At 37.2% G+C, this 70,706-nt stretch overlaps 6 protein-coding genes and 1 pseudogene across 8 annotated transcripts; 2 read left to right on the top strand and 5 right to left on the bottom strand.

Annotated features, from left to right (window-relative positions):
- The first annotated feature begins 17,031 nt into the window (after positions 1–17,031).
- On the top strand, positions 17,032–18,030 carry LOC149001557 (uncharacterized). The gene has a single exon (XM_089137396.1). It carries the CDS (start codon positions 17,202–17,204, stop codon positions 18,021–18,023), a length of 822 nt encoding a protein of 273 aa, XP_088993522.1. The 5' UTR covers positions 17,032–17,201; the 3' UTR covers positions 18,024–18,030.
- A 338-nt stretch (positions 18,031–18,368) lies between these two features.
- On the bottom strand, positions 18,369–23,439 carry LOC149001556 (serine/threonine-protein kinase Nek6-like). Of its 2 annotated transcripts, XM_089137394.1 has the most exons (14): positions 23,302–23,439; positions 22,858–23,068; positions 22,270–22,336; positions 22,030–22,095; positions 21,829–21,875; positions 21,654–21,699; positions 21,472–21,552; positions 21,349–21,391; positions 21,165–21,214; positions 20,149–20,230; positions 19,994–20,043; positions 19,800–19,873; positions 19,620–19,671; positions 18,369–19,532 (listed from the first exon to the last, which is right to left on the bottom strand). In XM_089137394.1, exons 2-14 carry the CDS (start codon positions 22,974–22,976, stop codon positions 18,378–18,380), a joined length of 1,932 nt encoding a protein of 643 aa, XP_088993520.1. In that variant the 5' UTR covers positions 22,977–23,068; positions 23,302–23,439; the 3' UTR covers positions 18,369–18,377. The 2 variants fall into 2 exon arrangements, with proteins under 2 accessions (XP_088993520.1, XP_088993521.1); XM_089137395.1 differs by lacking the exons at positions 22,858–23,068; positions 23,302–23,439 and adding an exon at positions 22,478–22,806.
- Positions 23,440–25,920: 2,481 nt separating this feature from the next.
- LOC149001555 (chaperone protein dnaJ 6-like) lies at positions 25,921–30,924 on the bottom strand. 2 transcript variants are annotated; one of them, XM_089138431.1, is made up of 8 exons: positions 30,642–30,924; positions 28,373–28,471; positions 28,171–28,272; positions 28,015–28,074; positions 27,804–27,910; positions 27,646–27,728; positions 27,394–27,484; positions 25,921–27,313 (listed from the first exon to the last, which is right to left on the bottom strand). In XM_089138431.1, exons 1-8 carry the CDS (start codon positions 30,738–30,740, stop codon positions 27,103–27,105), a joined length of 852 nt encoding a protein of 283 aa, XP_088994557.1. In that variant the 5' UTR covers positions 30,741–30,924; the 3' UTR covers positions 25,921–27,102. The 2 variants fall into 2 exon arrangements, with proteins under 2 accessions (XP_088994557.1, XP_088994558.1); XM_089138432.1 differs by having other exon boundaries at positions 25,922–27,310.
- A 2,056-nt stretch (positions 30,925–32,980) lies between these two features.
- On the bottom strand, positions 32,981–46,874 carry LOC149001554 (RNA binding (RRM/RBD/RNP motifs) family protein). Its single transcript, XM_089136752.1, has 9 exons — positions 46,374–46,874; positions 40,876–40,976; positions 40,431–40,794; positions 35,791–36,657; positions 35,536–35,593; positions 35,331–35,392; positions 35,140–35,246; positions 34,964–35,051; positions 32,981–34,328 (listed from the first exon to the last, which is right to left on the bottom strand). Exons 1-9 carry the CDS (start codon positions 46,506–46,508, stop codon positions 34,005–34,007), a joined length of 2,106 nt encoding a protein of 701 aa, XP_088992878.1. The 5' UTR covers positions 46,509–46,874; the 3' UTR covers positions 32,981–34,004.
- A 3,337-nt stretch (positions 46,875–50,211) lies between these two features.
- On the bottom strand, positions 50,212–52,045 carry LOC149001553 (anthocyanin 5-aromatic acyltransferase-like). The gene has a single exon (XM_089137895.1). The coding sequence runs from the start codon at positions 52,007–52,009 to the stop codon at positions 50,567–50,569; it is 1,443 nt and encodes a 480-aa protein (XP_088994021.1). The 5' UTR covers positions 52,010–52,045; the 3' UTR covers positions 50,212–50,566.
- A 15,108-nt stretch (positions 52,046–67,153) lies between these two features.
- LOC149001552 (exopolygalacturonase-like) lies at positions 67,154–68,899 on the bottom strand. Its single transcript, XM_089137074.1, has 7 exons — positions 68,893–68,899; positions 68,677–68,780; positions 68,461–68,595; positions 68,197–68,373; positions 67,815–68,104; positions 67,497–67,725; positions 67,154–67,390 (listed from the first exon to the last, which is right to left on the bottom strand). Exons 1-7 carry the CDS (start codon positions 68,897–68,899, stop codon positions 67,154–67,156), a joined length of 1,179 nt encoding a protein of 392 aa, XP_088993200.1.
- A 388-nt stretch (positions 68,900–69,287) lies between these two features.
- The window catches only part of LOC149001551 (uncharacterized), a 3,653-nt pseudogene continuing 2,234 nt past the window's right edge, over positions 69,288–70,706 (top strand).

Genomic DNA, 70,706 nt, shown 5'->3' with positions numbered 1-70,706 from the left:
GAATATTTTGATTGATAATCTGGTTAAGTCTTTCACTTATTGACTGTTTGATCGATCAGTTGCTCCAGCCCTGCGTTGAAGACAAGCATAGGATATCATACATGACTAAACATGGGGGAGCCACATAAATACTGAGTTAGAGTTGCTTTATGATATTAGAAGTTAGAAAATATAAGAAAAAAATGAACTTTTTTAGAAGCTTGGCCTATAACTCCGATAAGCCAATCTCTCTCCTATCATGTGAAATGAAATTCATGATTTTTGGGGGATATTGACCTATTTCTTTTATTTCTGCATACTATAATATTAATGCCTTAATGAGCTGTTCCACAAAAATTACATTTGGAAGAAATTGCTGTTGCAAAATCTTCCTCTAATTATGTTTTGGACCTTTGGGCTGGATTTAACAATATGTTCTCGATCTGGGGTAGGCTAAAACAACTTACGATTTGGGGGTTCACTTATAGAACCTATCTATTTCAAGTAATCCTTCTTTCTTTTAGGTTAGAGCATCTCAATTCAGCAGCAAAGGCGCACACGGCCGATGTTGTACATAGGTCCACCAATCATACAATGGAAAGGAGTAAATTTGTCTTACATTGTAATGACAAAGCATTTCGAATTAGGGAATGGACAATAACACTTTTTTTTGGGTACAATGGGGCTTTATTAAGTCGGAGATAGGGATATTAATATGTCTCAGCGAAAGTCGAACTCACAATCTCTTCACTAAGAGGTGTTTGTTTCAAGCACTAGAACAGCTTATTACAAAAGTAAAATAAGTGCCTATGTTCCCAGTGATAGCCATGATACCACTCGGGATGCATGATAATTCATAAGCTCCAAACAATCTTATTCTATGATAAGGAGATTCGAAGCTCATGCTATACCTTCCAATAATCCAATCTTAATGGGTACCCCATATGACACTATAGCTGATACATGTCTTGCATATTGGATACGGCCAGTAAGATACATATAGATGTGTTTATGTATTGGATTGCACCTATTAAAATGACACAAATTGAATTACACCTAAACGTATTGGGCAGTATGATACAATACTCGATACGAGACAATACCTTTCTTAAAATCACTTGACTAATAAGATGCTCAATAAAGAAATTTTCAACCTTAGCAATAACCTTGCCCGTCAATCATAATATCTTTAAAGCTCATACTTTAATGAAACTGTGCATTCCCTCAATTGATTTTGATCTAGAATGTATGTACAATATTTTAGGTAAACTAGGCCAACAACATACAATTTTTCATGATAAATGAAAGCCAAGATCAAGATTAAATGTCTGAACTGACTCAGCCTCACCCAACTCTACAAGGTCAAGGTCAGTTTGTTGGTTTTATAAAACCTTACCCAACTCAATCCCTATTTGCAACCCAAACCCAATGACAAGAAGTCAAGAACCCACTTTTGTCTTTTCAAATTTAAAAAAAAAATGAATTTTTATATATAATCTCCTACAAAAGACCCGCTCAAAAACGTTGACCCAACTCATCCTTCCATGAAGGCATGAACTGATCTATCTCTCTCTCCCCAGAAATCTGCAACTCCCTCACCGGCCAATGCTGGCCTATAGGCACGTCGATCAGATTAATTTAGTCTCTTCCCCTAACAGCTTCAACAACCACTACCCATTAAAATAGTCATAGCTCTTCATATAAATTCTCCTCTCTTCCACATTTCTCTTCAGGCCTGCATAAAAGAAAAACAAGAAGGCTGATCAAGAAGAAAAGAGCTCTTCTCCTCCGCCTCTTCTTTCATCTCCAAGCCGGCCAGTTCGGTGTTAATTCCTTCTTTTCAAGGGATTTTATCTCCGAACACAACCGTCATGGACATGAAGAAGATCTCCTTCGCCGTCATCGTTGCCGCTGCCTCTTTGAGCGCAGTCATGGCCAGCGACGCTGCATCGCCTGCACCAGCACCAGCCAATCACGCATCAGCCGCATTACCTGCTCTTGGATCCATGGTCGGAGCTTCGCTCATCTCCTTCTTCGCTTTCTACATGCAGTAGCCTCATATAAAGTATAAAGTTTAATTAGAATTTCTAATTAAGTTTTTTCTGTAATGTAAACGACAATAAGATCATAAAGAGATCAAAGATGAGATAGGAAAATTTGTATTAGTTTGATTTCCATTTTTCCTTCTTGCAGATGTTATCTTTTTTGTTTCTTCTTTGATTAATATCTTTGCTTAGTTCTGTCTAAAAAAAAAGAAGAGTTGAATGAATAAATGAAGCTTTAATTGTTTCTTTCATTATTTTTCTCTCTTGGGCAATATCACTTGGAATCCAACAGTGGCTGATTTGAATTCATGTACCACTGATGTACATCAACATATTTTGGTGGGCATCTTGAATGATCTGTTTTTTAAGATACATGGTAGAAATATTTCTATCAAAAAAAAAAAAAGATAGAAATATATGGGATTCCTTTCTCAATGGGGCATGAGGGTGTAACCCGTATGGTATATTACGATCCAACTCGAACGATTGGTTGACTTATTATGTTTGCTTGATTAATAATTTATAAATATGTACATTGCATTGTCTTATAGAGTTATTATGAGATTGATGATTTTTTTTTTTACTTTATGATCGTGGATGAGAGTATTGTAATGTGGTATAGATGATTTTGAGGTATTTTTATTGTAATCTTATCCCATGCATCATAAAAGTTATTCTCTTATTCCTATGCTCATAACACATCTTATTAGTGGGCAAATCCCGAAAATCTCTTTATTGGTTTCATTTCTTTTTTTTGATTCTTGATCTTTTAGGGTTAAAAATTTCTTATTGTGTTGTTGGTTTAACAGATTTGACTCTCTTCTTCATCAAATGCTTCAAGACATAACCTAATTTCTCTTTCTTGGTTAATCCATTTATTTATCATAACCATAAAAATAAGATTCTTGATCTTTAGTAGAGTATAAAAATTAAAGATAAAAACCAATAGGTTGGTCCAAGTGGTAATAAGCTTTTTAGATTTAACTCTCTTCATCATCAAATGCTTCAAGATATAACCTAATTTCTCTCTCTTTCTAGTAAATCCATTTGGTTATTCATAGAAAAAGAAATAAAGACACATATGATACTGTAATAATATAAAAATTAAAGGTAAAATACTGTTTTCATAATAGCTTTGAAAATTATGCATTTTTGAGGAATAAAATTTATTTTGTGTTCATAAAAGGCAGATCCAGTGCATTAAGGTGTCACCACTGCCAGGTCGTCTGAAAGAATAATTGATTCTAAAGGGATGGGGAGCTAGTTTGAGATAATAAAAGGGATAGTTACAGCCTTTCAAAAATAGAATCAGAATTAAAAATTTGATATGGAATTGTTTAAAGCCGATCGAAGCTGATTCCACTTGACTCTCTAATTTTTATACAAATAAATAAATAAATAAAATAGTTTAATAAATAATAACTAGACTTAGTAGACATGAGTTGGCCTTGGAATGAAATATTGATTAATCATTGAACCAGATCTAATCCCAAAGATCAACCTATCCTGGCCCATAGTTGGGATAATTATTGTTGTTCTCTGTCCCATAGGTTAATTACTTACCAAATTCTCCTTCTTGTAGAAGTATTATCCTCTCCCTTATTAGTTTTTCTTGTTAATCCAAGCTAGAGCCTTCATTGTTATGCTCTAGCTTGATGCGAAACTGAGATGAGAAACTGAAGGATGGCCTCCCCTGATCCCTCCGGCTCCCCCCTGATCCCTCCAATGAGTTGCTGTCCCCTTCCTTGCACCCCTGACCCACTCCCCTCCATTTCTCCCACTAAACCCTGTATTTCCCTCTTTACCTCCTCCACCTCTAACTCCACCATAAATGAATGCAACCTCTTTTTCATCCCCACTGCTCAACTGCCCCACCTCTGCTACCAAGGAGAGCATCCTTCTTTGGCAATCAGCCATTGTAGGACAGTTTCTTGTCCTCCCTTCCCTCTACTGGTATCGTTAAAACCTCTTTATCCAAGCAATTGAAATCTTTATAATCTTTAGATTTCTTCATTCTTGACATTGGCTTCTTCCTCTTCAATTTCCATTCCTCTGAATGCAAAGCCTGTGCTCTTTTGGGTTCCCCTTGGTTCATCAGTAAATCCCCTATCGTCCTCCAACCATGGCATCCTTCAATGCCCCTCCATGGGGTTGACTTCAGCACAATCCCTCTGTGGATAAATTTCCCCGGTCTCCCTCTAGAGTTTTGGAACATTGAGTGCCTCAGTTGCATCGGATCTGCCATTGGAAGATCTCTCCATTCTAATCACAAAACTTTGAACTTCAAAAGACTCTCCTATGCTAATCCTCTCCCATCCTCCATCTCCATTGTTGATGATAATGGGCTCAACTATTATTAAGTCATTGTCTGTGACTGGGTTCCTTCCAGATGCACCTCTTGTTGGCAGTTTGGCCACCAGATTAAGTACTCATGCATGTTCTTCTGCTATCCTGAATGATCCATCTACATCATCTATCAAAGATTTCATGCAGGTCCTGAAAGCCTCATCATCGACAACTTAGAAAGATGCTCGAATTAAAGAATCAAGCACCACTGTTGCTGCTGACCCTAAAGAGGTTGTTGCCACCGACTGCTGCTCAAGCCCAAGTAGACACCACTCCTGCTGTCCTAGTAGAGGCTGTCACCACCGTTGTTGCTCAAGGCCAAGCAAGCACCGCTATTTACGCTGCTGCTCAAGATCTAGGCAAATTAATTATCGTTGCTGCTGTTCAAGGCCCTTTACCCTCCGCTGTTTTTAAGGAAACTTCCTCTGCTCCTATTAGAAAATCCTCACACGTCAAGCTCTCTGAAATTTCTGCCCTTTCATCTTCAACTATAGCTCCCTCAATTATTGTCGTCGTTGTTCAACCTGCTCCTTCTTCATCAACATTAGCGACGTCTAGCTCTCAATTGCCGTTGGTAGTCGTACTTATTGGAGATGCGGAACCAGGCCAAGCCTGCTCAAACAACGACCGCTCCTTGCACAGCTACCCTGGTTGAGAAGCCCTCTTGTGTGGATCTCTGCCAATTCACTGCAGTCAAAGCCTCTGCTTCCCCTGTCGAAGCCTGGAATCTTGCTCTTTCCACAGATGCCGAAGGTTCTCTTCAGGAGTCGTCGCATCTCTCCCCTACACCTCGTGTTGTGCCTTTCCTCTTCTGTGAAACCTTCACTGCTGAGACCTCCTCTTCGCCTCTCCACCCTCCCATTTCAGTGAATGACCCAAGGAAGACTTTTTCCACTGGAACTTCTTTAACCCCATCACTCTCCTCCCACGATCAACTCAATTTGCCCATTTTACCCTCCCCTAAATGCTCCATTTTGGTCCTGGCCCATGGGCCTATTCCCTTTAAACCATGCTCTGCTCCTCTCTCTCTCTCTCTCTCCCACCTCCCCTGTGCATGACCTTGATTGAGCCCAGTGTAGAAGGAGTAATCGCCCTTCTAAAGGGCACAACCCACTTGGAGACGACTTCTTGATTGACCTCAGGTCCTCCAAGAAAAAGAAGAGCAAGAAAAATCCACAAAATAGTTTCCTTTTGGCCCCTGCTCAGCCCATTTTTTGGTTCAGCCCATGTTTGCTTTGTCTATGTTTTTTAGTTTTGCTTTAGTTTTGCTCTGTTGTTTTTGTGTCTTTGTCTTTTAATACATTTATTTATTCATCCAAAAAAAAATTAAAAAAGTTAGATGTATGATATCAGTTTTACCTTTCGCTAGAATTATTGATGCCCTTTGTATCACAATTTAATTACTATCTTATGCCATGTACCTTTTGAATTATTAACATATCCTTAGGTTTTGCTGCAAATTACTGATTACTCTTGTCGTTACTTAGTTAGTTTTTCAGAAATTCTAAAATAACCCTAAGGTTTTTTATTATTAATCTACCATTTATGTCATCCCATTAAGATCTAACACTCTAAAATCTTAAATATAAGAATATAAGGGTGAATTTCATATAGTTTTTCTAAATGATTGTAATATCATTTTTTGACTTCTTAATTCTAATGAGGGGCAAAATGGACATTACATAGTCAATATAATTTCCATCTAGTTGTTTTTCATTGTTGTTGATACTGGCAAGACCCAACCAAATGATGTATGTTGGTTGGTAGTGAGAGGACTCTTAGTACCCGCATACCCAAAAGGGGGCGCTAGGCGGAATGACCTCTCAATTTACTTACTGCAGCCTAGGCTTATTGAACGTCATCTAGGTCTTGCCCCTTGCTCCGATCTCCCCTCCGCCTAGGATGTTTTCTTGGCCATACACAATATAACACCATTTGAAGTGAGGGGGCAATAGTAATTTTATAAAGAGTAGTGTTCAATTAGTAATTACGTTGTAGTACAATTAAAGAGGCATCAATAATTTCCCCTAAAAAATAACAATCCTTCGGGTTACTTTGGAGTTTTTGAAAAATAAAAAGTCGATACATCATTAATCAACTAATAGAGCTTAGTTACTAAGAGTAATTTCAGTCAAATTTAAAATTAAATTGATAATTTCAAAAAAATACCAACAATAAGGTAGTAATTAAGCTATAATATTAGAGAAGCCAACTTCGTAGCTGACGCCTTGGCTAAGGAGGGAGCACTAACTCAGGATGCTTTTTTTATATGTACACACACCCCCTCCCTCTATTAGGCTGTTTATGTTATTTGACTTTCTTTCGTAGGTTGTAATCGTGGTTTTTCCTTTTAATCAAGTGTCTTCTTACCAAAAAAAAAATAAAAATTAAGCTATACTATTAGAGGACATTAGTAATTCTCTCTTAGTATTTTAACATGTGAAAAAAGAGGGCCAGGTTATATTCACATCCTCTATAATAGATTATCCTACAATTGATCATTTCGATTGTGACACAGGGCGAAAACTTTAAAACCCATGTTAGGGGAGGGGGAAAAAAATCTTCTCTTCCAATTTCTAGGCTATTTTCTCTCCTCTTTTCTTATGTCATGAGGAAATATTTCCACCGTTACTCTCTTGCCACAATTTCTTTCCTCCTCCTTCTCCAATTCAGTCATTACATTCTTATACATGCTCTTGAATCTCTTTCATCCTCTTTAATCAATTCAGCCATTAATAATGTAAATGAACTCATCTTAACACATATTGCTAACAACTTCTTGACAAAAATTATTAGAATAAAAATTGCAAAAAAAAAAAAAACCCCCTTGAGCTCCGTTTTTTCGAAAATCTTCGGCTGGATTCACCCATACATTGATAAGATCCCATTCTTAATCCAAAACCGTACCAAACTCACAACCATAATATCCTTTCTTCCAGATCGGTTCAAATTTTGGATTTATTCACTGCTCAAACCAACCAAACAAAACCTTTCATTTAGAGAGGGAAGAGAAAAATCATTATCAATTTCAATGGAATGGTCTTCTCTATGTACTCCATTCTTTTCCCTTCACGCCAAGCAATCTCTACGCCAAATGCCTAAGCGTCGCACCTCACTTAGTTTCAGACAGCGGCGCCTCAACTGCTGCAGACCGGTGATACAAACTTCCGGCCAACCCTTCTCTGATCTCAGATGCCATGTGGCATGCATGCAGCTCATACGTCGGACCCACCGTGATTTCCTGCTTCTTCTCACCGTTCCCTTCTCTAAAGCATTATATATATACTTGTGAGGAGTCAAAGACTCTGGCGCCTTCGTTGTTTCTTGATTTTCAGGTGAAAATAGTGATTTCAGAGAGGTAATCAACGATGGCGAAGGTCTCCTGTTTAGCTATTCTAATGTTCATGGTGGTTCTGTCGGCCGTCGCAGTGCATGCTCAGGAGAATGCCATCGCTCCGTTACCGGCGCTGAAAACTGGTTTCGCTTCTGTCACTTCCGCTTCGGTTGGAGTTGTTGGAATCTCTCTCCTCTTCTGCATTCTTGGTTTTTTCATGTACTGAGTTAGTGCGTGCAGCATTATACATGAATTTCTTCTCCGGCGCCGGTGACGTGGATTATTTGTGATTTTGCTTTTGTTTCTGTGTTTGTTTGGTTTTCGTTTATTCTACTTGATAATGTAATATGAAGTATTAATTCTTCGGTTTCACATCCTTTACAATGGGTGGAGGTGAGAATCGTAGAGGATGTGAAACCCTGTTTGGTTACATGAGTTTCTCGAGATTTTATATTTCTAAAGATTTCAAATTGTGGAATCATAATTCATAATATTAATTATTTTGTTGACCTGAATCTGGAATGAATGGAATGAAGTATGTGAATTTATCCTACAAAAATGTTTAATCAACATAATTTTTATGAATGCATAAATATAGTATTTTATAAGGCTAACATCAAGCAAAGCAAACAATGGGACCATTTCTACAGTTCATGAATCGAGAATTTCACAACTAAACGGGTAAAAAACTGTTTCACTATTTCCAGGAAGACCTCACGGACCTTGTACAGTTAAATGCTAACTTTTTCATTTGCTTGTTTTTTTTCCCAATCTCATCCAATATATGGATCTTGGGACCCAAATCCCCTACAAAGCTGCTACTTGACTTCCACAATCTTTTCTATTGACTTTTCCACCACTTCATTCCAGGGTACTATTTTTTATGGGAAACTTAAAACCCTAATCCCAATGTAATTACAATGTTACCCGATACAAAATGCCAAGTAGTAGATGTGACCCAAACCATCCCGATTTCAATTACAAATATAATCAAAACCATAATTATATGGACCCACAGAATACCCACACCCAAACCCAACAATCTCCACCTTGGCTTGAATTCTGCAAACCACCTTGAAAAAACCGTTGATGATTTCTCTCTGCAATCAACATAATTTTTATGAATGCATAAATATTTAGTATTTTTATAAATCTACAGATTCACGATTTTAGTGTAAAAATATGATTTTCTAAAGTTCATGAATCAAATAATTTTCACAACTAAACGGGTATAAATCTCGTTGTCATTTCCTAGTAACCAAGTACAGGACACTTCACAAGAGGAATCTTGTACATTAAATGCTAACTTTTTCACCCTATTTTTTTTTTCCAAAGTCTCATTAAATAGATGAGATCTTGTGAAAAAAATATTATAAAAAAAGACCGGTTACAATTAAAACTTTTTCACATTTTTTTTTCTTTTTACTTTTCCACCACTTCATTATAGGGTTTTACATATTTTTTATTTTTACCTCACATTTGCAAACAAATGGTTTATCTATGGGTGTGTTTGTTGGTTGGCATAAAGGTAGGGGTGGGAAAAAGGAGTAGGAAAATTCTTGAAAAAGTAAAATTTTCTTTTAAATTCTAAAAATGTAGTTTGTTTGATTGTTTAGAATAGGAAAATTAGAGACAAGTTTTTAAAATTTAAGAAAACTTGTCTTGTGAGAAGGCAAACAAACTTTTCCACCTCAAGCTTTTTTAAAATCCTACAAAATATATGAGACTTTGTGGAAAATAGTAGAAAAGTAAAACGTGGGACCCACAATTATAATTTTTCTACAAAATTCCTTCTTTTCCTTTCCTTCTCCTTCACCCCATTATTGTTCACATTTTTTTTTTTCCACTAATTTTTTCCTACCTTACTTTTGCAAACAAACGCAGCCTAAAAGTTACTTTAAACGGGTCTCCAAACCAAGCCTTTTTATGGTGGTACACATGAGGGTTCTAATACAAATATATATATATATATATATATATATATATATATATATATATATATATATATATATATATATATATATATATATATATATATATATATATATATAGTTTGAATTGGGTAATCGTTAATTATTTAATGCCACATGTTACAATCCTAGGAGGGAATTGTAGGAAATTATAGAAAAATGAATTGTAGAGGATGTGGATCCAAAATAAAAATATGAGAGTTTCTTTTCTGTCCAAAAGAGATGTGGAAGAAACAGTGAATAAAGTAATTATTACAGAATTGTGACAGTTGAGAGAAGAAAGTGAAAGAGGATAGAATATAGAAAAACATTAATGGGGATGGAATAGACCCCTCAAGGCTCAAGGGAGGGCATTATACCTCATAGGCCGAACCGTAGTTGGCTAGAGGAATTAAGCAATGCCAAGAATGGCAATGGAAGTTCACCCTAGTATATGCCCAAGGGGAGTTGCAGAGCCCTTCACAGGAGAAGAGAGAAATCAAAATGCCTTATTATCTCTCCAACCGAGGGTGTCAATTTATAGTCCGAATCGTTAATCGCACCGGCCCATTATAACCCGAACTGGGCCGAACCGACCTTAATGGGCCGTAATTGGGCTGATGGTTGTGGAGCCCGCACCTACCCGAACCGCAACGCAACCCGTTATAACCCGTTTTGTAATTTTACATTAAATAGTATTTGAATCATTATATTACCATTAGATAGTTGGTATAGACAATTAAAAAAGTTAAGCATGAATTCAAAGATCAAATAGTCATTTTACTACTTAATATCTAGGTTCTTGATTTCTATAGAATGGGTGGGTTTTTTTTAATGGAAATTGACCAATAGCAACTTTGCTTTTCATATAATTTTCACTTTTGTTGTAGGATGCTCAATTGTTTCTTTTTGTTCTTTTTCTTACACACCATAAACCGTTAGTCAACCCGATTTAAATCGTTAGCCCAAACAGTTAGTTAGCCTGAACCTAAACCGCACAAAACCGAAACCAGCCCAAAACCATTATTTTGCTAATAGACCGTGTTTGGGCTAGGAGTTTTTTAGCCCGAAACCGTTAGGCCCAGCCCCAAACTGCACTGTTAACACCCCTATCTCCAACTGAACATCCTTGTAAAATCTGTTGGAACAAAAAGAAAGAAGACGAGCAAGAACAGAATAAAAAAATCCAGAATCCTTCTTTTCTTGAATGATTACAAAAGATCAGCTTTAATGCATTTTTAAAGAGACTCTACCGTAGACTTCAAAACAGAAAACCATAACTAACAGAGTCCTATAAAAACTAAAAACAAAACAACTCCTCAAACGGGACTCAACCTCCTACAAGATAGTAACCACTGCTACACTCAATCAACTCCTAAAAAATAGCAACAGAAATCAGCAACGTCTCCTTAAGTGACCGTTTTAGCAACGACTCTTACTTTGAATCATTCCACCAACACCCCCTCATGATTCAAACTCATATAGTCCAAGCCTAGCTCTTAGATGACTGAACTTTGAATATGGAAGAGCCTTGGTAAAAATATTAGCTGCCTGATCTACAGAGTTACAGAACTTCAGAGAAACTTCATTTCCTATATCTAATTCTCCAATGAAATGATGCTTTATTTCGATATGTTTAGCTCTCCCATGGAATACTGGATTCTTTGTCATGGCTATTGCTCAACGACTATCTATAAAGATTTCAATTGCTCTAGATTGTTTCATCCCCAAATTAGTCAACAACTTCTTCATCCAAATTGTTTCATATGTTGTTGCAGCCCCTACCACATACTCTGCTTCACAAGAAGATAAAGCTATTGTAGTTTGTTTCTTAGATCTCCATGTCACCATTCCAAACCCAAGGCTAAAGCAAAAACCTATTGTACTCTTCCTATCATCTGCTGATCCAGCCCAGTCACTATCAGAGTGCCCCCATCAACTTAAGCTCTCTTGCTTTACAGTACCAAATCTCATAATTTAGAGTTCCTGCAACATACTTTAGAACCCTTTTTGCTACTCCATAATGATGTTTTGTAGGGTTATGCATAAACCTAGAGATCAAGCTTACTGCAAAAACGATGTTAGGTATGGTGTGACTTGAGTAGATAAGACTTCCAACCAGACTCCTGAATTATTTACCATTTGCAGCTTCTGTCCCATCTTCTCTTTGCAACTTCTCATTCGAATTCATTGGTGTGTCAATTTCCTTGTTGTTGCTCACTATATAATTCTTTAGCAAATCAAAAGCATATTTTCTCTGTGAGATGAAGATTCCATTATTGCACTTCCATACCCAAAAAATAATGGAGTTTGCCTGGATTTGTCATCTCAAACCTCTCCATAATTTGAGTTTTGAAATCTACAAGCAGAGAATCATTAGTTCCCAAAAAAAATCATATCACCGACATACAAACAAACTAAGAAGAAATCATCATTTCCACACTGTTTCACATATAATGTTGGCTCATTCTCACTCCATTTGAACCTAAACTGCAGGAAATAAGTGTTTATCTTCAAGTACTAGGCTCTGGGTGCCTATTTTAATCCATATAATGCCTTCTTGAGCTTGTAGACTTTATTTTGATTTCTCTGGTTTGTGAACCCTTCATGTTGAACCACATACATCTCTTCACTTATATCACCATTTAAAAATGTTGACTTAACATTAAACTGGTACACAACTAGCTCCAATTGTGCTGCAATTGAGAGTAGAATTTGAACGGTTTCAAATCTTGCTAATGGAGAAAATGTTTCCTCAAAATCAATACCTTATTTTTGTGAATACCCTTTTACCATTACTCATCAAGTCAGGAGAATAACATGGCTCAGATACCAAAGAAAGAACAAAACTCCAGAATCCTTCTTTTCTTCAACAATTACAAAAGATCAACTTTAATGCCTTTTTAAAGAGACTCTACGGTAGAGGGACTCAACCTCCTACAAAATAGCAACCACTACTACACTCAATCAACTCCTAAAAAATAGCAACAGAAATCAGCAACTTCTCCTTAAGGCTGTGTTTGTTTGCAAAGGTGGGGTGGGAAAAAATGGGTGGGAAAAAAAAACATGTGGGTCCCACATGTAGTTGGGTTGAAGGAGAAGAAAGGAAAGGAAAGGGTTTTGTGGAAAAGTGATCAGGTGGGTCCCACTTTTTTACTTTTCCTTAAACCTTTCCACTACTCATCCCACCAAATATGTGGGGTTTTAAAATAGCATGGGATGGAAAAGTTGAACTGCCACATCAGCAGACATTTCCCACTTTCCCACCCCAAGACCAAACAACTCTATCCTTTTTAAAGGAAACTCACGTAAGAAATTCACACATTTTTCAAGAATTTTCACCACCCCTTTTTCCACACCCCACCCTTAAAATTCCAACAGAAACAGCAACGCCAAGTGACTGCAACGGCTCTTACTTTGAATCATTCCACCAACAAAATCAACTCCACGACCATAACCTGAGGAAGAGCCCCAACATTCATTCAACAATGGCTTCCTCAGTATCTCCAAGATTAACTACTAAGCTTCTCAAACCCTGTCACTCTTCTTCCATTTCCTCTTTTCCCGCTTATTCCATCTCCCATATTCCTAAGACCGTCACCTTCGATCAATCCCGATTGATGAGTTCTCTCTTTGATTCCACCCCTACTCGAGATGAGAAACCCATAAACCATGATCTCAGTTTCTTCAGGTTTTACTCAAGTTCCGCATCTAAGTTCAACCCATCTTCTCATTTACAGGAAACCCTCATAAGGTCTAACACTAAATCGTTGCTACAGGAAAAACCCAGAAATCTTGGGCTCAGATTTTTCTCAACCCCTCCCGAACGCCATCTCTCTGCACTCGCTAATGAGACCAGAGCAGTTTTAGGACAACTGAAGAGGACCCTCTCTGATTCAAGCAAAGCCCTTGTTCTTCTGGGACTCGTCAGTCTCAGCTGTCGAGTTTCGATGGCTTACATCATTCCTTCCCCACTCACTGAACTCACAATTCAGAACCTTATGGAAGTTCCTTTGGCCTTCTTATGTGCATTCCTTCTGCAGTGGAAGCTGAAGCTTTTGGCTTCCTGCAACGAGATGATTAAGGAGATGGAGCAAGAGGGAAGGTCGGATATTTTAACTCGAAACCTTCAGATTTTTAATTATGTGAATATCATCTTTGTGGCATGCCATAAATGTGTTTTGTTTTGTTTTGTTTTGGGCGACAGTGAAGTTGTGGATCACGGCAGCATGTATTTACTTTTCAGTGCCCTAATAATCAAGGTTTAAAGTATCGATCTTGTATCGGTCAGGTGATTTTAGAGTATTGTATTGCTCTGATTAATATATTTTAGTATAATTCAATGGAGAGATGTATCAAGATGTATTGTATGGGCTAATGTGGTATTGTATCTCAAGATGTATCGCTAATGTGGTATTGTATCATGGGATACTTTAAACATTGCTAAGAATTACAATGTAATTTGCAGTTGAATCTGTGCCCGACTTTGCTACCATTAAAGTCTAGTTTAATTAGATTTGCCCAATTTGAGAAAATTTCTATTAAAACTTTCTGAACTATAGTTCCAGTTTTAATATGAATTCCACGTAACACGTTTGTTTAGACTTCAAAGAGCCTTGTGGTTGTTGCTTCCCCATTTTATTTCAATGTAAACCTCAGCAAGCAGCAACTGGGTCAGCCATTTGTAGAGCATCTGATTAAGAAAACAAAACAGATGTATAGTAGCACTGGTAGCCAGAATTCCTGTAAAATTATCAAGGAAAAATCTTCCTTTACCTTCTTTATCATATCAGCCCTGATGTTTGAAACATTTCAGATAATTAATTCATTGCACCCTCTCATTATTTCCTCCTCCCCAAGGACAATGAAAAAGAAAGAAAAAAAATGGAAGAAAAGAAGAGGGCGATGCCTCCATTTCTGCAGCTTCAAAGTAGCTTGTCACTATGTAAACACAGCATTCCTGTAAAATTAGAGAGAACTCAAGCTCCAGGCGGCTAGAAACTTGTAAGACAATTTTAGTTTTCCTTTGAATTTTCACAGTAAATTTAAAATGCTCTATAATTTGTACCAATGCTGCTGCAATATCCATTTGTAAGATCCATCTTTCTACCCTGCTCATTTTGGTTTTTCATTTGGAGATACTCTTCTGCAATCATGAGTGTGGTTAACCATGATAATCATGGATCTGTGTTTTGTTTTGCTGTTGTCCCCTGCCGTGGGGCTGGGGTCCCCCTTTGTTGGTGTGCGCTGTGTTTCCTGGCTCTTCCCTTTTTGTTTTCTTTGGCATCTGGGTTTTTTTGGTTGTTGTTTTGTTTTACCAATCAGAAACATGGAAAACTCTAATGGAACTGTACTGGTCAGTCCTGAATGGGCAAACCGGGCATAACAGTATTAAACAATAATATTTACCCCCAAAAAAGTTGTATACTTGTATTAAACCATTATTATCATACACTTCTATTCAAACTGAGAAATATCAGTGGAGGGATGGAAATGATGTTCTATTAAACAATATGAAAATTTAAAGGGAAATTTTCAACGCCAGCCCTTGAGTTACTCCCTAATATTAATGCCACCGCTTATGTTATTCATTTGTCAAATAGATCTTTTGTTTCTAACACCATTAGTCTCAGTTAGTTTTACTTATCTATTTCTAATATTATCCTTATATCTTATGTTTTAAAAGTACTATTCATAATGTATATCTTTAAAATTTTGAGAAGATTTATGATTGGGAGAGGAAGTAGTCACAGAGAGTATTTTTTTTGTCCTTTAATAATATTTACCTTACTTACATCAGTATTCAATGGATTTTGTTACTTGTTAGGGCATTATCAAGGTGATTTTAGGCTATCAGATTGAGCATCGACCACTCGTTTGTCAACGGTCAAGATATAAATCTCGAACTAAACCTTGATCCGACAGCCCACAATATCTCTTTGAATTTAATGCACTAAACCCAAGCAAAATCAGTATTGGATTCAACTATGATTTCCTAAAGACAAAGGGTGCCTATGATGTATTTTTGTCTAATAAGAAATTCGATTGATAAATTGGATAAGTCAACAGTTAGCATTATTTCTACCGAAAAGAAGAAAAAAAAATGGTTCGCATTAATTTAAGGGGTAAAACTTTCCAAATTTAATTGAGATCATGCACCCTTCTATCCAACCGAGAAGGAACATTTGTAATTTTATGATAATAAAGTTTGTAGTCAACATGAGAGAGGCTCCCTATCCGGTAGGGCTACTGTGCTTTTCTAATCCCAATCCCAACCCTATAAATTTTTAGCTAAGTCGATTCCCGCCCGACTTTAATTCAGGGCCTAGAATTCTTGTCTTTGAACCTAAGCCTATAAGGTCAAGCCAAGTTTTTTTTTTTTTTTTTTTAAGTAAACAACACTTCATTCATATAATTAAAACAAGTACAAACATAAACTGCATGAGTACACAAGATTCGAAATGAACTAAGGAGCGGACAAGGACCAAACTATCGTACATGCAATAGACAAGGTTAGCCAGGGTAAGGGTTGGGTCAAGCCCAAAATGGATCATGTCCACAAAACCCTTAGAAAAGAAATACCAAAAAAACACCAATACCCACATAAGGGGACAGACATACAACACCCACGTAGGAAGACATGCAACACGCCTCAAGGGTGGACACATAACTTCTACAGTTGTAGCGATGGTAGCAGCGAAAATGCAAATCAGACTTGCCATCCGACTCTGCTGTATAGGCGTACCTAATTGAGACTAGTTGACCTTAACATTGACTCTAATTGGTCTCATCCCTAGTCATAACATATTACAAATAAATAAATAAATAAATAATCATTTGTCTTTACTAAATGATAACAACAAAAGAAATAAAATAATAATAACAATAATACAAAACTAAGTGGGTTTATTGGATAATATATGACTTAGTGTAATAACCAGGATTTAGATCAGGTTAGTATGAAGCTCAATTTTAGGATGAAAGTTAACGTTAGGATCAGGGCCATGATTATGGTCGGGATCCAACATTAGGGTTAGGATCATGAACAAAATTAGGATTAAAACCAACGTCAAAATTAGGGTTAAAATGGGACAAACAGTAATCACATGTCAGCCCTTAGCTTTGACACAGGGCCATTAACCCGCCTTTAAGGCCAAATTCTTGAACCCGTACCTTGTTGGAGCTCAGAGTGGGATAGGACCATCGGGGCGAAACTTACACCTTAGTATCAATATTCCAATCTAAACCTTGTAATTTCGTTTTCTTTTCCCCTCTTATCTTCATTTTTTTTTATTTTTTTTTTTTTTTTTTGTGTTGAATTCCAAAGTCCAAACGCAGCATTAATCATCCCCGGGTCCTTCAGTCGTGGGCGCCTCACTTGGACATGTTAGGTTAGGAGCAGCCAAACAGGAATTGTTTAAGAATTGAGAAAGTCGTCGCTTCGGTATTCTTTCACTTTCTCAAAATGCCTGAATCTGTCCGACTGAACATCCTTACAAAATCAACTCCGCGATCGTAACCTGAGAAAGAGCCTCACCATTTTCAACCATGGCTTCCTCAATCGCTCGCAGATTCACTAGTAAGCTTCTCAAACCCTCTCAATCTTCTTCCATTTCTTCTTTCCCTGCTTATTCCATCTCCCATGGCCCTAAGACCTTCTCTTCTGGTCAATCCCGATTGATGAGTTCCCTCTTAGATTCCACTCCTACCCGATTAGAGAAACCCATAAACCATGATCTCAGTTTCTTCAGATTTTACTCAAGTTCCGCATCTAAGTTCAACCCATCTTCTCATTTGCAGGAAACCCTCACAAGCCCTAATACTAAATCGTTATTACAGGAGAAACCCAGAAATCCTGGGCTCAGATTTTTCTCTACCCCTTCCGATGATGCGAACTCGAAGAATACCGAGTACCCAAGTCAGAATCCTAATTTCAAACACCAAGAAATCGAAGGCCCGACGGTCGAACGCGATCTCTCTGCACTCGCTAATGAGACCAGAGAAGTTTTAGAACGATTGATGAAGACCATCGTTGGTTTAAGCAAAGCCGTTGCTCTTCTGGGTCTCGTCAATCTCGGCTGTGGAGCTTGGGTCACTTACATTACTCGAACTTCCCCGATAACGGAGGTCACAATTCAGAGCCTTGTGGCTTTTGCTTTCCCCTTCTCATTGGCATTCCTTCTGCGGCAATCGGTGAAGCCTATGGCTTTCTTTAACAAGATGGAGCAACAGGGTCGGTTGCAGATTCTAACTCTAACCCTTCAGATTGCTAAGAATGTTAATGTCTTCTTTGTGCGAGTACGTGGTGTTTCTTTGTTTTGCGCTGCTGGCATGTCGATTGCGCTAGTATATGCTATAGTTTCAAAATGAGTTCTCTAGAGCTACAGTGTAATTTGCTATGAAATACTGTACCCGAATTTTGCTATAATTGTTGCCAAGTTTGTTTAAATTTGCCCAATTTGAAAAATTTTCTATTCAGATGACATTAGAACTTCCTCTAGTGTACTTCCAGTTTTAATATGATACTTTGCAACATGTTTGTTCAGACTTCAAAGAGCAGACCAATATCAGCAGAATATTTAACACAATAACTTTACAACAGGCAAGACGTGGAATGGGTGGAAATATTGGATATATCACATGTTCTTGTATCTCCTTGAATATTTATGGTTTGGTTACACTGATAAGTGTTTTCAGTTACAGTCTGAAATCTCAGGTCAGGAGTTATGGATTCCGCCCATTTAACTTTTGTGCAGTCATTAGGGTCTTTGTCAACCAAATTGCTGTTTCTCTGGATGATACGGCTTCTTGTCCAAATGGTCTCAGCACACTCGCCAGTTCCTCAAGTCTGTCTTGTTCAAGTAGTTGTGCACATAGCTCCAGCAAGGTCTCCAGAGCAACTGCTCTTTGCTGGCTATGGTTATCTAACTCAGTCCTTTTGTCATCACCATTTAGATTTGTCAATGTACTCAGCATTGAGATATCATTGGTAATCCATTTTATTTCACCATTGTTACCATTCCCTGTCTTCTCGTCGTTGACAGCATTGACCGTTTTTAGCCCTAGATCATCGCTACTGAATGTACTTCCTGATGACAGGCGGCCTGGGGGAGCAAATGGTGGAGGGTCACTGGGTTCTTCAAGCTGCTTTGTACAGTGGGTGTCTGTTGCTACATTTATGTCATGGTCAACATCTGCCCCAGCTGATGATGATATTTCTTCATCTTGGGGTGCAACTTCACCTATGGAATTTGCAACTGATGATGCCCCTTTCTGCATATTTTGTGGTTCTACACCCTCACCTTCTATGTTATTGTGCCCAATAGCCTCTGGGGACACTGCTGATCCATCTTCTGTTGTAACTCCTGTCTTCAAATCAATCCCTTCTGCTAGCGGGAAATGTCCAGAAGGACCCTCCCTTTGTTCATCCTTTTTATTACTATTTCCTGTATTCTGTGGGATGCTTTGTGTGTTGATGCCTTTGATTTGTTGGAAATATCTGGTATCAACTAGATCTCTATTCAGAGCCGTCATCTCACCATTTCTACCATCTTCACCCCCATTGGTATGAGATCCTTCCTCAGGATAGCTTGTTGGATCAACCTTTATGGTCTCGGTTTTATCTGCATCTCTTAAATTTCTTTGTTGGCTATCAGTTTTAGTGACAACTTCCCTATTTCTTTTCAACTCTCTTGGTGCATCTTCCCTTGGTTCACTGCCTTTACCATCCTTTCCAGCATTAGACTTATTAGATTTTTGGGTTTGAATTGGTTTATCCCCTGAGTTATTTGCAGTTTTTACTGGAAGAAGAACAGAAGGAAGATGACTGCATTGAATGAGGTATGGCTGCAAGTGCGGAAGCCTTAACAGTTCTGAAGCCTAAAATGTGCAAAAAGAAACTGTAGGTGTTAGAGAATCAGTGATGGTATTCAATTGATAAGATAGAATTTAGCAATTTGAACCTACCGTTGGTCTATGTTCTGGCCTTTTTCTCAGCATGCTCTTAATTAACCGTTTCCTGTATGCAGAAACCCATCAACAAGAGATGAAACAAATTGTAGTCCAATAGGTTGAAATCAACAAGAGAAGAAAATTTTAGAGAGATCAGGTTCAAACTATGATGAATTGAGGGATGAAGAGACTTACAGTGCAGATGAGTACACAGTTGGGAGTGGAGAAATGGAGGACCTGTTTATCTTGTTGATTAGTCCAGCCATATCCTGTTAACTTCAGTTATTAAAAGATTTGTTTTGGTTTGAGTTTCAAGTGCAACTCAGACAAATATCTAAGCCCTGAATAGAAACATGAAGAACTGAGAAAAATACGTAGTTTGGACATACAGGAGCCCTGAATGCCGGTTGATGTGCTGCAATTTCAAACATACAGCAACCTGTTTAAGCAGCAAAATTTCATCAGTTACAAGAAAAAGCCACGAGACATGCACAAACTGGAATACCTAGAATATAGAATGGTAGCATGAGCCTGCAGCTTTTACCTAGTGACCAAATATCAGATTTGTAGCCGTAAGGAATATCTGCTAGGAGCTCTGGGCACATGTAGTTTGGAGTTCCAACAACCTGCACAAGATGTTGAAGGGACACCAAAGGTTATTGTCTTTGTACAAGCACTTGCATTTGCCATTAGCATTCATAAGCATTAGAGAAATCAATTAGGAGCTTATGACCACATTAATGAGGGTGGTTGCTACATGGTAAAGATCAGAGGGCAATCACAAGACACAACCATGGTAGACTCATCTCTAGACTTTCTACTTGCCTTTTTTGAAACAACCCCCCCCCCCCCTCTTTCTGTCCTCTTGGTTTGGGGCAGTTGCGAAGAGAAGCGAGACTAGGCTGAGGGAGAGTGGTTGGGGGAGGTGGGTGGGTGGGGGGGGGGGGGGTTGCTTTGCTTTGGATAGAAATGTGCTTTGAACTGTGGTTTCTCTTAGTCAACACACAATGTTGCTTTCTCTGTTGGATGATAATTATAGTCAATTATCTGACAATGTCCAAAAGGATCTCATAGAAATATGTTGCAGAGCTCTTCGTCTGAGATTGGTGTAATAAGGTGAATCAGTCTGCAGAAGAAAAATGGGTGTTTTTCACTTATATGGCTGGTTAAGTTGTGTTGAAGAAATTGCAAGTGTCTATATGTATGGATAGAACAATGCCAGACTGAAACTTCACTTCAGAGATACTGCTTCAAAGGATTGTGAAGTTCATTTCAGAGACACTTTCATGCAGGGAAGATGGAAGGCTATGGAACTTGTTCAAGACCTGCTGGGAGATGCCCAATATGCATTTATTTGCATCTAAACAAGGATAACAGCTAGGAGGTCCCAGACAACAAGAAACCTCAGGTGAGTCAGCTGTAAGGTATACTCGGCAACTTAGAAATGTGATCATTGACTGATTTTGGCAACCTTCGATTAGAGTCTCTCAATCCATTAAAAAAATTCATCTGTGAGTAAAGCGTAATAGAAGCTACTAATGAAAAGGGGACAAGACATACCGAAGAAGCAAGATCATCTTTGCTGAGTAGTTTTGCAAGTCCAAAGTCTCCTGCAGAATCACTTGTAGACGAATCATCTACTTACAAGATCAAACATACCAAATCTAATGTTTGGAAGCAAAACAAAGTCACGCTGTCTGGGTTTTATCTTGTAAGAATGGGAGATGAGAGAATGCTTTCTTACCAAGACGGACGTCATTCCCCTTTGTTAGAAATATGTTAGAGCACTGAAAAACACAGAAACAATGTATGTGATAAAAGTGATCCCAGGCTGTTAATCATTCCAAAAAGGGGGAAGAGTACATACCTTCAGATCCCTATGAAGGACCCTGTTGGAGTGCAGGTAATCCACAGCAAGCAGCAACTGGGTTAGCCATTTACAGAGCATCTGGTTAAGAAAACAAAAGGGTATAAAACAACACAGATGTGTAGTAGCACTGGTAGCAAGAAACAAGTAAAAAATTTTAAGTTGCTTTCCTTGATCCTCACCTTCTCGGGGAAAAATGTTCCTTTAGCTTTCTTTATCATATCAGCCCTGGTGTTTGAAACAGTAAAAGATAATTAATTCAGTCCACCCTGTCATTGTCTCCCACTCCCCAGAAATAATAAAAGGAAAAGAAAATTGATGAAAGAAAAGAAGATGGTGAGGCATATATATGCTTACATGTCCCCAGCTTCACAGTAGCTTGTCACTATGCAAACAGAGCATTCCTGTAAAATTAAAGAAATCAAACTCCGGGCGGCTAGAAACTTGTAAAACAAACTTAGCTTTGCTTTGAATTTTCACATGTAAATTTGTAATGCTCTGTTAACTTGTACATCTAGATGACTGCTAAACAAGTACTGCACATTTATAAAATTCTACCTTTTCTACCCAAGCATCTTTATACTCCACGATGTATGGATTTTTCAATTTGGAGATCAAGTCCATCTGAAAATCAATGAACCAAGGAGAGGGGGTGCATTAAACCATGATTTTCATACTTCAATTCATACTTTGGAATTTTAAATCTGATCAAGTTTCCTTTACCCAGCATTCCAATCATAGCATCATATTACCTAGTAAATACAAAGGGGAAAAGAGGGGGTCTTCATGTGAACAAACCTCTTGATGGGCTGTTCTCTTGAACTTCTCTGTTTGCTTGGCCAAACGAATCTTCTTCAAAACATACCTGAAGTTTTTAGCATAAGTAAGAATATATAGAATATCATTCAAACAAAAGAACAGAAATCAAGACAACAGGAACCAGGATATGAGGCCAGAATGGTTAGTGTGAGCTCAGTAACCAGCAGGTTTAAGAAATCGTACAAACCTTGGCCCTCAGTCAACACAGCTCAGTCAAGGTCAAAAGCAACATTCTGCACCAGTTTTGCAGCCCTTTCTCTTTGCCCACTAAAGCAAAGCTTTTAACAGCAATAGAGAAAGAGCTGTATTTTGAATAGGGACTGGTCCCTGAAATAAAAATCTGAGAGTCCATTTGGTTGCAAGAAAATCTAAAAATTATCTTTATTTTACGACAAAGATCAATTTTTTTCCTGCATGATTACAAGAGAAATGTAAACATTTCCCAGGAAAATGACATGTTTTATAACACAAACAAATCATTCAAAGGACGATGTGTAACTCTAGCAGATGCCAACCCAGAAGTTAAAAACTCCAGAGGCAATTCAATTCATTCTTAGTTTCTATTACCTCTTTTTCTCAGTCTTGTGGAAGACAAGAAATGCTGAGCCAAAAGCTCCTCTCCCGATTTGCTCAATCACTTCATAGTCTTCCATCTTTGATTTTGATTCTTCATTCATAATCTCCATTTAAAGAAACCACACTGAAAACAGTTCAAACCCAGAAGCAAGCTTCAGTGAAAGCCGCTAAACCTACTACCTTGGACTTCTTGTTAACTTTCCTGTTTTTGTTTCAGAGACAAAGAGTAACTAGAGTAAATGAGTGTCTCAGGCCAGTCAGTAAAAGTCAGTAAGAAATGAATTCCAGAAAAGATCATGAAGTAACCATGATGACAACTCAGTTTCATTTATCAATTCACACTTCCCACGCACAAAATGCAGAAATGTGATAAAGGTTACAGATATTCAGAGAACAAATGAAATAGGATCTTGAGTTAAGAGAAACAAATATTACCAATTCCAGGCTTGTAGTTTTCTTCGGAGATTGTCTAACTACAGAGGCTCCCTTCCAGTACTCTCTGATTCCAATTGTTTCATTTGAGAGAGAGAGAGAGAGAGAGATAAAGAAAGAGAGGTAGGTTGTGTGAGGTGGTTGACAGGAATGTTGGATTCTTAGAAACCACTCTAGCTAAAGCCTTAAAATGAACTCGGCTTGCCTCTTCAGATTCCTCAAGAAATCAATAGAGTGGTGGCCCCAGAATTAAATTTTCCTGGTCCATGTATAATTTCCTGTCTTTTCTTTTTTGGTTCAAATGTATATTTCAGACATTACCGAGGAATGAATGCAGGGAAATGAATTTGGATCCTCTACTGATCAAGGTGGAGGTTTGTGCTTTCTTCACACTTCTCCCTGTATATAAGAGTGGAGTCCACGTCGAAGTACTTACAAAATAAACTAGAGGTGAGAACCTTCGTAAGTTTCAGATGTGTCTCACTCCTAACATGTGATAGAAAATTGTGAGGAAAGCACTGACCTCCACCTTGATGGGTAGAAAATCAGACTTGTAGGAAGTAGGAAATTTAGGTAAGAACTTATTATTTTTGGTAATTTTAGGAGAGCAATTCTTCTATAAAATCATTTTTACATGTTTCTATGCTAGAAAACCCTTTTTCTAGATACGGGTTTTCGATAAACATGTTATCATTTTTTTTTTCTTCTATTGTGTGATTGAGAAGCATCAAGGAACATATTGTTTTTCCCATATGAAGAGGTGAATCAAACTCTTGCAAGCAAGGTTTAAAGTATCGGTATCGAATATCGTATCGGTTAGGTAATTTTAAGAGACGTATCGCCCTGTATTGAGTATTGTATCGTTCTGATTAATGTATTTTAGTTTAATTTAATAGAGAGACGTATCGAGATGTATTGTATCGATTGGGTCAAATATGGATATGTATCGACTAGTATTGTATGGTATCGTGGGATACTTTAAACCTTACTTATAAGTAAAAGTGGGGATAGAGATGATAACTCCAACTTATTTATTGATTGATTGATTTTTAAGACTCAACGTGGCATATACTGCCCATCCCAGTTTAGAAATAACCATGTAATAATTGTCTTGGGCAAGCAGGGGATTAGAATAACCACTTCCCATTATTAGAGGATTTCATACCTTAACCAGTAGGTAAAACCGGCATAGATTAAGGCAAGCACCACTCAAACCCTTCCCACTGGACCCACTCCCTTACTAAGAACTGGGTCTCCATTTCTATTTAAGTACTATGGGTGATGCATCAAATCATGCTAATCATGATGGCTTATCATCATAGAAGTGAGAAATTTCATAGTTAATGCGTGTGTGAACCCAATATGGCTTTAGGTGTAATCCATCATTAGATTCCTAAACAGCATTTTGGGTTTGTCGGTTAGTATAAACTAGCATACATCATATATACTAATGGTCCTTTGCCTTTTTAGGTTGGCATCCATTCACAAGAAAAGGGTTCTTTTTGCTTAGCTTCTAACAGTAGAAAAAGGTGGAACGTAGCATTTAGAAGGTGAGACTTGGATATCAAAAGGGCTGAAGTCTTTAAATTAGTTCATTCAGAAGGGATCTCTCAATCATTTCTCCTTAGCTTTGCATCACTGTGAAAGAAATGATAGAACACAGAGAGGGTTCTAATCATCAATGTAAGTGTGAGATAGAAAAGCAGGAGGTTGACAGCTTGCATCTCCATGGTAGCAATTTTCTGGTACACTTGTAATAGAAATACTCACCTCAATCTTGTTTGGTGACATGGTGAATTTGCATCTCGACAAAACCATATTTCAATTCATTGTTTCCTTTACATACCTCTATCACACATTTAGAAATGGAACCCATAGCTTATCACTGACAGGGTTGGCCAGTATGTCAGAAGAGGGTTCAGTTGTGGATTAAAATATTTTGTGACTATATTCTATAACTCATTGGGCACTTATTTGAAGAACCCCTCCAAAGAAAGGAGCCTAATTATAGGCAAAATTGATTACATTTGTGGCTGGGATAGAGAGAAGTATCAGAACAAATGTTGTTTTCCTACATGTACAAGATTTTCAGCTTGCCTGGAAATGATTTTGCAACCACAGAAAGGTTTCTATTAGATGAATCTCCTGTTCTCAAATTTGGCTTTGAGCAATCTGGTTGCAAAATGGCCCCATGACTACTTACCTTGTAGTACGAATTTTGATACCTCTTTTGAATTCAAATTAATGCTTATTTATTTTAGCTTCACCCTTTAAACAGCTATTTTCTTCCACGATCTCTGATTCACTTCCTTCCAAAAAGAAGAAAACACAAAGCTGCGATGAATATTCCCCTCAACCAAACTGAGTTGTGCATAAACAAAATTTAGTCAGCTACTTGAAAGTTGAAACCTTACTAGCACACCTCATGTCACTAATGAAATTGGGCAGATTTCATGATAACATATCTCTGTTTCACTACTACTTATCTACCCTTTCAACAACTATGTGGAGTTAACAGAGAAACAACCTTTCTCTGTAACAATAACAGGGAATGAAAAGAAACAACCTTTCTCTATAACAATAATAGGGAATGAAGATGTTCAGAGAAGATTATATAAATGATGAAGTTGCTCAGAATAATTAAAATCAGATTGATGAACTGGAGAAAGGTCATTCGGGAATTTTGTGACTGAAGGTTCCCACTAAGTTATAAGGAAATTCTATAGGACTACCATGCCACCAGCTATGGAATATGACAGAATGTTGGGAAATTAAGAAATGTCATAGACAAATTAAGCATATTGAAGATAAAACTGTTGAAATGGATGTATGGCATACTAAAAGACATTAAAAGTGAAGAACGAACATATTAAAGCTGAAACGAGAATAGGAAAGACACATGACAAGCAATGAGAAGGACATTTCAAGTAACATGATCATATTTAGCAAACAAAGACATCTTAACTAACACAAGTTACAACCATACCTAACAAAGAACTTAGAATGTCTCAGTAAAAGACAAATGATTAGATTTAGATGGAAGGCACCAAAAGAGCCAATGGCAGGCTCAGAATGACCGAATAAGAGGTCAAAGCCTTACTTACAGGAAAAGGAATAACCCAAAAGAATATTGCACAGCCTAGGAATAATTGAACTTGCTGGATGGTAATGATCCATGAATCTGGCCCCCACCCCAAAAAGAAAGAGGGGGAAAAATGAGAAAAGAAGAAGAGAAGAGAACTATAAACCCAAAACAGAGGAAAAACTCACTACCCTAGGTGAGACAAGATCAACTCTTGATGTTAAGTCTCTGTCATCTACAGCTGCAGAATGACAGCTTAATAATGTTCTATTCAAGTTCCATCAATGACCACCAAGAAGTCTTGCTTTTGCTCTACAACATTCCAATCTCCTAGCATTGAAGAAGGAAAACCCAGTCAACTTGATTTTCCAGTTACTAAGAGATAATTACGGAGCAGTGACTACAAGAATGCACAACAGCAAAATATCACTCAAGATGAGGTCAGATATATAAATACAAAGATTGGAAACAGAACTCTACAAGAGTGTACACACTGAGCCCAGATACGAGGGGGCAAAATGACCACCCTACCCCCATGAATTGTGCAAACAATGCTCCATTTGATGCCCCTGTATGCACTCCCACTGGACCCTGCACACACACAGGATCTATGCTCCTCGACAGAGAACACTTACCCTAAAAAGATAAATGAAAACACATGTAGCTTCCAAGGAAATTTACACGTCCCCAGAAAGAAAGTGCTTTTATAGACTTGAATCAGTTCATTTCTTTCTTGCCTGTTTGGTTGGCTTACGACTTTCAATCCTTTTCTGTGCAGCTTCAAATTCTTCTTCATTGGGTTCAGCATTTGAGCGACCCCCATTGTACTTTGCAGCCAATGATGAGAACATAGATTCAAATTGTTCTTCCCTCTGGCTTCGGCGTTGAGAAATTATAGAATATAGGTCTGCATCTGACTGTTTTTTAGATCTGCTAAACAGGATTCCGAAATATAGTTCAGAATATCTACTTGCAAAAAGAGAATGTGAACAGACAATTAATGGATAACTCACTTTTCCCTCCTTTTCAGAGGATTGGTAGGTGGTGGTGTTGCAGATACTTTCTTCACCCACTTGTTATAGGCTTTGGTTCCCTTCAGCTCTCCTGTAGAGAACAGATAGAAGTGCTTTAACTGTAAGATGCTTCTTTCAAGTCATCCAAGAAATACATAAAGAGCATTATAAAGCATTGAGATATTTAAAAGAACTGTAAGAAAAGGATCCCCCTGATTGCAAGCATTAATAAGAAAGTTTTTCAAATCATACCAGCTGCTATTGCCTCATCAAGGATATCCTTGAAACGATGTGAGTCCAATGTAGGATCCGAACAGAGCATTGAACAGAAAAGCCTGATGAAAAGAAGCAATTTAAATATTGGTACCTTGCATAACAAAGTAAGCAGAGGACTGCTTCACTCCATTTACCTTTTCATATCACCATTATACTTCTGATATAGATCCTTTAAATCTTTCACCTCTGAATCAGATCCTCTGTAGTTTGCTTCAAACTCTTCAATATCAGCCTCAGTGACCTACAAGTGACGATGGCAATTACTTCTTTATGCAACAAGAAAATCACGAGGGCAGCATCTCAAGCAAACTCTGAAGTTTCTCTCAAACAAATCAATGTGGTTACCTTTTTATATATTGTTCTAAAATACTCGTGCAGATTTTGAGCAACGTCCCCAGCGAGGTCCTGGTATCAACCAGATACAAAAACAACAAATTCAACTCCTGGCTTAAAAATATATAATATGACACCAGAATGAACAAAATTTCAGGAGTCACTCACAGCGTCATCAACGCAACCAGTCTGATCATAAAGTGCCCTTTTCTCTTCATCCCCAAGAACTGATATCACCTTCTGGAGTTGCTGAAATCTCTCTTTCGATTTCTATAGGCAGAAAACTAGGTAGAGTTATAAGATGAAGTCACCAAATATGCAACAGCTTACAAAAATGAAAATGATATAGCTTCATTAGATCATGTTTCACCTCATCATCAGGATTCTTATCAGGGTGAAGACGCAAAGCCAATTTGTAGTATGCTTTCTTTATTTCCTGCTGAGATGCACTCCTCTCCACTCCAAGAATCTACAAAGATACTAAGTTAGTAATGGCCAAGTCTTGCTCCAAACTGGATTCTGCAATTTGACCAACATATGAAGAATAGAACTACTTTGAAAGAAGCATTTAATAAAAAAAGAAAGAGGGGGGGGGGGGTGCAGCACATGGCTATCTTTGTCAGAAGAGAACAACTGGAAAAGAGTTGGTCAATCTGCCAAGGGCTCCAGATGATCCATACAAGTCTTCACCTTGCCATTGGATTTGACTTCTCTCCTAAATAGCTTTGTGATTCCCATCATCCAGTAACCAGTAGATTCCAACCTACAGCAGGCCCATCCCTGACCCGCTGGCTTGGGTGTCAGAAAAGGAGAAAGGCAGGCACCTTGCTATCAAAATTGCCCTCCAATGATTCCAGGCATATAATCGGGACTGAAATCAGGCCAACTAATTTTGACATGGCTCTGACAAGTGGTCATCTTTGAAAAATAGCCAAGTAACATTTTCTTTTCGTTTTTTTTTTTTTTTTTTTCTTCTTCTTTTTCTGGAGGAGAGGAGAGGATTCTGTGTTCTACCCTCTAGCAAACGTTAATGGCTAAACTGAATAAGATGGATTGGAGAAGTAACAAGTGGTAGAATAATATAGCCCATTGATAGAGGGTCCCAAAAGAACGAAAGCAAAAAATGCGAAACAGAAATAACTAAAGATAGAAAGAACCACCACTTACAAAGAAAGACCTTGTCTACAACAATGCTCTGAACATATTTCCATTCTAACAATCCATCAGCCAATGATGGGCCACAAATCAACCAACCCACAAACCCCCTTTGAGAATGACCATAATGATTTTATTCTGTTTAGGCTAGGATGGTTGTGTAAGGGTAAGGATTTCCTTTCACCAACCTTATCCATTCCCTGCATAAGTATATGTGAATATTAGCCCAAACCTATTTCCTAGAGCTGGTCAAGCCTCCAATCCCATTTTTCTCTCTTTAGGTTTTTAAGTGAAAAATGTAGTAAGTTACTTTTTTAAGAATTCAAAATTCTGTGCAATAAATTGGCAAAGATTTTACAGGATATAAGAATTTATTTATTGGGGGAAAAAACATTGTTTATTTTATTCTATTTATTTTAGAAGTTAGATGCACAGGATAATTGGTAATCTAATTCTTTTAACTTCCTAGTTTGAATTAATCTCCTAGTTAGAGAATTTGCCTTTTTTCGGAGTCTCCTAATATTCTTTTTATGTGATGTAATCTCCCATGATTAAAAGGCGGACTGAATAAAATGGATTAAGTAATCGTCTGAAAGCCTGAATGGCTATGTGTGTGTGAGCATTCATCTTTCCCCTCACTTTTTTCCTTCTCCCCATAGGCTTGCCATTGGAACTTACATTCAACTTCTTAAAATACCAATTTCTAGAAAAACTTTCATGGTTATGATTTTCATCACTGTTGCAGATCCATAATACTGGATCATACATTAATTCACATATTTTTCCTCTCAAATCATTGAGCCATCGAATTTGTGACATCAAATCCTGTTTCTGCCTGATTCTTTAGTTCCTACTTCATGAATGAAACCCTAATTATTTGGCATCTGGCAGTTTTTTGTGAATCCGGTTTCACAGATTTGTTCCTTATTAAACTGCAGTATTGATGAGTTTGTTCACTGTTCCGATCCCTAAGATTCTGGTTAAACTTGTGGTTTCTTAATCCTAAGCCCTTCAGCGATAGTTGATTAGAAACCCATCCTGGAGAAATTAGAAGGATGGTTTTCTTTTGTTTTTTGTCCAAGGATTTCTACTGACAGTCATGCCAAAGGTGGATCCTTAGTTCAAAGTTTTTGGTCTTGTGCTCGGCTGATGCAGATGCCAGAATTTGTTATTTTCCTTTTAGGTAATGCCAGAACATCAAAGATATCTTATCACAAAAATTAGACATCAGAAAGAAGAAGAAAAAAAAAAAGGGTTGAAGAGAGCCAATCTCTCCTGCCGAAGGTCCAAAAGCATAACTAAAGATCAACAAATCATAAACAAAACCCACAAAGAGACGTCAAAACATCTAGCATGTTAAGTGAATCTAGACCTAAGGACTAATTTAGGGCACGGACATAGTTGCAGGGCAAAGGAAACCATCAGAAATCTATGAGACACAGAAAATTCAAAGTAAACGAGGCAATCCCATGTCGAAAAATTACCTCATACAAACTCCTGTCTTTCGTCGGAGACTGGCTAAGATCCTCTTGGTTCTGATGCTCTTTGTTTTCTTCAGAAACCGTACCTTTCTTCTTTGCCATCTCGATAAAGCAATGATCCACACCAGAGACAAATAAAATTACACAGTGTAAGTATAGGAATCAAGGAGATGTGTATCCCATAAATACTAAATCTAGGCGCCTGTGATCGATACTTTTAAAACATTCCCGCCATTTTCTTCGTTCCCGCCTAACAGTTCAAGGGTTGAGCACTTGAGCTTATTTGCCGATAATCCGGATATCTCCCCGACGGCCCCTTACCCATTGCAGCCACAAATTCAGGTGGGGCCACAAATAAACTTTTTTTAAGAGGATGGGACCCGTTTAACCATATCGAACAGCGCCGTCGAAAATAGCTTTGTACCACACCGTTCAAACCAAAACCGAATTTCTTCGGTACGGTTCTGGTTTTAGGTATTCATACTGTCGGTATGTATCGAAACCGTACCGAATTGATACCGTACCAAATTAAGGGATATAAATGTAACTTTACAAATAAAACACTTTATCCATAATTCCCTATTTTAGTTTTTCGTTTTGTCCTTTACTTCTCTTCTTAGATTTACTTACTTTGTATCTATTAATTAAATTTGCTTGCTTAATATATTTAATATCAAAATTCTATCGATTGTTTGGTTGCAATTTCATTAGGATCTTAATGAACTAATAATAAAAGTGGCATGAGTTTGTTCGCACAAAAAAATGTATCGCACTAGATATCGCATTTAAATCATTTTTCATACCAATTTAATACCGAAACCGTACAAAACCATTTTTACAAATATCGAAAGCGTACCATACCATGTAAATTCAGTAAGGTACAGTTTTGGTACAGTACCAACTTTAGACTCATTTGGGGTACGGGGTACCTGTGGGCCGATTGTATTCTTGGTCTGTTAGAGGCTGTATGGCAATGCTATTTGGGAGCTAATTCTTGTATTTAGGGCTATTTTTTTTTTACATAGATCAATGAAATCTTGTTTGGTAAACTATACAGAAGAAAGTGTGGGTTCATCAAAATGGGCAGAACGGGGAATGAACCAAACTATTTAGCACACTTTGGATCGTGCCCAATAAGCTCCAAATGGTCAAGATTGCTGATCCGGACTTGTTTGCCAATTTTATCTGGAAAATTTTCAACATCGCCCATTAAGTTATTTTTAATATTAATGTCACCCTTTGAGTTATTCAACCTATCAATCAAACCCTCTATTATTTAACACATTAGTTTCAATTAGTTTTTGTTCAAAGTTTATTTTTATTTTTTTAATAAAAATTTTAACTTTCTTACATCAACATTTAACTTCAATTTCCTAAAGCAAAGAGTGTCATTCATATATTTTTATTCTATGAAAAGTTTAATTGATAAATTATATAATTTATCTGTACGTTATAATACATTTTATTTCTATTCACATCACAATCTTATTAATCTAAAACAAAATCGAAATGAATAGGGGAAATCTTACCTCCTCCAGTCCCCCCTTGGTCTAGTTTGTGGGGAGTTATATAGATTAATCAATAACTTGCTTAAGATTGTTATATGGTCAAGATCATTATTAGAATGACCAGCAAGAAATTATAAACAGAAAAAGAAAAACTATATTGAGATTTAAAGAGATGGTGTGCAATGTCTATATGCGAAGAAGAAGAATTTTCAACATGCATTGGTAGAATCCAAGACTCACACTTTGGTGATGCTCTGCCGCAAATGCGCGGTAGACAATTTTTTCAAAGGGCAACTTACATATAGAAACCCTAAATTTACAATCAAATACATATACTATCTCTAAAAGAAATCAATTACAAACACCTTTTTCTTTTTTTTGCCATATAATCATTTTACTTTACTATTTAAAAGAAAGAGAGTATTTGTAATTGATTTCTTTCAAGAAAAATTAATATAATTGATTATAGATCTAATGGACCTATATATAATTTGCCTTCTAAAATAATACCATGAATTTTGCTTATGTCAAGTGGGCTGTGAGCAGCGTTCAATATTGTTGACATAGGGCGACATATCCTGGGGGCGACACAACTCCCCCCAACGAAACGACTCATTCCAAAAATCGCCCATACATCACTATAAAGTCTGCGATATATAGTGAGAAGTTGATTTTTTGACGCCACATTCACCATATTTAACAAAAGTTCATTCGATTTTTCACCAAATTTTCATTTGATTTTTGCCAAAGTAATGTAGAGGTGTCTACAAACTCCTAAGGCGCTGCGCCCAGAACCCCGTTGGGGAACGTGACCCCGTGTCCATCAGCAACATAATATGAAATATAAGTCATACTCAACATAATTGTATAATGAATGGTAGATTTAATACTTCTCTTCACTAATTGTACATTTGTATTCTCTTCGGATGTTTACATTAATTTATATGAATTTTTCAAACTTCCAATTTTGCCCGCATATAGCCGGGCATATGCCAATCAAAAACTTTAGATTAAATTATGTTTTAGACCAAAATAATGTTCCCAATGTATGAATTGACCTCAAACTAAACTACACAACAAAATTCAAGCTAATATAACCCTAAATACCCCCCAAAACCAGGGGTTGGGGTCGTATTTTCATCAACACCCTACCAAAAGTTGCCAACATGTTGAACCTTAGTTGCGAGAGGAAATTTTAGAAGAGTACTGAGTAGAGAATCTCAATTATTTAATCACCACAGAGATCTAAAGACACGCAGAGAATGACAAAATAACGCACCAAAAACAGTTTTCCGTGAACTTTCGAAATTTTATTGCTTCATCTTCTTCTTTTTTTCCCCTTCCCCCCTTTTTTCTTCCCCCAAGAAGAGTGAAGGGCATAAAGTCAACAAAACATAATTGATTTTTTCTTGTGCAATTAACAGAAATTTAAATATTACCTACCAGAGGCAAAGGTCTTCAATGCTCAGGATTCCAATCCTCTCCATATTCACATATTTCTTTCTACACAGGTCTCTCATCATTTCTCCACGCAAGAAGGCAACTCCGTAACAATAGAATGAACAAGGAAACTATCACATCTATCCACTTTTTTATCTTCTTCTTTTTTGCTCCTTCATCATCCACGGTGCTCCCATTACCCAAACGTGAAAAAACACAGGAAAATAACAAAAAGCTTCCCCCTCCTCAATAACCTTCTTCAGAGAGACCACCAAACCAAAGCCAGTATAAATCTTAAAGCAACCGACCTAGATAATGTCAAGGATTGTGATCAATTTCAGCTGAAATTTGGCTTCTTACCGTGCCGGGTGACATTCTGAACATAAAAGGGGCATTGAGCCAGGAGAGCACTGATAAATTAAGCAGGGGCTGAACTCCCTTCGGACTTATTAGGCCCAGTGCGGATGTAAGTGAGACTCCGGCCAACAGATGGAACACTGTTGGCGGATGTAGCTCCATGCTGCCCACTTGCACTGCCCTCCCCACCTGTTGTCTGGGAATCTCTCTTCCACTGCAAGCTCCGGGCACCAGGTTTGATTGGGGGGCGAGCCCTGAATCCACTTGGCATGCCCCTTGGGTAAGGAAGTCTTGCAAGTCTAGCTGCAAAAGGAGATGCTCGAGGCATGCGAGGCCAAGGCATCTGGGAAGCAGTTTCTTGATTGGCAGAACTTCTCTTGACAACCTGTAGGAAGTTGGGAGAGAGATAAATTTGCTCAGTGTACAAAAAGAATCAGATATAAAAATGCCCAGGGTTGCACCTTCACACTAATGCTACCTTGAGCCATGTGCACGTGTAGCATGAATTTATGCAATGCAGTAACTCCAATTATTCATACACAGGCCACAACATAAGGAAAAACACCATTACAAATTAAGGTTGCTAGCATTCAAAAAGGTAAACTTCCAAGCAACTCACTCAATAACCACCATTCCATCAATCAGATGTAGAAAATGGAATCAGTGGTCAGAATACACAAAGTTGCAAATTCTGAACATCCACAACCATTATTTAATCTGGCATTCTTAACAAAAGAGTACTGCATCTAGAAAGTGTAAATATAGAACGCACCAGCAGTTCAACTGGTCTAGAAACAGCTTTTATTATAAAATAGAATAAGAATGAGTTTTAAACAGATTTCAATGATTTTCCGGACTTCAATCTACAACTTATGCAACCTGACTATCAGGACTCTCATCCCAATGACCCTTACGCCTTGCTAAAGAACATGAAAAATTTCATCAACACAACCCTAAAATTAATTCTAATGAATCAAAACAATTTCTGCCACTTATACTCCCTGTAGTTGTAAGGTATACCTTCAAAATGCGTGACATAAAGGAGGTGCCGTTCAAAGACATGGCATTGTCAGCTGCTTCTTTGCGCATGAACTCCACATAAGCCGACCTGCAAAGTAGACATTTTAAGCTACTACGCAAACAGAAAAAAATCTGGAAAGTGAAAAAACATCTGAAAAAGTTGTCTGGAAACCCACCCTTTTGGTTGCCCAGTTGCTGCATCAGTCACAATAACAACTTTTAGAACTTCCCCAAACTTATTGAAATGCCGGGAAAGGGTGTCCTTGGTGGCTGCAAAGTGAACCTACAAAAATCAACATAGTGCACAAGAACATCAGAATTGCCCTTCTTAGGCTAGTGAACTGATGTTGTAGTCAAGATTCATTACATTGCTAACAAAGATGGTCCGAGATTCAGCATCATCCAAAGGACGACCTGCGGTATAAGAACCTGCAAAACAGAAAGAAAAACCATTAATCAATAACTAAAAGATTCATAACCAAACTACAGAGACAATCATGCAATCAGGATTTTGTAATGAAAAACAAATAAATACCATAATCATTAGAAAAGATGCATGCTTCTGTTCTTACCAGGGGTGGTAGACATTGTCTTCATAGACTCTCCTTGAATATGTGTAATGGATGATTGCTGCCAATGAATTAGAGTGAAGCAACACATCAGCTATCCAGTATAAAAAAGAGTAAGACCAAAGTTGAGAAGAAAATGAAGCTACAATGTAAGTCCAAGTAGACAGGGGACTAAGAAATCCTTTACATAGTTGTGTTATTCAGTATAATCTCAAATGATAATCTTACAACCAAACTCCACAAGGACGTTTAACTTACTTGTGCATTACCAGCCAGAGTGTTGTTATTATTCTCCTTTGAGACCTGCGAATCAGTTTTACCTGCAACCACCTCACTCTCCTTAACAGCTTTATGGTTCTCGATTTCCACAACCTCCCTTGGTGCCTGGTAACGTAGTGGTTTCCATGTGTTCACATTCACAGAGATATTCACAATTTTAGGAGATGTGTTTGTGACTGGATTAGGAGGAACCTGATCTTGCATCCATTTTTTTCTTGCAACCTCATCCTTGTTCTTGGCGACACTGTACTGGACCATCAGTGAATCCCTCTCCTTCTGACTAGATGCACCAGTCTGAGAAGCATCTCTGGCCCCAGGATCCACAACACTGCTATCTACATATGCATCATTATCAGATGCAGAATCAGAAGCCGAGTCTGTATTCCTGTCCAATATCATTGTATTCCCATTAAGTTTTTCATTGTATTCATGTCTATGAACATAATCTGAGTCAGTCAGGCCTGGAGTCTGATCAAGATCTGTTCCCATCATGTTTGATGGCATAAAAGCAGGCAATTGCTCAGTCACACGTGAATCATCTGTACTATGACCCAAGCGGTCAAACACATTCCCTGAACATCTAACCTTAACTACATCTTCCGCAGCTTCTGCTGCCGCTTTGATTGCAGTTGTCATTGCATTTGGCATCCTTGCAACAGATTTTATCCTCTGTGGCTGCTCATCTGTTGATGAATCTATTGTTGATGTAGAAACCACAGACCGAAGACGCTTTGAAGATGCCTCTGTTCGTATATTTGATGATCGTAAAGTACCCACTGCCTCCCTTACAGCAAATTGAAGCAGCCGACGAGGAGCATTAATAGATGGATGGGAAGTTAACTCTCTCTGTCAGAAGCATAGTAAAACATTAAGAAAATTAATAAGTAACATCATGGCACATGGTAACAACTTTCACTTTTTTTGGGTAAATACTACCTTCACTTTTACCAACAAGTACAATAAACCAATTGGCTAAAGCAGAAAACATTGCCGTTGTCCACATCAAAGTAAAAATAAAAATGGAAGAATCTTCCTTTCTTAAATTGATAGTTTCAGCTGGTAAATTTACCGAGTCAGAGAGTTACAATGGGCAATTTGTATAGTAATAACCAAATAACTAACAATATTTACAGGATTACATTCTTCTCGTGGTATAATAAATGCATGACCAACCATAGGAGATCTTCTTACCAAACATTGCACCCACCCCCCAAAAAAGAACATTGGATAGTTATACATATTCTCTTGGTACAGACAGTGTGTATCCAACCAATTGGAGATCTCCTCACTAAGCATCATCCAAATAGACAATTTTAAACACAAAATGGATGGACTTGTCTGAATCATCTAGAACAATCCAAACAGAATTCCACTCATCAGTTCACAGAGACCACCAGCGGTGGCTAGTTCTGAATCTTTAATTGAACAACTAGCATAAGAACCATTTACCACATGAGTAGCCAAGAAATATTAAATATTAACTGCTAAACAAAATGATGTTCAACCATAATTTGGTAGATACAAATAGCATATGCCAGAAATTACATTTGTACTGTTAATCTTCCCAATCTTCCGAAAATGAACAAATTACGGCTAAGCAGTGCACCATTTTTTCCCAAGGGGGAGATAGGGGGAATAATGTATAGAAGTTACTCATAAGTCAGAGTTCTAACAACTAGTGCAAACTGCAAACAATTGGAGCCAAGGCAACTAACGTATCATGACAGTATCCATGAACAGAGCTGCATTGAATGTGCCCCTGCAGCAGTTTTTTAAATGCCACTATAACCAGATATTTTTCATCCTAGGATCTGCATCTTGGACTTGTACCTATATGCTCACAAGTCACAAGTATTGATATTCTTCTAAAAAGAGAACGTGTGTCCCAGTGCATAAGGCTCCCATTACCACAGGGTCTAAGACGGACAAATGCATGCAGCCTTAACCCCTGATTCACTGAGGCCCCACAACCTGTTTGTTGCCATAGCAAAATGTAACCAATGTGCCCACTTGGACCCATCTGCTTAGTAAATATTGATCTTTTTTCATAAGACTAAAAAGTTATTATTATCCTACACAACATATAAGCCAGCATATATCATTCATTAAAAGATTGTATTTTGGCCCATTTCAAGTATGTGATTCATGATTCAATTCATGTCCACCTAGATAACTGCCTGAACAATTTTTTCACCTCAAAATGCAAGCCTTCATGCAAAATCAAAGAGAAGTTTCTGCTCCTACCTGTAAGATAAATCAAAGTTCCTCTGTGAGGACTGAGACTTCTCTATGAGTTGGGATTCATTAATAGAAGACATATTAATGACTTCCTAAGGAGTGATTTAAACAAGATCTTGGAGCATTGAAGCAGTCAGAAGTTTTACTTTTGGAGCTACATTTGGTAGGCAAGAAAAGGAAAACAAAATAAGACATAAATAATGATGATACAGTGATTGTTTAATGTGTCTTATCTTTTTTTTTTCTCAAATCAATTTTTTTGAAAGTTTTTATTCTTTTCTTTTCTTGGCTACCAAACATAGTCTAGGCATTTATTTTGCAGACGAAAATTATTGGAGAGGTTAAGCTTTAGTCCCCACAAATAATGGGGTAATAAATCATTAAAGAGAAGGAAAGATAAGAATGGAAAAGGGGTGGTGCCAATGTGGAATAAAATTGTTCCTCTCTTAACTCTGCCACACCCAACACAAAAATAAATATGAATACAAATAAACTCCTACCGAAATATTGTGAATTTGGAACAGGGTAGGGTGGGACAAATGGCTGTCTGCTTAGTTTCCTGCATGATCTCTACACTAGCAGACAGGTTTCCTCAATTCATGCATGGTTGTCTGCTTAGGTCCTGCCCCAGACAATCGAACACCTGTAGTTTTTGGATTTTAGACAACCCTACAATTATCCCAGTCCACTATTTTACCCAAATAAACAGGCCTTAGTGTTTTATTTCGATTATTTTCTTTTTCAACTTTTTTGGATTATTTTTTTTCCTTTTTAGTACCATCTCAGCCTCATTTAGTTGGAATAAGATTATTGCTGTTGTTTTAAGAAGCCCTTACTGTGTAAAGGTTAAACATTCTAACCACAATGATTGGGTATTGAGACTCTCTGAGACAGAGAGAGAGGATTTTCATTAGTTCCGTACCCTAACAGGTGTAGACAACAAAGAATCTGGCAGAAAAAATCATGAGCCTGCTATTCTTCTGTAACCTTGTCCGACTTTTTGATATCTGTATCTCCACAAGAATTTAGGAAGTGTGCTTTCCATCCTTGCTGCTCATTCATGGAGAATGTGTCCATCTTCTTACTTTTCACTCAATCAAATTCCGGATAACTAAAACTATGTAATCTGTGACAAGTAACTTTATTACTATTGTTAACTTCATTTAAAGAAAATTATACTCTTGTCTGCTTGCAAGAGTCTATCAAAGAATACTCCTGGGTCTTTTGAACTATCTTATCAAGTAGGTCTTTGGAGTCCAATTTTGTCAAGTAATTTGATCTCCATATGAATTGAAGAAAGAGCATTTTAGTTTCCTGGTCACTTTCGAGTAGTCCATCAATTGCTTGGCAACTTTTGTCTGTCTCTTCTGTGCTTCATGTGGTCTCTCTCCATTTTTTTCTTTATTGCTCCTCGGGGTTAAGATAAATCTAATTCCACAATCAACAACTTCTGTTTTCTGTTACACTCATCAGTTAAATGTAAGAACTCATCATCTGCCTGCCCTACCAAAGACACCTTGATTCATGAAATCCACAAGAAACCAACAGGATGCATCAAGAACTCCACCCCACACTATCAAAAATCTGTTGCTTCTCTATCAAATCTCTATACAGGGTAGAACCAACCAATCATATTCCAACCTCTCAGCAGTATCAGTTAGACCCTCCAATTCCCTAATACTAATCATTATTTTGGATAAACATGATCTTCATTAACTCCACATCCAATAATCTTCCAAACATCAAATCCCCCAAAGGTTTTTCCTACCACGCCTCAAAATTTTCCCAACTTTCCTAGATTCTGTATTTTTTTAAATATCATATCCCTATTCTGCATGAAGCCTATGAAATGAAATGGCAAAGAAAATGGAGGGAAGAATATCTTCTTGTTTAAAATACAATAAAAAGGGTTTATGGCTACCTAAAGAGAAAATTCCATTCGTACATATGGAACTCCTTTTCTTTCAGTCATTCCCCTTTTCAACACTCAATTCTTCTGACCAGTTCACCTAAGAGCTCACTGTATATGCAGTCACCAATGATTCAATGAAAACAATTAAGACCTAAGTAGATAACTAGTGAAAACTATATGTAGAGATAAATAAATAGAGAGAGAGAGAGAAAGAGAGAGAAATGGAAACTAATAGAATAAGCAATAAAAGCCTAAAATCAAGACATTTTCCAGTGACAACTCCAAACCCTTTCAAATATCATCAACTCGAGTATACAAAGTTCCCTAGAATCCACTCACCAAGGAGTTAAATTTCTACTTTCCAACACTTGAAAGAAATGTAATGAGTAACAACAGCAGAAATTTCCAATCCCAAGAGGAACAAGCTTTATTACCAATGTTACTAAAAATAAGTAAGAAAGCTATTAACCTTGGTTAGATGTCCCTCTTCTTGTCGACGCCGTTTTGCCTGGACCAAAGGCCTGGGAGAATGAGATCGCTTAGCATGACCAGATTTCTGACGGGTTTTCTCCTCTGGATGGAAACTTTCAACCTCAGAACTTCGAAAAGGAGGAGGTTCATCCACCTCCCTTACCAGTCCCTTCCATTCCTTATTCCTCCGGCTTCTAGATTCCTTAGTATCTTTTTCTCTATCAGGTTCAGAATCCAATGGCTGAGGATCATTCCTTGTCACGTCTTCCTCAAATACTGGTTTCACATAGTCAGTTTCTTCTTGGTAATCCACCGAAGGTTGAACATACGAATCTAAATTTGAAGAGAGATGGTCCCAGAGCCTGAAACAAGAGCACTGGAAGTCATGACAAACTCATACGGAATATGGAGTTCTATGGCATAAATGGAGAAAGTCAAATTACCATGACACAAAAGAATCAGTGTCATCCCCTAAAAACACATTCAGCTCATTCTTTGCCTCATCCTTGCGCTTGCCATTCCTCAGTAAGACAATGACATATTCCTACAAATAAAAATTAAGAAATTAGAAAAATAATAATGCCAAATGTTCCAATATGTTTCTTACATAATAAGATTCTCAATTATGAGCATATATAACAGACTTTCAGTAATCTATGAGTACCAAAGCATGTGAACCCAAAACAAAACAGAAAAAAAAAAAGGAAGAGTACCAAAGCACGGCTCTTCACTAGCATAGAAGTTGCCATACCATCAAGCAATTTGGGGGAACATTCCTAGGCCTCCAGATTATGGCTTCTACCCCATGCAAGTAGGGTATAAATCAATAGAACATGCATTGAAGACTGAGTTCAGGTTGAAGAGTTTAGCAAATGACTGGATTGGGGTTGCACATAGATAATAACAATACAGGATATACTTGAATTCACAGCTAGGAGTAACAAACTTTTACTAATGCACATCAAAATCAACATGTACTCCTGAACCAAGGAAAGAGCAAGATAAGAACGAAAGATCAGCATAAAAACAATAAGTTGGACAAACTTAAGAAGGTTGTACAGTTAAAATTTCAGATCTTTTGGTTGGCCACTAGCCTTGTTATTAAAAGCTAAAACCAGGGGGTTTTAAAATCACTGTTCCACAGACTCCTCTTGACAAGAAAGCAACAGTCAGAAAACAATAAAAACATAAAAACAATAAGTTGGAAATACTTGACAAGATTGTATAGTCATAGTTTCAGATACTTTAGGTGGACACAAGCCTTGACAATAAAAGCTATAACCAGGGGATTTTGAAATCAACGTTTCCAAGGACTCCTCTTGGCAACAGCGCAACAGCAAGAAATCAACAAAAATGCAAACCATGCAGCCTCCTTATATAATTCCATCCACAATACCTCACCATGCAGCCCCCTAATGTAATACAATCCACAATACCTCCTTGTTGCAGTTACAAGGCTGGATCAGCAACCCCCAGAATGAACCAGGTCCGAGACCTGGTTATGGCCTATTAGGGATAATTAGGGTATAGATTTCTCCATATGGGATATGTTGTAGGAACAATTTCTTGGACAGGGAATAAACCTGTTGGGGTACCCATATGAAGACAAACCTGGTCCAAGTAAGTTTAGGTTCAGTAGGATATTTAAGGACTAATGTATTTCAGAAATATAAGTAATCTTATTTCAGATTGATTGGACCTCGAACAAAGGAGTTCTATCATTGAAAGACCTACATAGTCCCATTCTGGTGCACAGTCAGGAGGTCAAAGACAGCCTCTCAAACAACCCTTCTTTCCTAGATTTGGTCTTTAGCTAAATTTATCTTTAGTTTCCAAAACACCCTCAGGCTTTAGACTAATTTATCCTCTACCGATACTTACCTTTGATCTCCCGATTACAACCCAATCACCCCTGTTGGTTCCGTTTCTATTGTGATATTGTTAGTTGACGTTCATTAAATTATAAATTGTTCCTAGTTATTACAACCTGCATTTGCATCAGACCATGTCTGAAATTTGAATATTCTTTTTTTTTTTCCAATAAGATTCAAAGAAGGCACACCTAGTGCTTGAGGCTCCACTACTGTGGGGTTTGGGAAGGGGGAAAAACTCGGCACAGTGATAAGATTGCTCCATTTTGACCTAAGGTCTTTGCAGAACAGCAGTAAGGCAGCATAGGTCAAGACCCTTCCCAGACCCCATAGTGGCAGGAGCCTTGAGTACTTAGGTAGACCCTTTTTAATTTGTTACTTTTTTATATGGGATGGATGCAGATTCATCACCAAATTGGGCTTCTTTCCTAATGAATAGTCTAAGACTGGTTCATGTGCGTATTTAGCTTTTGGTTAAATGGCGTTTGCTTCGTAATTGGCCAATTTGATGGGCCTCAAATATTTGGTAAAAAGTAGGAAAAAGAGATTTATTTCACTAGTTTAATGAGGAACCTATTTTAAGTCTATTTCCTTTATTATTTAAATTATTTAGTCAGTTTAGGTTACTTAATAGGATAAAGGATTGGGTTAGGCCTTCCCTTAGGAGTCTATTTGAAGTCAGTTTCTACTTTTGACTCATAGTTTGAGTTTGAAACTATATTACCATTTACCAATATGACTATGAATATAGATCTAATAGACAGGATTTGGAATGCCATCTATTTTTATGTTTCTTCTAGATTGACAGCCATCCCCCACCCCCCACCCCCGGTTGATGATACCCCAAGGAACAGGCTCATTGTTGTCTCCTGGGGTCTTAGTTCTTCTTTTCGGTCTTCTTCTTAAAGACCTTGTTCCCCTTTTCCTCTTTTAATATAATTATTTATTCATCCAAAAAAAAACTAATCAGTTGAGCCATGAACTGATGAATTAAATTTGTGTTTTGGTTATTGTTACTAGTGAGGTACAATGGCACAGTATGGTTGTGTGACCATCTCCCCTCCACCCCAATGGCCCAATGTGATTTCTTCTCTTCTCTTCCACGCCCCCCCCCCCACCCAAATAGCTTCTATTGTTCAAGCTTCTGTTCAAGAAGATCTTTGACCGTGTAAGGACCCATTTGATATCTCACCAAGTGTTTCTGCTTCAAAAAACACCAGAAACAGTTTTGAGTGTTTCTAGATGCATAAACACTTTTTTAGGCGTTTGATAGAACTTGCTTCTGGAAGTAGAAGATTTGAAAATTGTAATAAAATTTAAGAAATTTGCTATTGTTATATTTAAGTGCCAAAATCCATAAATACGCCTTCTAGAACTGTCTCACTTAAACCGAACTGCACCCAATTTTGCCTCAAGAAACAGACATAACAAATAGTTGTTTCACTGAAAGTGTTTCTTGAAGCAAAAATTTTCATAGATTTCAATTTATGTTGCAAAAATCATGTTAAACGACGGCCAATTTTTCTGCTTCTCAAAGCAAGAAACACTGCAAGCTGTTTTTCAGCGGGTTTTCAAACGAATCATAAGTTGAATCACCCCGACCTCAGTTCTTCTTTTCCAATCATTAAGTTCCCCAACCCCAAATTCTTTTTTTTTCCCCCTTTCTATTTCGTACTCCCCAAGTAACCCAAATTTCAAAACTTAGATCTATACCAATCTCACCATTAGAACCACCCCAAGCTTTAGGGATCATCCCCATGTAGCATTACCTAGGTTCTCTTTGAGTTCCATCCCCATCCGAACACTATAACCAATTTTTTGTACCCCAAGATACTACCCTAAAATCTTAAAACCCAGCTTTTTGAGTTGGGATCCTAGAAGACTGGCCCCTGGTTGATCCTATTCAACCTAGGGCTGCAACAATAAAGCTATCAACAAGAGAATAGATTCAGTTTTACAAAAGGAATGGGAATCCTAGTTTGATTCGTATCACTTTTAGGGAGTCAAATACAACAGCATGTAAGCATCAGGAAGATTATCTTACTGAATTAAGTTTTCTTTGATTTCTTATGCCTTTAAGCTTCATATACAACTGCTCTCTCATTCCTATATAACTCCAGAACTAATCCTTCTATAGGTCATATCTTCTTTCTTTATTATTCTGTTGTCACTACATTCTCATCTGCCTTCTTATACTGGCTCCTCTATTCCTCATATCTCCCAATTTTCTTGCTTCGACTCATAATTCTCAGTTTTTGGGCAACATTAACAGTCTGATAAAATTCAATCAATCCCCCCAGAATATTTTCCTCAAAGTCATAGTTTTTGGATTTATACCTTTACAGGAAGGTGATTGTGGAACTTGGCACTGAAATTTTTTCCACTTGAGAGCTCCAACCAGAGTGTCAGACTAGTTCTTGAACCTCCATCCAGATTTTCTTCAACCATTTGTTAGCGAAATAATGGTTGGAGTTTTTTCTTCTTGAAAGGGTTGGGAATCAAGATTCTCCATATAAAATTTCAAGTTGAAATGAGTGAGATCTATCACTCGAAAGAAACCTTGCAGACTAATGACTAGTGAACTATCAAAGGACGAAGAACAAGAACAGAATTCCAGATGCATCCTTCCTCTTGCATGACTACCATGATTTGTGTTAATTACATAATGCCGTTCCCTCTTAGATGATTGTTTCTGCTTACTCCATTTTCACTGAATTCCAGATATAACCTTCCTCTGCAACATCTAGTTACTTCCATGTCCCCAATTTTACTTTCTTAACCAAAAGCTGTTCCAAGTACTCATGACATTGCCATTGTTTGATGTAATGGAATTTCTCATCATTCTGATGAGCCCATAGTGGCCTATAACAGGGTTGAAACCCTAGGTTGCATCAATTGGTAACAAAGCTGAATTTCGTGCAACCTGCAATCTCCTAACCATAATCGGACATTCTAACATCACCAACCATGAGCTCCAAGCTGTCCAAGGAATTACAACTAAACATGCATACTTTAAAGACAACACTTCTCAAGAAACTTAAGAAGCTTGCAAGTGTATATAATTACCCTTAAAAGATTTTGATTCACTCTTAAGTCCTCTAAATTTGTTTTCCAACAAGGTCACTCATAATGAATAATAATGTATGTCTACCTAGCCTCGCAAAGCACCATTTTTCTCATCAACAAACTTGGAATGCAGAACCACAATCTGGTCATTTCTAAAGCCTCTAGCTAGTCTCCCTCTTCTACTTCCTGAAAGACTCTTCGAGAAAACTTTACCAGCAATGCAAAAATGACAAGTGAAACCAGCTCACATTGCATGCTTCTCTGCAACCAATGAAGTCTTTAGGGGATTCCTTGATGCAAGTGTAATGTTCATCAACCAGACGCACTCTTCAACCTTCATCAATCTCTTGTGGAAGACGAGAATTTTTTTCTTCACTTGCATAATCTTAAAATTTAAAACTCGCAAGTTAATAGCTCTTTTTCCTCAGTCAGTCAACAAGCAAACCCAATCTCCACCAAAAGGCTGATTAGAGTCACATCCCATGTATTGGCAACATCGGCCTCATCTAAAATGTATTTTCCCTTGCATGATCAGGGAGTATCAAGTGTTAAAGATTCTATCTTCCTAAAAGGCTGTACTTTTTTCTTTCTGTAACCACCGCAGATGCAAACATGGCTAGATGATTCAAAGCCTATTCACATGTGACCAGCAATAGAGCATCCCTTAATCCCCTTAACTGTTTTCTTGAAGCAGTTGTTCATATTTACAATGGTTGGGAAGAAGAACTTTCAATCTGAGAAAGACATGGAATACCTTACGCTAGCATGTTGGAAACTATGTTTCCTGTACGGTACATGGATGAAACTGGAGACCAACTACTTCTATTGAAACAAATATCAACACGATAAAAACCAAAACCTCTCTAAACCCAAAAATTGGTTCCACAACATACATCCCATACAACCATATAGGAAGTACAAATGAAGCTACGCTCTATATAAGATAGATGTACAGGAAAGATCGACAAATACAAAACAAAAAAGAGAGAGATGCGAACGCGTACCACGAGAATGTCGTCAGTGTAATCTCCCATGAATTCCTTGAGCTTATCCATCACTCTATCACGCAGCCTGGCCGCTCCATCACCGTTGAAATTAACCCTAAATGTCCGATCGCCTTCTCGATCGGGACCTTCCATCTCCTAATTTTTCTGCTACACGGTAAGTAAAGATACCGAATCTCCACGGTTGAGTTAGAAAATACCCAAGTTTGCCTCTTCGATGGAGATTCGCAGACAAGTGAGTTCCACAGAATCGAAAACCTTAGATCCTAAAACTTCCAAATCGATGTAATGATGGGTGCGAACAGGTTACTTGGATGAATCGGCAATAAAGTTGCAGAGGAAAAGATACAATGAAGAAAGCTAAATACATAGAAAGGAAAAAAATATCGATCGGAGAACGTTTTCCGGCAACGAGTTCCCCTCCAGAGCGAAGAACCCCAAGCGTCTTCTCCTGGGGAGTTTCCTCCCAGAACCACCACCGAGGCTTCTGAGTGGTTACTATATGTGTATATCATCAGTTGTTCCTTCGCTATAGAGAGAGAAAAAAAAAAAAACAAATTCAGATTTTAATTACCAAAAAACAGAAAATTTGAAGATTGATAAATTCACTTTTCTTATAAATAATAGGATAAATATCACTTATCTCCCCTTTTAGTTGAACAAATTGCACTTAGACCCTTTTTTAGTTAGATAATGTCATTTACCTCCCCTCTTACCTAACAAATGTATCAAACACCCTCCCTCTGTTAATTTTCTCGATTTAATTTAAATTTTACTATTAACTATTTTTTTAAAACTCCAAACTATCTAGGCTAAAAACATTCTTTTAGTTTAAATCTTAAATAACGGTAATCACCATAATAGTTAAAATACTAAATTACCATCGATTGAAATAATTGTTACAAACCAAAACACCATAGTTAAAATCCAAATTATTTTTAATTATCAAAAATCCAATATACTCTTTTTATTTTTATTTTATCAAACAATTAAAAAATACACACTAGTGCTTGATATCAAAATGCAATTTAAATTGAAACATCTTGGCCCAAAACCCTATCAATTGATGTTATTTTTAAAACTCAAAACACCCTTAATTACTTTTGATTCTTTAATTTAAATGTAAAAAAAAAAAAAAAAAGAGTATCCACGCTTCATCTTCTCAATTGAAATTGCATTTTGATATCAAGCAGTATGTGTTTTTTTAATAGTTTGATAAAAAAAATTTTAAAAAAAGTACGTTGAGGTTTTAATAATTAAAGATAATTTGGATTTTAAGTATCATATTTTGGTTTTGTGATAATTATTTTAATTGAGAATAATTTAGTATTTTAGCTGCTAAGGTGATTATGGTAATTAGGATTTAAATTAAAAAAATATTTTAACCAAGGGTAAATTGGGGTATTAAAAAATTATTTAACAGTAAACGTTAAATTTAACTGAGAAAGTTAACAAAGAGGAAGTATTTGTTATACTTGTTAGGTAAGAGGAGAGGGAAGTGACATTATCTAAGTAAGAGGGGGTCTAAGTGTTATTTATTCAACTAAGAGGGGTGGGTGGTAAATGATAGTTACAAAAAAAAAAAAAAAAAATAGAGGCATTGTACTGATTCAACTTTATTTTATGGGATAATTACTGTTGCCCCCTTGTACTTTGATTTTATTACTACTTTATCCCCTGTACTTTTTAAAATTACTATTCCAACCTTTAACTTTGTCAACAATTACTAATGCCCCCTACCGTTAAGCTCCATCAGATTACTGATGATGTGGCATCTATATATTTTTTCAAAATCCCAAAAATAACCCTGCAATTATCTTTTTACTTATTTGTTCTTTTTTCAAGTTATAATACTACCCTTAATAGGAAAAAATTAACTTTAATTTCACTTTTCTTTTTTAAAAAGAAACCACCAAATAAAGGAAAGATGTGATTTTTTTTTCTCTAAAAATAAATCACCAAATAAAGGAAAGATGTAATTAAATATAAACTAAAATATTAAGAAATATTAATTTTAATTCAAAGCTGAAAATTGAAAATCACCTAATATATGCTGACATTATGTATGTTACCAAATTTGTATCAATTAGATCTTATATGCTAATTTGTTTGTAAAACTTCCATCATGGTGATTATGAAAAATTTAAGTGGAATGTGAAAGTTTCAACAATCATAAGTATGTGGTCACACCAAATCCAAAACTAATTATAAAATATAAGATTTTAAGGATATAATTGACATGCAATATAGTTTTTATAAATTAAGGGTAATGTCATATTTTTTACTTCTTAATTTTAAGGGCAAAATAGACATTTCATATTTGATGTTAACAGCCACTTAACACCTTTAGAAGTGAGGGGGACAATAGTAATTTCACAATGAAGGGGGTTTGATTAGTAATAAAACCCAAAGTATAAGGAGGCAATAGTAATTATCCTTTATTTTATTTATTTTTCTAATTGAAAGTTATTCAGATTTTAATTACAAAAAACAAAATATTTGAAAATTGATAAATTCATATTTGTTATAAATAATATTGGTTATCAGGAATGTAAAGCATTCGAATTTGATGTTTTTTGGATTTTGATTCAGATTCGAATTCAGATGTCAATTTTAAATTAGATACTATCCTATTTGATTAAATATTTGACTGATACTATCTGTATTGGATATACGCATCCAATTGAAGTTTAATTTTGAAGAATACATCATTTTTCCTTCATTAATATTTATTAATAGTAACTAATTTTATTAAACAACCGATACAACATTACATTATTTAGGCACAACCTCTTACACTCAATAATGAGTTTGAAACCCCATTTGGATTTCGATATTTTTATTCATCCAATTACTTTGAATTCACACTGGATATTATTTGAAAATTCGATTAACTAACCAAATTCGAATTCAATTATAAATTTACATATTCAACATATATCGGATTCAAATTTGGAGAACGTGTTCACTAATTAGATTCGATTTCCAATATTACAATATCCAAGCTTAATTTATTGTATTTCTTATAATAATTATCCTTTAGTTTCAAAACAATTTTTATAAATAACAAAAAATGAAATAAAATAAAGAGAAAAAAAACGACTCCCTCTAAGGAGATGGTTCTTCCAGTAAGCGATCCTTCCCATCTTCAACCTCTGCCACCAGGGTTTTGATGGTGGCTTTGCGAGATCCTTCTCTCTCAACATCTTAAATCCACCCTTCTTTGAAATTTCTGCAATCTCATCGTACCTCCTCAACCCAGGAAGCGCATCACCTCGCTCAATCCCCTGAATGACCTCAATGTGTTCTAGGATTTCCCCATTATACTTATCATTCGTGACCCATTCGTGAGAAACGTACGTTGATCTAGGCTTCAAAACCCTGTAGATCGCAGCGTAAACCTCCTTTAATTTGGGGGCATGGCAGGATTGCTTCACAAACGACCTCACAGAGTGAATCAAGACCGGCTTTTTTGTACTCTCCATTTGTATACTCTACTCTACACTTCGTTTCAATTAGAAACACGGACGAAATTCATCTCAAAAAACAAACTAGGTGAAGTCCATCAATCTTTTGTTCTCATCTCTGCAATTTAAGAAGTCCAAACAGCAAGCGCCATTATTGATAAACGTTCTTTTGACTACTGCATTGGACTTTCCTATTGAAAAATCAGAGTTATCTTTTGATTCCATCAGCGTTTCTAGAGTTCTAGTTCTGATCAATTAGAAGCAACTCGAGTGGTTTTTTATTCCAATTCCGGTGAGGTTGCATCCAAAAATTCCGGATTGTAGAATGGAAACTGAGATCTGGATTGTGCTTCAGAGAGCGCAAGCAAGCGCTGACCCAGGTTGTGAAAATGGAATCATCGTCCGTCATAATCCCACCTGCGGTGAATAATCTCGTAACAGAGAAAGCAGAAATGTTTAAAGAAGTATGAGTGTTACAACAGAGAGCAATACAGCTGGGTTCAATAATGAGGAATAAAGAAAGAAAAAACAAAGATCACGAAGATCCATCTTTCCATCATACCAGCCCCAAGATTCAGGAGGTTCAACGGGAAAGATTTCTTCATTTTCTTGCTGCCCTAATCATAAAACCATAACGGCGCGCTTAATCTAACACTAGCTCTTAACCAACCAAAGATAGTTTATCTATACGAGACAGGAGAAAGCCCCAGCAGTGAAACCAACGTCTTAACAAGTGCTATCTAGAGCATTAAGCCCATCAACAAACTCAGAAACATAGGCATCCATCTCTGGTTTACTGAGAACCAAATCAAACTCAAACCCACCATCCCCAATGCGATTGTCTTTGAAAAACATGGCTCCTGTTTTATCAATGGATGTCATCTCCACCTTCTTTGGACTCCCAAACCCAAAATCTGTTTCGTAATACCCAAACTGTGGCGACCCAGCAACTGTCAATTGTCGACCAGCAGACATATCACTATCAGCAGTGTTATCGGAAAAAAAAATATCACACATGGTTGAAATGGCACACTTCATCCCTGTCAAAACTCCTTTCTCCATCTCCTGAACTGCGTCTCCTAGCAGCTGGGCTGCAATAGATACTCCTCCTCGCATCAGATGAGTCTTGTCAGCAATCGCCATGTAAGGTCTGACGCAATTACCCAAGTATGTTTCTGGGATTGGAGGATCCATCCGAGCTCTGCAATCCACGTTAAGCACAAACATAGTACTATTGCTAGTATTGAACTCACCTGCTTTGGCTTCTGCTTTAAGCATACAGATCCAACTGTAAGCGCAAATTGCCACCATTCTGGAAGGAGGAATTGATTTTGTTTGTGTTTTCTCATCGTTCTTGTACTGTCCAAATACCCATTCCCTGAGTCTCCTAGTCTTAGCTTCATTTAACTCAAACGTAGCTCGAACCATGTTGGGTTGGAGATCCAAATGCAACCCTCTAAAAAATTTATTACCAGAAACTGATTCAGAACTAAAAAATCCATCCAACTTGCTCAAGAACAAGTTTGACATGCCATCATCGTGCTTCTCCATCAGAGTCCTATCTAAGAGCGGTAATAACTCAAGTGAAGGAGATGGAGCTGGAGCTTCAAACTTGGAGATCGAAACCCATGTTTTCATGAATTGGTTGAAGCCTCTTCCATCGCAACACGAATGGCTTCTTGCGAAGCCAATACAGATGCCTGCATTTGGGAAAACCGTAACTTGAATTGCTAAAATGGGGAGAACATGTCCAGATGTTGTCAATTTAGGCACTAGTGGGTGTGATTCAATGGCGTATTTGAGGTGACTGGAGGAGAGATGAGAGAAATCAGCGTCTGACTCAGCAACGGTGAAAGAAACAGAGTCTCCTTCAGTGTAACTGATCATGGGCTGGTTGGTTTTGAGAGGCCATGAGAGTTTTCCTGATAATGGGTAGAAGTGAACCAGGGTGGAAGAGAGTGATTGTTTGAGGCGTGGAAGGAGAGATTGAAGAAATTGTGATTTTGGGTAGGGAAATTCATAGAAATACAGAATTTCCACTGGTGGTAGTGGTAACCAGATTACATCGAAGAAGCTAAGAGGGAATGCGACGCAAGTCGGAGGAACAGAGCCCGGCGGTGGAGCAACTTCGCACTGGTCGATAAGCTTAACCTGTTTGAATGCAGCCATGAAGGTGAAGATCTGAATGAAATGCAGAGAAGAACTTCTGATCTGCAAGTGTGTTCATCACATTTATCGTCTAGATTTAAGTTCCTAATATATATATTTTTTTTTGGTACTAGTGCTTTTTTTTTTTTTTAATGCTGAAAATGTAATGCCCGTCTGCAAGGGTTCAAACCCAAAACCTCTCCATTGAGAAATATGAATCTTTATCACTCAACCAACCCTGCATTGGCATTAAGTTTCTTAATATTATATTGCCAATCAAAATGAGAATCACACACCTCCCTCTGGTTCATTTAGCTTTTCATTCACTTGCGAAACGGACGGTCTGAATTTTGATCTTGACCATAAACAGCAAATACCTCGCATTTAAGTTCATTTCCACCTCTTTATTTTTGGACCAACATTTCCACCTCAAGGTGCGGTGATAGTTGCCTTCCATGTGCAGGAATTTAGTGTGGAGCATGTGTTTCATTGAATTATATTTTTTTAAAATTCAATAAACAATTAACCACTATCTACTAGGGGTATAAACGGATTCGGATCGGATAGTGGTAATACCATATCCGCATCTTATTATATTCTGACGGATTCAGATAATACCCTATCAATTTTTAGACCGATTTACTCTAATTAGGATGATAATCGGATAATTATTTTCTTAAATAGATTTTTCTAGATGGGCATGAATATAAATTGAATATAAGTTTTTGACGTCTTTACCATTTTTTTTGCGATGTTAAGATTGAAATCTAAGAAATTAGCAACTTTGATAGTTATTTTAGTAGAAAACCTAAAAAAAATAGTCACATATCTCAAGTAAAAATTTATAAAAATAAGAAAACTAAATCCAAGTAAGTAATTTAATCGGATAATTCAATCGGACGGATAATAATCTGTAAGAAAGGGGTATACCATATGTGTATCGAATAGATTCGGATATAGCTAAACAGAAGGAAATGCGAATTCGGGAACGAATTTTGGTTATCCATTTACAACCCTACTACCCACCTCTTTTTCCCCCTTTTTGGTTTGGTTGGAGGAGCCCACTTCTATTTTGCACGAGAAAAATGTGATTTTTTTTTAAATCATCCAAAGCAAAGTACTTTATATTACTTATCTAAAGATTTTGTATAAGAGATTAACTTGATTGGAGAGGTGTTTCAACTAGGCCTGTTAACGGCTCGGATACACCCGTATCCAAATTCTAATTCGATAGATCCTCTATCCGAATTCGATCCGATAACCGACGTCGGATATATTTCAAGGGTATCCGAATTCGAATCCAATAATTTATTGGATATCCGATTATCCTCCGATTCGCAAAAATATCCGATTACTAGTTACCATTTTTTGAGTTCCGGTGACTGTGAGCTGAAAAACTTGAGTTTAGGTGAAGTGGTGAATACCGTCGGATTTTATTCAAAGACAAACAGAGCTACATTCAAAGACAAACAGAGCTACGTGCTCACCGGCGCTGTAAGAAGCACAAGAACCCAATGAAACGGAAGAATAATAAGGGTCTAATGAAGAATCACCGATATAATTACCCGAGTATACAGTTTAACGCTCTAGAAAACCCTTACAGCTTGTGGAACTCAGATTTAAAGTTTAAACCATGAGAGATCCACTCTCAAGCAGATCAGGTGTTTTGCATTTCAGAGAAAAGCCGCCATCTAGTTATCGTGGGCGATGGAGTCTCAAATAAGGCCTTCAACTTTTCGGATAAAAGACTTTTGCCACTGGTTGCTGCTACTTACTGGTTGCCGTTGCTTACTGTTACTTGCAGGTTGCCGCTGGTTGATGGCAAATACTAGGGGTGTCAACGGTGCTGTTTGGGGCTGAAAAACACATAGCCCAAACAATGCCCATTAGCAAAATAACGGTTTCGGGCCGGTTTCGGTTTGGTGCGGTTTGGGTTCGGGTTAACTAACGGTTTGTGCTAATGGTTTAAATTTGGGTTGATTAATGGTTTATGGTGTGTAAGAAAAAAAACAAGAAGAAACAATTGAGCATCCTACAACAAAAGCAAAAATTATATGTAAAACAAAGTTGTTATTGGTCAATTTCCATTTAAAAAAAGCCACCCATTCTATAGAAATCAAGAACCTAGATATTAAGTAGTAAAATGACTATTTGATCTTTGAATTCATGCTTAATTTTTTTAATTGTTTATACCAACTACCAAATGGTAATATAATGATCTAAATATTATTTAATGTAAAATTACAAAACGGGTTATAACGGGTTGCTCAATTGATTTCGAGTTGGTGCGGGCTCTACAACCCTTAGCCTAATTACGGCCCATTAAGGTTCGGCCGGTGCGGTTCTGTTTTAATGGTTCGGCTAATAAAATTGACACCCCTAGCAAATATTGAAACATTTTAGGGTTTTGCCGTTTCGGTTGTTCTTTTTTTTTTTTGGTAAACAAGTTTCATTCATTAAGTATGGACTGAAGCCAAGGTTGAAAAAGACAACCAAGGAGAGGAAAGAGGCCAAACCGTCGAGTCCAAAATCGACAGTGCCTTACGGGCTAGGACATGAGCAATTACATTGCACGACCTAGGAATTACAACAAAGTTTGAATCCAACAAAGTTTTAATGTTAGTTTCGGTTGTTCACAAGCTTAAAAGAATGAAGGAGAAGAATATGGAAACTTCATCCAGCATCTAATTAAACAGTGTGTCCAATAACGTTGCTAGGAAAAATTATTATTTTAAAACTTTTTAAAATAAAACCGACAAAGCCATGTGAATTTTTTTGGTCAACAAGCCATGTGATGCGTGTGTGAAGTCATTTGTCATTATCTAAAAATATTAATTTTTTTAACTTAGTCCATGTTGGAGGATGTGACAATTGACAACTTTTTTTAAATCCTCAAAATGCGCAAAAGTGGTAGAAACGTTCCCAATATTCAAAATCATATTTGTTAATTAAACTTATTAAAAATTATATATTTATTTGTAAGAAAATTCAGATTCGAACACTCTTAAACGAATGCGAATACGGAGGCATATTTCGGTTATCCATTTACAGGTCTAGTTTCACAAAATAAATTGATGACCTACATGACATGAGACTATGGGAGCTTTTTTTTTTTTTTTTTTTTTTTTTTTTTTTTAGAAATGAGGTTCATTCGGGCCAGCTTGCGCGCACCACGACTACATCTTCAAGGCGCTTTTTATATAATTAATATAAGCGGGGTTTCGCCCCTGGCCCCGAGGGAATTCTAACTCTGACCTCCTATGTGGAAGCGTTGGGCTTTGCCAACTGAGCCACCCCTCGGGGTTCATGGCATGAGAGCTTGTTGATCACATCATCTCACTGCCAAGGAGGACCGAAGGATGGAAGAGTTGGGAGCTTACAATTGTTGGTATTTGTGGTTGGGCTAGAAAGGTGTTTCAGGCTTGGGCTGTGTCATTCGATCCCATTATGGGTCCCTTGTAACAGTAGTCTCAGACCCGCTTCACTTTTATTCTGTGCTTTTGGAGAATTTTTACTGGCGATAATAAGAGAGGGCATTCTTGTTCTTACCAAAAACGAAAGAGAGGGTGTTCTTTTATTTTTCAAGTTGGGTAATAGTTTGGATTTTGTTTGGGAGTAGCGCTGTTCGGAACCGTCAACATCTAGACCGTTAATAATGTGATTCACTTAACTGAACCGTTTACATATGGGTTAACTGCTACGGTCTAGAGTTAATTGGATCCGCGCTGTCCGTTGCTTGGAGCAGTGCTACTCCCGAGAAAAATCTTAATAGTTTGGGTAACCACTTGGCCAAGAATCCCTTTTTCAATGCCTTTTTCAATGAATTTCTTCTTACCTCCTACCCCCAAAAAAATAATAATAATACCAAATGGATCCAATTGTCCAAAGTCTCTATAAGAACCTAAAAAATAAAAAATAAACACACAAAAAATCATAGTTTTTTAAAAAATAAAGAACTCTAGTCAATGTCCTAAGGTACATATATACACACTATCATATTGAGGGACATTAGACTAAATCTTTCAATCCTAATACAACATCTATTTTTCATTTTAAAACTAGTTAATATAATTTAGGATAATTTCAATGAACCCCAAGGTTTGACCCACATCATTTTTTTAAATAAAAATTACGTCTCGCACTTGTATCCCTTATGGTATGGAATAATGACACAATCCCTTTTATGGACTTGACTAAATTGGTTGACCTATTTACCTAATTGAGGTATTATCTTATGCCTATTGATTGTTAGATCTCTATTGCCTCTCTTCGTACATACATTGTGAAAGTTCTTTAGCTTAATTGGCGCATGAATGAACGACCATAACATGAGCAATCCAATGGGGCCGGACAATCTTGCGAATTAACAAAAGCAAGGTCTTTTGATGTCAACCATTTGACAATCCTGATTCTAAACATTGTCGTAGAGCATGATATTTTAGGGATTCTTTGTCCTCAATATAATCGTTTCATTAAATATATAATTTTTAAATGTAATGAACAATTAAATTTGCAACCACAAGCCCAAGCCAAGCTAGAAAATTAGAGCATCATCATACTAGTCTTTAATCGATGAAATCATTCCCAATTTCAACCAATTGGATTTCTGAGGGTTGTATGAATATCACTTCTCATTCGCACTTTGAATCAATAATTCCTGAATCCTCTTTGTATGATGTCAAGTATTCCTGCAAACAATCTCTTAGAATGGCTCCCTCTACACTTCGCGCACCACAACCATTTCAAACCTCCAGGCAGCTTACCTGTGCGACACTCAAGTTGGAAATGTCTCACCCCATACTGGGCTCCCGTCAATCCATGCTACAGGTTTCTTTTTAATCAGTTTGGAACGACTGAAAAAGGAACCACCATGTGTTTGTTCTCTCTATATTTCTCTTCCTCTACTTCGAGCAACAAGAAACGTGATACCCTAATTTTTGGGTCTGTGATTAGCGGTAGCGTTGTTATGCCGGGTGTTCTTGTGGGTTTTTGGTTTTTGAGGAGAAGATTTCAAATATGACTTAGAAGCATTTAGCGGAGGAAGGAAAAATCCACTGGCTTGAAGATACAAGGATTAACCAAAACGGAGGATATGGTTGCAGTTTGTACGCCGTTGGCCTGGGGCGCGAGATGAGATGGTTGGTAAAGAGAGACACGGGATACCCCGTGGCGGAGGTTGAGAGAACACACATGGTTTTAGGTTGGGGTACCTTTATAATTTAGCTGCCCAAAGGGCTTTTAAATAATTTTAATTTCATTTTTTGAATGACTTAAATAGTTGTAAGGGTATTTAGTTAATTCTACCGTCATTTAACAACAAAATTTAGTATTGTATGGACGGGGCTTTAAACCTTGGTTGTAAGGGTATAGAATACCGTCCATTTAGGTGGGTGCTATATAATTTTGGAGATACTAATGGATGGTCACTAGTTTCTCCCCCAAAATAGTTGGTGCCGTGTAAAAAACTCTAAAAAATATGTATGTTGGATTACATTATAGACTTCCATTCTTCGGTCCAAAAATGTGTGGCGAAAAAATATTGGTGCTTCCCCAATCTGGATTTCCATTCTTTGGCCCCCCAATATTGAATTCTAGGTTCGCCCTTAGCCATACAACCAATCATTGTTCTTTTTATTTGATGAAGAACTCTAATTGGTGTTGGAGAGGTACGTATACACACACATTATCATATTGAGAGGCATCCGAATCTTTCAATTTTAGCATATAGAGTTTTTTTATGGCACCCACTTAAGTGGAAAATATATCAAACAGTTTACAATTTTATTTTATTTTTTTAATCAAATTACCTATAATTACTTTTCTGTTAACTTTGAATTTGAAATTGAAATGACCATTTTGACCATGGGGAAGGAAAATATAATTTTTTATTTTTATTTTACCAAACATCACTTAATTTTTCAAATTTACAAAAGAACTCCCTAGGTTTTGAGACTGAAAAACTAAACAAAGTAAAAAACTCATGGGATGGTGGTTTGTCGACTGGAATGGAAGATGGTGGTTCGTCGACTCAGAAGTATTTGAAGTCCAAATGTCAGGGACGTCTAGGTCGAGTAGGAAAGGAGCTTCGGTGACTAAAAAGCGCTTGATGTTGATGGTGATGATGAAGAGAAGGGCTTCTTTCTTAACAGTTGCCTCATCCTCATCATGCCTTGCATCATTTTTTGATTCTTCTTCTCTTCTTCCTTGTTAATTACTTGCTTCCTCTTGAATTTCCGCACGGCCACTCTGCTCTTCGATTCATTGTCATCAGTGCCTATATTTGTTGTTATAACATTTTCGGTATTAGGGTTCTTGCGCTTTGGACAGCTAGGGTTTCGGGTGCCGGGATTAGGGTTTCAATTTACCAGATCTAGATACCAAAAGGCAGGTGGACCTAAAATAGCCCAGACACTATGAACTAAAACCATTTTTGGTGGGTTATCAGAATAGTCCTGAGACTTCACTCTCTTCCTCAGGTTATGACATGCTTCGTCTTCTTTCAATCCCATCGTCTCGGCTTCGTCGAGTATCTGAGTTATAGTAGATCTTCTATGAAATTTGGGATTCTTTTGGTCAATCCGAACGTATTCGAAGGAGCAAGCTGGAGATAAAAGCAGCCATTTTCCAAGAGGTTTGAAGCTGTTGATGCTTTTGTCTATGACCCGACAACTTCTTTCTCTCCATTTGAATAAATTTCCTTCTCTCCAGTCACCAAAGCTAGCAAAAAAAGAGAGAGGGTTTTTCAAGTTCTAGCATCTTCGGTTTTGGGTTCATTTAAAGAAATAATTCTTGAGTTAAGTTTTCAAGTTTGATATTCAGTTCTCCAAGCATAAACATGCGGTAATTATTGCTCTGGTACCTGTCTTACTTCCCAACCACAACCTCACCAGCCCTTCTGCCCTTCCAATTCTCTCTTGCTCTCCAAGCTGGTAGTGGTGATTCTGAAAAAGGGCCCCAAGGTTTTGAGTTTAAGATTGAGATTCTGGGCTTTTGATGAATCCATCATTTCTAACATGGTGGGTAAGGTATTGTCTCTGTTGTTTGCAATTGGGGTGAGGGTTTTTGTTGAAGACAAAAGTGCGATTTGGGAGATTGGCTTGTAAGCAGGAGAAGACAGACAGAAAAAAATATAAATAACTGGAAAATGGTTTTGCAGACTGTAGCAGTGTTTGATTCAAAGAAGAAACAGAAAACAAAGCGAGAGGAGAGAGAAGCTCTGCATTTCCCTTATTAGGGTTTTCATTTCTCGCATGGGCCCAAACCTGAAACCCTAAATCATCCACTCTCTGTTCCTCTCTTGGTGTTCTTGATTACTCTGAGATGTTTCATCACCCTCATTGTAGAATATGCTGAAGCATTTAATCCCCTTTTGGATTCCCGAGCACGAAGATCTGGATTTCGTCGCCCGGATCTTTTTTGCACCTGTGTTCTTGAAGCTTGGCTGAGATGAGGAAGATTTTCCTCCTTCGCACTTACTTCGCCTGGTTCGTGATCTAACATTTTGCGTTCCAATGCTCGGCTCGCGCCCATTTCTCCTTCTTGGTATTTGTCACCTACCTCACTTTAGTTAGCCATTTATAGATCAAGGTCAGCCCGAAACCCTCTTTCTTCTAATCAAAGTGCATTTGTTTTACTTGCTATTTTTTGTAAATCATTTGCATGTTTTACCTTTAATTTCTTGTACTGCACATGCATGTTTTCTCAGAATAAACATTATCTTGGTTTTCTGCTTCTTTTCCTCTCTTGTGGAGCTCGATAAGATACATGAGTATGGTTCATCATGACCCTATTCCATTATTTCTACTCATGGCGGCGATAGGCATTCAATTTTTCCCCTGGACTATGATCTTTATCTACTAATCTCTCCTTGGACATCCCCATTGTCCTCGTTCATCCATGAACTTTTCCATTCCCCTGCTATAAATTGGTGGAGATGGTTTGGCCTTCCTTATCTCTTAGAACATCTACATCTGATTTTCTACACCCTTTGTGTTAGTAAAACTGTGGTCAAATCCTTCGTAGATAACGTTGTCATGTCTAACCCATCTTCATCAACCTCTATTCCTCAACTTCACTCTGACTACCTTCATTTTCTTCCAAATGATCCTACTGCGGAGAGATTAGCTGCAGATTTTGCAGCTAAAATTGACATCCTTGTTCGCCCTGTCAGCAAGGTTACTTTGTCCTCATAGATACTTGAGGAGATCAAACAAGACCTTGAGTACACTATCATAGGTTGGGTCCCGGATGGAGTTCATATCACCTACTTTGAACTTCAGAAGATGGTTCACGGTGGTTGGAAATCTAAATCTGTCAAAGTTGATGGCTTCCATCTCATTGAAGGAGCTTCAGATAAATTCATTATCAAATTTGATCGAGCTAGAGACTTGAATGTGGTATTGTTCTCTCAACCCTGGTACTATAAAAATCATGTTGTTTTTATGCAACCTTGGGACCAATCTATTCCAGCAAACCTTTCTACTTTCTCCTTCAGAATTATGTGGGTCCAAATCACTAACCTTCATTGGGGTCTCCACAAACTAGATATTCTCATGGACCTATTTTCTTCTGCTGGCCATGTTCTTGAGCTTGAAAACCTAGAAGGTCCCATTGCAACAAACAACCTTCCTGTTGCTCACATTGTTATCCCATTAAAGCGGATCTCACCACTTCAGTCATATTTGAAATTACCCCAAATAAAAAACAAGTGATTCACTTCAGCTTTGAATATCTTCTAACAAACATTTTCCCAAACTGCATTAGAATTGGACACAAGTGCCTTGACTGCCCTTTCAAAAACTCAAAGGAACTTACCCAATCCATTTCATCCTTCACCTACAAATTCACTAGAAAATACTATTAGAAACGGTGCCGATTGTTTGAATGGTGGTCCATCTCCAATGAACAAGTCAGTAGTGAGCTAAGTGAGATCGAACTAGAGTCAAGTGAACCCTAGGTTTGAAAGAGCTCAAAATGGGAAAGTTGTAGGTTTTGTGAAAAATGAAGTATCGTACCTCTTTCTTGCGCTTACCCCTTATTTATAGATTTTCCTTACTAATCAAGTCTTATTTGGACCGTTGGATGTGCGCCTTTTGATTGATGGTTATGATTAGATTCTCACGCAATTGATGGTTCAACCATGTGCTATATTTGAACCGTTGGTTAACTTGGTGCAAACCGATAATTAATTGTTTACCCACAACACGAGGCCCCAAGCCTACTAACCAAATTGACCTTAGTTGATACTCTGGTTAGGAGGCTTAAACTATTCTCATGATTCGCATAACTATTCCTCATTAGATTTGTTTGGATATGCTTTTCATCTATATTTCTGTGAGAGTTCATCAGTATTTGAGTTCACCTTTGGTCATGAGGATTTATTTAGAAACATTGAGCTCATCTTTTAATCAAAAGAGTTCATCAAGAAGTCCTAAGCTCATCTTCTGATTAAGAGAGTTCATTAGAGAATAATTCTGAGCTCATCTTTCTGATTAGGAGAGTTCATTAGATGATGTTAAATTCTTCCCTGACCATGGAGTCCTGACGGCTCATTGAGCCTTGTCGTAATCAACTCAAGCGTTCATCCAGATGCCCTTCCACGTGGCTAAATTTGAATCCTCCAATGTTTAGGATTCTTCAAAAGAAGGTTGTGAGTTACGTCTTGATCCAAGATTATCTGTATCTTGATCTTTTCATCTTGGGAAAATGCTCAGCTCACATTATTATTTCAAAAGTTTAAAACGTTCCATCCTGTTAGCTATTGGCATTCTCCCCATAAATGCTTGGTTTTTCTTATTCAATACACTTGATCCTCTAAGGTATGGCTCTGCATCTCTTTTCTTGACTAATCTATTTGTTCCACGTGTTCAATTGCTTTCCCTCCAAAATACGGATGTCTCACCTTTTCTTTCCAAGTGTCGATTCAATTCAGTTACATCCGTTGATTTGAAGCATCATATATTTTCCCTCCGAATCCAGAGTGTTTCTATTTGCATCGTTTCACTTCCTTTATTTATTTACTCTGTTCCTCAATTACTCCTCTTCTTCATCTTCATCTTTGCTTTGTCTTTTTAAACCCCAAGGTCTTGTTTGCAACCCAAGTTGTTGTGCGAGGACTTTTCAAACTTTTTCACCCTTCTTTCTTTATTCTTGCCTTCCTTTCCTCGGTGATTCCTTCTTTTTACCTTAGATTTCCTTTCATGGATCCCCTACCAACAACCCTTCTGGCCCAAGCCTTGCTTCTGAACCCGAAACTTCTCCGAATCTTTCCTCGGAAAGGATCCTACTGAGCCTTTTGCTACTGGACCCAATAGAGCTCCTAACGTTGATTGGGATCCTGTTCCTTACACCCATAATGAAATCGCCATCCCTTACGAGCCTGTTGAAACTGTTGGAAAGAAGAACTCCAAGATTGCTGGTCCTGAATGGTTCCCAATGAGAATTGAGAAAACCAAGCTTTCTTCCTTCCTTTGGGATTATTGTTTTCCTTCTGAGTTCAAAGCTTGGATCCCTGAACCCTCTGATCATGCTTTTCTTACTGACCTTGAAGTGATTGCCATTTACGTCAAATCTTTAGAAGTTGGATTTAGGGTTCCTTAAAGTTATTGGGCTTAGTCTCTTCTTGATTATTATCAAGTCTATCCTTGCCCAACTTACCCCAAATAGTTGGAGGCTTGTTAACTATTTTTGGGCTTTTGTTCAACGCATGGGAGTGTAGTCCTTCTGTCAATTTGTTTTGGAACTATTATACTCTGGAAGTCTCCAGTGAGGGATGGTGATTTCATTATGTCAATTGTTTTGGATATTGAAAGTCTGTTGTATCTGTTCAATTATTTTCCTCATATCATGCTATCTATTTTCTCCGTACCCATGTCCAATAATCATTCAAGGTTGATATAGTTTGCAGCAAGTATGAGATCACAAAATCCAATCAAGGCAGAAAAGAAGTGAATAAGAACCCATCTCAACGAAATGAGAATGCAACATCATGTAACCAAATACAAAGATGCCTTGCACTAAGACAATAATAGTATTGAGAGAAAGATATGAAGGGATAAGTACAAAAATTAGGAAGGCAAGGAAGAGAGGAAGAAGAAAGGGAGAAATTTGAAATCCCCAAATCGAGTTCATCTGACTTGTGTGAACACCAGGGACTTCTTTATGTAAATTTCAAAAGACTAGGTGAGCTTTTGTAAAGCAAGAAAATTATATTCGCACTTAAGTCCACACGTTTTCATTCACAGCCATTAGATGGCGTGATCGTAGCGGTCAGCTGCTAGTAGCAGCCGCTGCCGCAAATAAAAATCCTTGTTAGATCAGAGAAGGTGGTGGGTGATTTCCGGTAGAGGGAGAGGGGAAGGTGGGGGTGGTGGTTGTTGGTGGTAGTGGTGGATTTCCGGTGAACTACAGAAAGAAGATGGGTGAGGTGAAAATCTTTTCACCCACCTAAGGGTTGGGTAGGAGAGGAACATTGTGAGTAAGAGGGAAGGGGCAATAATGTTAATTTACCATAAATAAGGGCAAATCCATCATTTTGCACTCAAACATTACAAAAAGTGGGTTTAAAACTAATAGTGGACAATGGATAATTTTTAATTTTGTTGAAAATAAGCAACCAAATAATTTTTCTCACTTAAGTGGACAAGTCAGAGTTTCAAACCCACTTAAGTGGGCTATTGATAAAAAAACTCAAATACTATTCATGAATCATGCTATATATTTTCCAAACTTGGCAAGGATTTAAGATTAGGAGAAGTAGCCATAGATGGTAGAAGGAAACAAAAAACAAAGTCAAGCGTGGAAATATTTAAGTTGCTTAAATCCAAAGCGGAGCTACGTTGGAGCACTTTTTAAAATTTTTGGTTACTTAATTTTTCCTAATTGTTTCCTTCTCAAGTGCGAAATATCACTATTTGGCCCTCCTTAAATATTGAAAATTTGTTTTTAAATTAGAGATGATGGTATAAATATAATTCTCAATTATTATCCAATGGTTATGATTTCAAGGATAAAAAAGAAGTTAAATCCAATTAAAAACTAATTGATAATATGTAAAATCTCTCCCTATTCTCTCTCTTTCCATTTCTATTTATTATTTCCTCTCTCTCTCTCGTCACAGGTGGCTTAGGGAAAACTTTAAAAAATTAAAGAAACTTAAAAAAACTAAAGGTTAAGAGTTTATTATTAAATTGTCCCTACAGTGAAGTATTCTGTAACTCTCTCTTTATTTTTATTCTCTCTCTTTCTCGATTTTCTTCTTTTTATTTGAATTTATATAGTCTGTATTTCTCGATTATTTTTTGTCATTCTTTATATTTGATTTTTCATATTGTGAATGGAATATTTGTAATTTGTAAAGTAAATATCTTCCATGATTCGTTTGGTTTTACATCTAGCCTTTTAGTGTTGAAATCATGTGCTTTTTTTCTTCCTTTCTCCTAATGTTGATTTTGTAAGATATTTTTTAATAAAAAAAATAGTTAAAGCTACAAATTATTTTGTAAATTTTTTTAATAAAAAATAATAGTTAAAACTAAAAAAAATAATTTTGTAAGATATTTCTTTGTTAACGATCTTCATGCTTTAATTTAACTTTTTTTTTTAACAAATAATTTATTTATATTTTTGTATGGTTAAAAATATCAGTGAATTTACATAATATGCGTGGTTAAAAAAGTCAATGCTCCCTGATGGTTATTCGGCCCCATGTTGAATTCTGGTGCTGCTACTACTTAGGTCATCACTTAAATGTGCTTTTTTTTATTCTAAATTAATTTATTTTTATTACTAAGTGGCTTAATCATTTGATACAATTTCTCTCTCTCTCTCTCATAGGTAATTTGGACCCCTTGATTAGGGTACAAGAAAAGAAAATAAGATAAAAAGTAATTTTCATCTTGACCTTTTGAAGTTTATTCCAGTCACATTTTGTTCACAATAGATTTCTTCTGCATTTGGTTCCCCTGTGATTTTTAGAAATGACCAACTATATACAACTTTACAAAAACCGTTGATTTACAATTTTTTGTGACCAAAATACCCTTGTGTTTAACCCAATCATCAAACTAACTCTCTGCAAAAAACGGTAGAGTTTGAAAACAATGGTAAAAAACAAAATGTTCCTCTGCAACTTCTCAAACCAAAGAGGAAGACCAATTGTTTGCTTAAATCCATTGTTCACTTAAATCCATCATTTAGCTCTTCAAATAAATAAGAAGGAAAAAAACTCACCAAACTTGCGACTTGTGAAAGAAGAACTTGTTCTCTGCATTCAACATTACTGTATTGAATGGTTCTATTCAATGTCAAGGCCCAGAGTTCAAAAATGTTTCTTCCCTTGCTGTTAAATCTCATTTTTATTTTCTCATGGATTTTGACAACCAAAAGCGCTCGAGCGTGTACAACACAAAACAAAATGAATTAAAATTTTATCAGAACATATCAAGTTCAGGTAAATAGTAATCCTTCGATGTTGAAACCTATGATAAAAATCTGGTCTTAGAATTGTTATGCTTTGACCTGAATTCTTATACCCGATTTGGAAGATGGACCTGCACCGACATATTTTAGCGGGGGACCTAAATGACCCGTTTGTGGAGATTTGTGGTGGAAGAGGTGGGCTTGGGCCCGACCCGTTTACCTAATTAGAGTATATAGATATGTATCTTATGTTCGCCTACCACATTACTAAGAGATTTGAGATTTTCGATTAGAGTTCTTGTAATGCTGTTCTTAGCGATTGGTTGTAAGATTTCATTTTGTCTTTCATTTACAAGGTGGAAAAACTCTTATTCTTCGCCCGTGGATGTAGTATACCACATCAGTGTGTGAACCACGTTAAACCTCTATATGTTTCATTTTTTTTTCTTTTTCGATTCGCTATTTCGCGGTGTTTGTTCTGACAATAATCTCCATAATGACTTAGGCTTCTACCATCAGATTCTCTTTCACGGTGATCAGAGCTCTTGCTGCCACCATTACTCCCAAATCGAACTTTAGAACTGAACAAAGGATTCAAGAATAGGATCAAAACCCCTGATCAAGTTGAAAACCAAGACTTTAATTCCAAAAAATAAAGAACTAAATCAATGGATTTGAAGTAGATTCTTGGCCTTCCGCCTTAAGTTGAAGAGGTTTGAAGTTTCAAACTGCACATTCACTAGGGTTTTTGTGAGGGAATTTTTTGACAAGTTCTTATTTTTTATTCTTTTTGTAAATTTGTTTGGTAGATCGAATAAAAGTAAGAACCCTTACCAAAAAAATAGGATGGAGATAACTTAAAAGAGATCAGAACGAAAGAAAGATGTGATTTTGTTTAGTTTGGTAAGTTTTTTTTCCTCGTATTTATTTTGATTTGGTAGTATTATTTTGGTAGGTTAAAATAATAATAAAAAAAAGAGTTTCTTACATGTGGGGGTTCTTGTAGTGGACCACAAACTAATGTTGGGTCCCCTTAGCGTAATATATTACGTGTGGGTCCCAAGTAGACTAACATTGTTAGCCACTGTTAAGTATATTCAAATTTCAAACGGAGAAGGACCAAAATGCCCTCATATTATTTAATACATTGTGTTATTATATATATATATTAACCATATAATTAACGCTTAATGACCAATTATCTCTTTTTAAAACCATATATTAGTTTTCTACCCAAAAAAATACCATATATTAATACAATGTATTAAATAACCTAAGGGGCATTTTGGTCCCTTCACATTTGAAATTTGAATATACTTAATAACGTCAAATATTGTTAGTCTGACTGTGACTCACACATAATATATTACATTAAGGGGACCCAACATTAGTAAAGAAATAAACGAAATCCAAAAGGACACAAAAGTATTTTCATCATAAAATTTATTGAATTAACAGTTAACCAACTGAGTGTTCATAGTTGGTTATATATAGGGAAATTGGGGGATGGAGATATTACATATGCCGCCGGTAGGGTTGAACCCACGACCTCTCACTTTCGAGAAGTTAGGTTCCTAGCCATCCTACTAAACCTCCATTGGCTAAGGGGGGCATAGATTAAAATTATGGTAAAATATAATTTTATTGAAGTCCTTGAATTGGTATATTCCACCTGGCAAGATGTTAGATTTCAGTGGGTCCTCCGGGGGAGATATTCACCCTCTGGAGAGGAGTTGAACCCTATGTTTACAGGGTGGAATTACAGGGTGGAGGAATCTGGGTTCCAATATATTTGGCATTGACATGTTGACACGATGATGTAGTTGCATTTTCTCCTGTTGCAGGTTGCAAGTGAATATCTTCAAGATTTACATTCTTACATGGCACTCCCTGGCTACACTCCAATGTCACCGCCACTTGAGAAGATGAAGTTCCTGTAATGTTCCTGAAGAACACGTCACTCAACTCAACTTTTGATGGTGCCTGCAATATTAATCCATTTGTCATGTTCCAAAGTATTTGTTAAAATGCCTCAACGAAGCAAAAAAGTTGCAGCAATGAACGAATTTGGAGGTTTCTAGCTACTAACCTTGGAATCACATGTGGTGTAAGGACAATATGTCTGGTCGATGATGATTGGATTAGTAACATTTTTCATTTCAATGTGTTCAAAGGTCATGTTAGAAGCCACACTGGCGTCAGGTGAGTTTTGCCATGTCTTGATCCTAATTCCGTTCGTTGTTCCACTTAATGTACAATATTCAACAGTAAGCCCTCTCACATCACCTTCCTTCGCGTATCTCCCCAAGCTTCCAACACTACAAGAAGCAATCAAATCAACAAAATTCGTGAATGAATGTGAGGTTTTGTAGCAGGATTTAAGATCAAGATCGATTCATGCACCAACCTGATGCCATGACCAGGTCCGCAAATGACACGATTGATGTGCACATTGGAATTGGCTTGTCCGACGGAGATGCAATCATCGCCGGTACCAATTATAGAATTAGAGATGCTAACATCACTGCTTCGTTCTATATGGATTCCATCTGTGTTGGGGCTGTCTCCTGGTGCAGTGATTGTGATATTGCTCCCTTGGAAGTTTGTGCAGCTGAGCAAAGCAATGTGGAAGAACTTGCTATTTAAAGACTTTATCCCATTCACTATTGTATTGGTCATGTTAACAAACTTCACACTCTACAACAAAATAAGTTACCTTTGTTAATGAGACCCTAACGATAGATTACACAAAACCAGCAAGTAAAATAGTTGAATCCATATCCACTTACTGTTGGAAGAACTTTACAATCGAGAGTTTTAGGGCATTTATTGGAAGGCCATGATACATCGCCTTGGCCATCAAAAGTCCCACCTCCGGTCAATATCAATCCGGTCACCCATCCAAACTCGATCCAATCATCCGAAGAACTATACCTGCTCAAATCCGTGACTGCCTTCAAGTCACCCTGTACAGATAATAAAAAACCTCATGTAGGGGACAATCCAATCTGTTTTGAGAAGAAAGAAATGATTTTTTTGTTATAGAAATACACCTGCATCTGGACAGTAATGGAACTAGTGCAGGGCCCCTTGAATTTAAGGGGACCAACTAAGAAGCTTCCTTTTGGTATGGAAAGTGTCACTGAACCTGAAGATGGACATGTTGCGTTCCAAGCCGCCATGAAAGCCTGCAAAATTTAGGGTTCATAATCTCTCTCTGCAAACCAGAAAAAAAATAGAATGAGAATTAAGAATTGAGGATTGATTACGGCAGTATCGTCATTTTGTCCATCTCCTTTAGCGCCATAACTCATAACGTCGAAAGTGGCGGAGCCACCTGGTGCAGCTGCTGCTTCTTCAGGGGTCGGTGCAACTGCTTGTTTCTTCAAGGATTCTTTCTATTGTGCTTTCACCTTCTATAGTTGTTATTTCTCCATTAACAATCCAGGTAAAAGAAGTGAAGAAAAGCCAGAAGAAAATAGCACCTCGCATGATTCCTCCCTTTTTATTTGGCTTTTTCTTTTTCTTTTTCCTGGATGGAATTTAATTTGTTTTCAAGTTGATCTTTCCCATTTTTCTCTCAACAGGAGATTTGAATTTATATGAAATTCAACATTTTGATACTTGGGTTAGATATCAACGCCATAACTAACTTCTTCCAAGAATATCTACTTTTTTCTGTAGCCACAATCACCAGCTAAAATATCCACCATAAATCGGGAATGAACTACCTATTCCCTCTCTTCCTTCCTTCTACTTTTGCGGATGTAAGCACCTTACCTTGGTGACATCTTCACAAAGAGAATCAAATGCATAAATATTATTTTTAACTTTAAAAAGAATCCTTAAATCGCTAAATCAAACAACATAATTTTCCTGCATGATTATTGCATGCATCTTTTACGTTAGCAATCTTCTAATGCATGGTTTTGCTCCAATTAGTCTACAAGAACCTTTTGGTTCTATTCCATGTGATATCTGTTGCGTTGGTTTGATCTCTTGAAATCTCTTAGAGCAATGGTTTCAAACTGGAGAGTTCACCTCTTTAAAGATTGAGCTGGAAGAACAACTTCAGTACTCTCAGTGCTCTCTCTCCTAAAAAAAAGAAAAAAAAGGAGAGAATTTCCATTCTGCTCTTCTTCTTATTCATATTGCCAGTAGTTGTTTCGTTACCAGATGATTCAACGGAGATAATCTCCAGGTTCCAACAATACCTTGCCCTGAATACTATGCTACTACAGATTTCATTCACTCTCAAACCAAATCCATTGGCTCGCAAACGCTTGATTGAGACTCTGCAGGGATTGCATCACCCAATGAAAATTATCGTGTTTTCTTTGTGGAGAGATGTCCATGGTGGTTAGTGATCAAAGCCATTGGGGTCAAAACTTTACGACAACGGTGCCATGGAGAACTTATTGAAGAGCATAGAGATTGTGAGGAGGTTCCGAGCTGCCCAATTGGACATGGTGAAGGCAAGTTTGAAGGAAGAAGGCGAGGTCATTTTAGTGAACATAGACTTCTTGAAGGCTAGGGCACCATCTCCAACTGTAAGCTAAAGTCTCAAAAAGTAGAAAATTCTTTAAGGTTGAATGAGTATATTGATTCTAGACCTAAAACTCATTAGAAGTTTCAAACATAAACTAATAAATCAAATTTGAGCAAAACCGGGGAGAATAGAATGTCCAATTACCCGGAAAAACAACAAAAAGAGAAGAATAAGGGGAGGAGAAAACTGTATATAAGCAATAGGAAGGGAGAATGATAGGTCCCAGGATCATGCCAAGTGGCGGAGAAAGAGAGAGGGGGGGGGGATTAAGGTTGATTATGGGTTATAAATACCGAAAAAATGTGAGTAGTTAGGGATTATTTATATGAGTGTTAACGGTGTGCTTTGAGGGTGATTGGCACAATTATAACCAATTTATCATTATTTTATCAATTAAATAACATTACTTTTTGTTGAGTATGGCTCATGCTTCTCATTGTGTTGCCGACAGGCACAGGTCCCGCTACCCAGTGGGCGGGCGGAGGTGTGGAGGCAACGCCTCCATAGCCTGTAGAGGGTCCATGTTTTTGTGGGCCTCAAAGTTTCTTTTTAATTTGGACCTAGGCCCATGAATAGCTGTGGCTTAGGGTTTCTAAGCACCTATATATTTATTCTCTTGTAACAGAGCATTGTATGTAGTTGTTTTCATGAATAATATAGTGAAAAACCTAATGTTGGACATAGCCTCACATTGATGTGAACCAGGGTAAAATCCGTGTCTCCTTCTTCCTTGTTTTTTATTCGATTGTG

This window comes from Hakea prostrata, chromosome 10 (assembly GCF_041222555.1).
Source record: "Hakea prostrata isolate BN-2017 chromosome 10, UWA_Hpros_2, whole genome shotgun sequence".
Taxonomy (NCBI): Eukaryota; Viridiplantae; Streptophyta; class Magnoliopsida; order Proteales; family Proteaceae; genus Hakea; species Hakea prostrata.
Note: the sequence above shows the minus strand (reverse complement) of the source record. Positions and strands in the feature narration are given on the sequence as shown.

What these genes read in the sequence shown, in the direction of transcription:
- LOC149001552 (XM_089137074.1), bottom strand. An exon ending in CCATTACTGTCCAGATGCAG is followed by an intron (nt 68,374 to 68,460) that starts GTGTATTTCTAT and finishes TTATCTGTACAG; the next exon opens with GGTGACTTGAAGGCAGTCAC. An exon ending in ACACCACATGTGATTCCAAG is followed by an intron (nt 67,391 to 67,496) that starts GTTAGTAGCTAG and finishes TTAATATTGCAG; the next exon opens with GCACCATCAAAAGTTGAGTT.
- LOC149001556 (XM_089137394.1), bottom strand. Translation starts at nt 22,976, where the DNA reads ATGGAGATTATGAATGAAGAATCAAAATCAAAGATGGAAGACTATGAA. An exon ending in GGGGAATGACGTCCGTCTTG is followed by an intron (nt 21,215 to 21,348) that starts GTAAGAAAGCAT and finishes GTGATTCTGCAG; the next exon opens with GAGACTTTGGACTTGCAAAA. An exon ending in AACCGGCATTCAGGGCTCCT is followed by an intron (nt 19,874 to 19,993) that starts GTATGTCCAAAC and finishes TGAAGTTAACAG; the next exon opens with GATATGGCTGGACTAATCAA.
- LOC149001553 (XM_089137895.1), bottom strand. Translation starts at nt 52,009, where the DNA reads ATGGCTGCATTCAAACAGGTTAAGCTTATCGACCAGTGCGAAGTTGCT.
- LOC149001557 (XM_089137396.1), top strand. Translation starts at nt 17,202, where the DNA reads ATGGCTTCCTCAATCGCTCGCAGATTCACTAGTAAGCTTCTCAAACCC.
- LOC149001555 (XM_089138431.1), bottom strand. Translation starts at nt 30,740, where the DNA reads ATGGCAAAGAAGAAAGGTACGGTTTCTGAAGAAAACAAAGAGCATCAG. An exon ending in AAGACAGGAGTTTGTATGAG is followed by an intron (nt 28,472 to 30,641) that starts GTAATTTTTCGA and finishes GTATCTTTGTAG; the next exon opens with ATTCTTGGAGTGGAGAGGAG. An exon ending in TATAATGGTGATATGAAAAG is followed by an intron (nt 27,729 to 27,803) that starts GTAAATGGAGTG and finishes TCTTTTCATCAG; the next exon opens with GCTTTTCTGTTCAATGCTCT.
- LOC149001554 (XM_089136752.1), bottom strand. Translation starts at nt 46,508, where the DNA reads ATGGAAGGTCCCGATCGAGAAGGCGATCGGACATTTAGGGTTAATTTC. An exon ending in GACAATGTCTACCACCCCTG is followed by an intron (nt 35,393 to 35,535) that starts GTAAGAACAGAA and finishes TCTGTTTTGCAG; the next exon opens with GTTCTTATACCGCAGGTCGT. An exon ending in GGACCATCTTTGTTAGCAAT is followed by an intron (nt 35,247 to 35,330) that starts GTAATGAATCTT and finishes TGATTTTTGTAG; the next exon opens with GTTCACTTTGCAGCCACCAA.